The sequence below is a fragment of the Cibotium barometz genome, chromosome 7 (assembly GCF_041138505.1).
Source record: "Cibotium barometz isolate CiBa-2024 chromosome 7, ASM4113850v1, whole genome shotgun sequence".
Classification (NCBI taxonomy): Eukaryota; Viridiplantae; Streptophyta; class Polypodiopsida; order Cyatheales; family Cibotiaceae; genus Cibotium; species Cibotium barometz.
Window position 1 is genome coordinate 15323810 of NC_141052.1, and position 72089 is coordinate 15395898.

The following is a 72089-nucleotide window of genomic DNA, read 5'->3' on the forward strand; positions in this document are numbered from 1 at the left end:
ATTTCTAAACAAATAAATGGATCGTTGGGAAATTTACCCTCTCCACAGTCAGGCACCAAAACAAAGTGAGGGAGGCTTACCTTTATTGTGGGGATATAGGTGCTACACCCATTTAGAGTTTATGGGAGGTTCTCCAACCGGTTGTATTGCAATTAACCCTCGAGTAGCTTCCACCATTGTCACTTGTGGTGTTTGATGTGGAACTCCTTAGACAAACCCCTCACAATAAGAAGCTATGGTGGTATGAGACAATAACTAGCAATCTCTCACACTCACACTCATTGTCACCACACACTCTCAAGAGATAAGGTAGAGTAGAGTAGCTAGTTCTCTTTATCTCATACAAAGGAAGTGTATATTCTTATTAGAGAAGTTTTTTTTATAAAACTTACTAAGTGCACGGGCACCTAGACTTGGGCGATTGGCCTTAGTCTAAACTATGCATATGTGTGTCCTAGGCTATCTAATTACATCCCTTTGATGTAAGCATTACACTTACATCCCTTGTTTACATCATTATGAGTAGAGTGGAAAAATGTTATAATAGATTTACATGGAGTGTTAAAAAATCGTTGGGGCAGGCAAAATTACAAAGTGACCCAAATGAAGAGATTTAATGATGCCGATCACTTGTAATGTCTCTAACTTATTTAAAAATGTGTTAAATAAACCCATAGAAGCCATTACCTCATTAACCACCATTAAGTGGCTAGCGTTGGCCTTGACTGAACATTATTTACAAAGTACCAAAAATTGTTATTTCTTGAAATTCAAGCACTTTTTTACACAACTCTGGCAATAAAAATAATGTGTAAAGGAGGCCACCATAGCATCCACCTAGTTAACCTCCGAAATTGGGTTAACTTCTCCCCTTGCCTAATGTAAATCCATCCTTAGGCCTATGCGCAATAAAGAGCAAGGTTGAGAGATTGGTTCACGGTGTCAATGAGAAGAAATTGGGGACTCGAAGATTCAATCCACCAGTGTCAATGAAGCGCTTCACAAACCATTCATGTAGCCATATATGCTTGCATTAATAGTCAGCTACTGGGTTTTTGGAATTATTAGAGTTAGTTTTTGCTGATGAGGTTGTAGATGTCAAGTGCAATGCATGTGCATGGGTAAAAATAAGAAAAAAATGCCTAATGTTGCTTGAAAGGTGTAAACGCGTATATGCTTCACATAAAAGAAACAACATGCGGTGCAAGAAAAGCATGTGGCATGGTAATCCAAGCGATGGGTCGTACCTTGGGCCATGGATGTCCCTGCCAAAGTCCCCCCATCCGAAAACATACCTGGATGGTTTTTGTTGTCTAAGCTTATATCCTAGCGAGATTGTGCAAAGATGTATATGTGTAGAAGCTTATATTTTAAAATGATTGTGCAAGGTGTATGTGTGGAGAAGCTCTTCTTTCCTTTTCTAAAAAAAATAAAATAAAGAATATTATATGCAAGATTCAAAAGTAATACTATACCTTCAACCATGAAAAAATCTTAAGTAACTTTAGACTCTTATGCCAATACCTATACTGACAACTCTCTACATGCTTATGCAAAAACAAGACTATGCCAATGGTTAGAAAACTAATTGGGGAAACTCCATGCATGAAATATATATATATATGGCATTCTTGATTGATTGTGCAAGTGAGAAAAAGACTATTCCTTTCAACATATCTAGGGAATTGCACTCAGACTTACAAAAAATGAATTGCTTAGACTTGCCAGTGTAAGTGTCAAAAGCTCCAAGGAGTATTGAGTTCTCCTGAATGCTTTATATGGAGGCCAAAACTTTGTATCCACACCGTTGTTTTAAAGTCGTAGCATATGACCCAATGAGAACTGTAGACGACGATGGAAGTAGTAAGTTGTCTTATCTGAATTTGGCCCTTTATTTAGATCAGATTAATTCCATGTCCCCCCATTTTGTGCCTCTTTGTGTGGTACATCTATCAAAGTCAGGATCAAGTGTAGGAAGTATGTAGTGGATGTTAGAAATTGGGGACCACTTCCCGGGAGGTCACTCATCCCAATAGTGTTCACGCCATTGTGCGCTTATCCTCCACCACTCTAATCCCTTCCCAAGCCACAAAAATCGGTGGAGGAGGGATGATATTTCCCTAGTCTTATATTATTTATATATGATCTCATTATCCCTGGAAATATGCATGTGATATGTAGACGGCAAAGCCATGACCTTCCAACACCCTCCCTCAATGACCAGGACATAGGGTACCTAAAGGCTCTGATGACACTTGGCTCAGAGGTTTGCTTGATCTTCAGGAAATAGTTATCTACCAACCTAATGTCCCAAACACTACAGAGGGCCTTTCCCACCATGAGCATCCATAAGGAGTGCTTCAAGTTTCCAATTTATTTAGTTACCACTTTCTTTATGTTGTGCCACATTTCTCTTTCTCGATCAAAATCGTCTTGCACACCTAATTTGCTACTCGATGTTTGAAAAAGCGATTGAATATTTATGAATCTACCTTCTTGGTATGAAGTAAGCATTCTCAAATCAAGGAAATCATGACATTTTCGTACCTGAGGTTCTGCTCTTTCCCCCTTTTTATATTCACCTATAGCCTCTAGTAAAGCTGCTCAATTCACAGACCACCCATTGCGGATAATATATATTTTCTGGTTTTTTGGAAAAGTTTTCTAAGTTTTTATGCCACAATCGAGTCTAAGTATTAGGTTTTTTTGAAAAGTTTTATCAGTCTTTATGCTACAATCAAGTTTGAGTATTTGAATCTAATATACATACATCAAGGTTACAAAGCTATGCATAGCTTTTTCCTCTTAATATCAGGTTATGATGCCCGGTGGGTGTTGTTAAGCATTCTGAATTTTTCAAAAATTTTAACTATGGTTTTGCATGGCTCATGATGCGGATTCAATATCAATTGTGATATATTTCTAGTTTTTTTGTGGTAATGATCTCGTAATCTTTTATGATTGCACCAACAGTTTAACATGTGATGGTGAACTGTTGATCTAGGCATATGGAAATCTATCCTTAGCTAATTATGCCCCAATCTCTCATTCACAAGGATTGACAGAACACCAATAAGATAAGGCTGCACACTACTTTTTCTTTAATCTACGATGCCTAGTATGTTTTTAATAGGCTTATATGTAAATAATATCATTTCTCTACACCCAGTCATGCATGGCTAGTGGTACTTAATGTTGATTCAATAAACATATATATCATAGCTCACATAACATTGACTCTAGAAATTTTATTGTTTAGGACTCAGCTACATTTGATATAGGCCGAAGAATTTGCCAATGTTTAGGACTCAGCCACATTTGATATAGGCCGAAGAATTTGCCAATGTAACTCCCAAACTTAGAGCTTAACCATCGGTTTAATTAGAGGAGGGAATGTCATGTATACATATATGCATGTGTTTGTGTATGTGTGTGTATACATACATATATACATGTGTGCATGTGTGTGTATACATGTATATATGCACATACACACACATATATACATCTATACATATATACATCTATACATATATACATGCGTGTGTATACACACACACACATACAAAAATATTTATATATACGTATACACATACGTGTACACACACACACACACACACACACACACACACATATTCCACACACACACACACACACACACACACACACACACACACACACACACACACATATTCCAATGGAGAGACTCAAAGAGTGTTTGGTCGGTAGGTGGAGGGTGAGAGGGGGTGGTTTTTGGGAAGGATGAGAGGGGGTGGTTGGTATGAAGGATGAGAGGGGGGGGGGTGGTTGTTGTGGAAGGGGTTGAGGGGGGAGAAGTTTTCTTTTCTCCAAGTGGTGAGGCTTGGTGGGTGTTGGTTTGGTGGGAAGGGTTAGAGGGAGTGGTCGATGAGGTCAGAGAGCTCCAAGAGCACCAACAATGGCATCGATTGGTGAGGTTGGAGAGGTCTAAGAGCACCGAGTGGGGCCAATGAGATCAAAGAGCACCAGTGATGGCATCGAGCGGTAAGGTCGAAAAGCTCATGAGTTTTAAGTCGTTTTTTTTATTAGTTTGTTTTTTACTTTTTTTCTACAAGTGGGGGCTACGGGTGAGGGGGGAAGAGATTGGGTTGGGTGGGAGGTAGGGAAAAGAGGGGGGAACTTTAGTCTGTGGGAGGCAAAAAGAGACACGATGCAAACCCATAGCGCAATGCAAGGGGAGGCTAGGACCATGGTCATTGGGGCACTGGAGTCATCGGGGTTTTTGAGCTCTGTAGAACTCTGGAGCCCTGCAGAGCTCTGGAGCCTCAAGAGATTTGGTTGGTGGGAGGCAAAAAAAAGCACGATGCAAACCTATAGTGAGATGCAAGGGGAGGCTAGGACCAAGGTCACTGGGATAGTGGAGCCATTGGGGCCTTTGAGCCCTGCAAAGCTCTTAAGCCTCAAGAGCTCTCGGGCTTTTTGATGATCGGCCACCCTGCGCGAGAAATGATGCACACTGTGGCCTCGGCAGGACACTCTAGGTGCGGTGTCGCACCCTTCACTTCAAGTGTTATGCATAGACTAGCAGTGACACGGGTACCATTACTAGAGATTGGTATGACACCTAGAACTACTAGAGAAGAGACATGAACACCAACTATGTGTTGAAGGGGTACCGTTGCTCTTGGGTTCCAAAGACAAAGATGGGAGAGGAGATTGTTACCTCAAGATTGGATTGGAAAGTCATGTATACAAATGCAACTATCGATGTAGTCGTGGACTTGTTGGTCATCGGACTAAGAGTAAGGGGAAGAGGCATGGGGGGTTGAGGAGTAGTAGTAATTGGTTCCATGGGTGGGGTAGATATGAGATTCCTAACTACATCATGGTACAAAACTAGAGGGAGAGGAGTTATGGTGGTCGAGACTAATGGAGGAGGAGTAGTTTCACTGAAGAACATGGGACCGGTTCTCCAAGGGAAAGTCACCTGATGGTAGCTCCTCCACTGGCAAGGATTCTTCCTTCATCAAGAACCTAATAGCTTGATTTTCCTCCTTGGTGTGGCAAGGGGATGGAGGAGGGCAAGCCAATTCTTCTTGCAAGTTTGGCTTTTTAACCCATAATCTGCATGTGACTTTTAGAACCAAATGATTCATTATTTCATCATCTTAATTGCCCACTCTTCCTTTGTATGATCTACCCAAAACACCCACAAGAGAATCTCTTCCTTTGTATGATCTACCCAAAACACCCACAAGAGAATCTCTTCCTTTGTATGATCTACCCAAAACACCCACATGCTCATAAAGCAGCCATCAAAATGATTACCCACCATGGCTGCATCAACCTTATAATTAGCACCAATGCTTTTAGAAGTCCTTTCACTAGCACTTATCATATGGACAAATCACCAATGCTTTAAGAAGTCCTTTCACTAGCACTTATCATATGGACAAATCACCAATGCTTTAAGAAGTCCTTTGACTAGCACTTATCATATGGACAAATCAACCAAAAATTTATTCAACATACCATGATCACTCTCCCAACAGGTTATAGTGTTCTCCTCCTCCCAACAGGTTATAGAGTTCTCCTCCTCCACACAAAAGGGTCTTCATGTGTATCTTTTCCAAAACTGATCCAATGTCATCCATAACCATTGGGTACTCTACCTCCTTTGAGGCTATCTTTGCTGGTAGGGTAGGTAGTCTCCTATGGTGTCGGCACACCCATAACCATTGGGTACTCTACCTCCTTTGAGGCTATCTTTGCTGGTAGGTAGTCTCCTATGGTGTTGGCACACCCAAGCTAATTACTTACACTAGCTCTAATTTTAGATCCATTGAAGTGGACTCTTCTGAAGTGCCAATGTAAGTAAATACTCTGCTTACTCCACCAAAAAACCTAATGGAGGGCTCATCCAACCAACTTCGTCTTCCACTATTCCAGGGTATCTCTGTCCTATTGGGATCTGGATCCAACTCAACAATGTCCACCATGCTTCACTCAAACCCTTGATAGAACTCTAATCAGGCCTTCTAGCCCTAGCAAATCCTAGTTCTCATTTAGGGGTATCCTTGCCACTTCTCTTATAGAGACTCATACCATGATATGGGTAACTCCTTTGAAGAGAGCTTCTCCTACTCTATCCCTATGGGTAACTCCTTTGAAGAGAGCTTCTCCTACTCTATCCCTATGGGTAACTCCTTTGAAGAGAGCTTCTCCTACTCTATCCCTATGGGGATGGTATCACACAAGTGGCTCCACCTGAAGCCTCATCAATACTCTTCTCTAGAGATAAGGTCATTGTGCCAACATGAAAGTTGTCTTAAACCAATCATACACCACTCAAGTAGCCCACGACCTACTTATAATAGAATATATGCTCCTTTGGCCAAAGTCCAGGACCACAAAATTCACCTGGAAGTCGACCACTCTAATGGTAAAGGGGGCTGGTGTCACTGATGCAAAGCTCTAATGCTTTCCTAGTTGCCTCTAGCATGATTACTATTGACCCGCCCACCATCTATGAGATGACTCTAAAGACTTGGGTTCCATTGACATGATAGCCAGCTACTCTTGTCAAAGTGAAGAAAACTCCAGCTTGCTCTTGGGGTCGGCCAGCTACTCTTGTCAAAGTGAAGAAAACTCCAGCTTGCTCCTGGGGTCGGCCAGGTAAGCTTTTACTCTGTATGCTTCTCTGATCAATCCTTTGATCCAAGCTTTGAAGATGTTACTAAGCTTAGACAACACAATTGAGAAAGGGATATTTCCACCATCAACCCGAACAAAATTGATTCCCACCCTTCTACCATGGACGAGGAGGAACCTTCAGGACCGTACCTCGCAAAGGGCTAAGGTATGTTGGGGGGTGAAAGGGCAGGATGCACGTAAGTTTCCATGCGGGGAGTTTGGCTCAACTCCTCCACTTCTTCCTTAAAGTCTTTCTCCACCATGCTCAAAAACCACGACTGCTACCACTCATGGGGTAGGTGAGGAGGCTCTCAAAGCTCCTAAGGCCCAAGTGACTACTATCACTATGAGAGAGGCTCTTGTGGACTTATAGGTGCTACTACTACCTCAACTATGTTGATGGTAGGGATGGCGAGAATGGGTTTGGGGAAATCCCGAGTGTAGTGGCCACCTTAGGTGTAGGTGAGGGGGGTGGGCATAAGTGATTGTGCAGGTAATTGGTAGAGGTGGCAAACCAGAGCGGGGTGGTGTGCCAAGAAGGATAATTCCAGGTTTGCCACCACTGGCACCAAGAAAGCGATTGTGGGGCATGTGTGGCCATGGTACCCCTAGTGCGAGAGACCCCAATGGTGCTACAATGGTTGGAGTCACCATGTAGTCTTGTACAAAAAAGGGATTTAAAGGGGTAGCTCCTTGGTGAAGTTGTTGGTGCATTAGCTAAAGACCCTTAAGGTAATAGCATTCATTGTCCTCATGGCCACCTTTTGAGTAGAACAAGCAATACCTCACACCTGGGAGATGGCCTTGGGAGTTACATACCATGCACCCTCGGCAGCATTGGTATCTTTGGTCTTGAGTTCTTCAATCTCCTTCTTGGTTATCTTTGGACTTGAGTTCTTTGATCTCCTTCTTAAGGGCTACCACATAGCTGCATTCTCTTATTGATATCTCTTATCTTCAATGTCCTTCTTGGTTATCTTTGGAGTTTTCTTCGATCTCCTTCTTAAGGGCTTACCATGGCTAGTGAAATCCTCTCAATGCTCTTAATTAAAATGGTGACATGTGCCTAATATTGTCACTGCATCACTCTCATCCTCGTGAAACTCATGTCACTTACATGCCAGTCATGGCCAACATAACAACACCTTTAACATGTGCCTCATATTGGATATAGCTCAACACACTTCATATATTGGCCATTCCACGATGCCACACTTGGGCATGGGCACCTCAACATGGCACATAAAAAATTTATCAATCTATATGGTGATTATCCGTTGTTAATGATGATGCCGTTTTCCTACAACCATGTTTTCGTGCCATCACATCTTGAGGCTTGGGTGTGGCTTCAAATTGATGAAAACACTAGTTGTGCTTGCAAAGGTTTTATGCATTACATTCATTTTTGGCATGTCGGGGCCAAGGCAAAGAACTCCTCATATAGTTGTGATAAGATTTTCAAAACAATGTAAGTAAAGACCACTTATTTTGGGCCTTTTACTTTTAAGATTAGGTTTCTAACTGGAAAAAATAATTAAAATTTATCGTACCTCTTCCCCTCCCTCTATATGCGTGTGTGTGTGTGTGTGTATACACACACACACACACACACACACACACACACACACGTCAATGAGTTGTTGTGGGGATTTGGAATCATCAAGTTGTTGAATTGCTTCTACATAAAATTGTATTATTTCTACTATAGGTTACTAGCTGTACCTTAACCTTTACATTGGATATTATCTTTATACATAAAATTGTATTATTTCTACTATGGTTACTAGCTGTACCTTAACCTTTACATTGGATATTATCTTTATACATAAAATTGTATTGTTTCTACTATGGTTACTAGCTAATACCTTGATTCTTACATTGGAATATCATTCGCACCCTAAAACTCTACAACCTAATGTACCTTATAATTTAATCTCCCTATTTCAAATCAAGCTTACGAGCTCTTCTCTTCTATTGTAATATCTTGCTTGCTTTGATTGATCCTAAGCATGCTTGTTCTTGGCTAGAAGCTTGAGGGAGGGAAAGAGATGCTTGTTAATGAAGTCAAGCTATTTGCATTATGCCCTTGCAAGTGCTATTGAAGGGTTGTCATACCACTAAGATGCATGTAGAATGGAAGAATTCTATTGGATCATCACAAATCTTCATTTCCTCAAGCTTTATTCCTATAATTAGGGGTTCCATGAGGAGCTATAAAGGTTTCAGTAGTGCTTAGGATGAGCTCAATGCTATTGATGGGGTCATTATCTAGCTATTGTAGCTAAGAAGAGAGATAATGGTGCATCAAGAAGTGCCCAATCCGTTGATACTTCTTGTTGTAGCTTCATAATTTTGCCTAATTCATTGATACTTTGTTGCTATAGCTACATGGTTTTACCAAAGACTATCAATAAAGTCAAGTAGAGATGCTAGAAAAATGATGCAAAGAAGTAGCATAGGAAGCTCACTCTATTTCTTCCTCTTTCTCTCAAGGAAGATCTTATATCTTGATAAATTCACTCCACTCACAAGGAAAGAGGCTCAAACACTTACAAATTGAAGGAAGATTACCTAATCCTATTCGAGACCTCTAAACCCACCAACTAATCTAGCTACAAGAAGTAGGCTTTGATTTCATAATAAATTTCATGATGAGTTGTAGATGGGATTATCTCCTAAACACCTTTTAATTACTTTTATCCATAATAAATCTAGCTACAAGAAGCAGGCTTTGATTCCATAGTAAATTCCGATGATTTAAAGCCTAACAAATCCATAATAAATCTAGCTACAAGAAGTAGGCTTTGATTCCATAAAATAAATTTCATGATGAGTTAAAGCCTAATAGTAAATCCATAATGAAAAGATTGAGATAATTGAAGAGCTTTATAAAAAATGATATTCTTAAAGCATAATTTTAATTTTCATTACAAATCAATGACCACATTATAATGTGTCTCTAAGGACATCAATGTATATTTAAGTACATTATAATGTCTCTAAGGACATTAATGTATATTTAAGTACATTATAATGTCTCTAAGGACATCAATGTACATTATATTGTGTGTCTAAGTACATGTCTCTTGAGAGAGCTTTACCTATGTAAATTACTCACATATTAATGTGTCTCCAAGTACATCGATAGATATATATATTATATTGTGTCTCTAAGTACATCTCTCTTGAGAGAGCTTTACCTATGTAAATTACTCACATATTAATGTGTCTCCAAGTACATCGATAGATATATATATTATCCATGTAAAACCACAAGTTGACATCTAACCTTCCACATCTACTCATCCACACACATTTTGGCTCTTTCTAGACTATTCTTCACTCTTTTCACCCTTTACAAACCAGATTTATCTATTGAACTTTTTAACCAATACACCCAATCTAATATTCACATCTCACACAAGCACACACACTGCACCCAATTAAATATTCACATCTCACACAATCTCACATACACTTTCAACTACTTGCTCCTACCAAAGCTTATTTCTTAACATTGAGTAAAGGTTATATATATATATGGTTAAATGTAAAAGGGAAAAGAAAAGGTTGTGTAGATGCATTCATGAGTCACATGGGCTAGGCATATGAAAAGTGCTCACTATAAATATAGTACAAGGTCACATCATATGTGAACCAATGTGGATTTAGGTCCTATTGAGGACTATACATTGATGTATTACTCTTATATCAGGGAGGATATTCATTTGTTGATTGGTTTAATGTGTAATCTATTTAGCGTAACTTAATCATGATTTAATTATCCCAATTATTGGAGCATGTTTTTGTGCATTTTATTCAATGTGTAATATTATTTAGCCTACCTTAATCAAGTTTTAATTATCCCAATTATTAGACCATGGTTTTGTGCATTGCTTTAATCCACTCCGGCCATGTGAAATTCTAACACTTCGGAGTCAATATAGAAAATAAAGGGCACACTACTCATGATAGTAAATATTCCTTCTCAAGCATTAAGCATTAGGGATATTGTTTCAATATAAGTTTTAATAATTCTAATTGTGAATTTATAGGCACAACATTCATGATAGTGCGCATAACCATTTAAGTGTTAGGGATTTCCTGTTTAGTAAGCCATTGAAGCATACATTGAATTAGTTTTTGGATATTTACTTGCCTCATATTCATACATAATTTAAAGGAGAATATATGCTACTATTCGGAAGGTCAATCATCCATTTGAAGTTAATAATTAAAACAATTAGAACATATAAATGCAATTCATGGTTGGGTTCATAAGCGTGTTGATTTTCATGGCACAAAAAATATGGGTCTAGTTCAAAGGGGAAAATAGAATGCAGATAAAATCTTTGATATTAAAAATCACTAAGCCATCGTAGTATACAAGGTCATAGAACCAACTTAGTGAAATGAAAACAATAATTAAAAATACTCAATAAAATCATATAATTGATGCTTAAATATAGTGAAATAAAAAATCAATTAAAAAACTCAAGAAAAGAATATAATTGATGCTTAAATATAGTAGTAGTGGATAATTTATTCACGATGTTGATATTAGGTTCAACTAGAGGTGAAGAAGTAGCCTCACATCACAATAAACATTGAAAGAGAGTGATGCAAATGACTAATACGATGCTCGACACCATGTCATATTTTGGAACTTGTTTTGAGCCCTTGCATTAACATCATTAAAAATCATCAAAATAACACTTTATAAGTGTGTTGTTTCATGACTTGAAAATTTATAGAATTCTATTCCTTTCTTTGATATTACAAAGATAAAGAGTTGTCTTGAAAATACAATCATGAGGAGCATATTCATATGAAACGTGTCACTATGGTGTCTATATCAAGTAGCTAATTGTTATCATTAGAGTGTTCAACCTACTTTGTTTAAGCAAATGGTGATAGTTAGGCTCTTTTCCATAACCTTTAGCATTGGAGTGTCTTATTTGTTTGTCTTCATGCTACTTTCGAAGCATCAATGAAGTAGATGGCACCATAAAAAAAATAAGCTCGTCTTTTAAACTTAGAAAGAGAAACTTATATTGCAATATAGATATATGTTTCATGATCGTGAACATTTTTGTGATTCCTTTTTACCCTTAAACTCTACTCCTTATAAACTCTACTCCTTATAAAGTCTACTACTAGAACTAACTATCCTCATCTTATCAAGTGCCACAAAATTTGGTGCTTTTGTTATATGACCCTTAAGTAAATGCTCCCATGATGGCATTTATGCACATTCAAACCTACTATCCTCATCTTATCAAGTGTCACAAAAATGATCCTTAAGTAAATACTCCCATGATGGCATTTATGCACATTGAACCCTAAAAGCAAAATGAGCATTCATTTTCTCTCTCTCCTATCCTACTCTTATGAATTACTATGATAGGGTAAGGTTCTTGAATCTTGAGATAAGCTTAGTTATTTGAGGGATAAGACTTGTTTTGCACTATGTTGTCCAATAGAGACATGGATGCTAGCTTTTCACGATGTTGGGTTTGTTTGAATTGTTTGGGTGGGTTTTTTTTTTGGGGGGGGGGAGGATCTTAGTAATTGTTTGGGTGGGGTTTTTTTTTTTTTTGGGGGGGGGGGGAGGATCTTAGTAATTGTAAGAGAAGAGGTTACTAGGTAAGGGAAGATGAGTTGATAAATAAATGCAACATTAAAATGAAGTGAAAAGTTAAACAAAAAGGGTTTTACACAAATATATATGTAATAACTATCTTATCACATAATTTCATGTGGTTCTACACAAGTATCTATCTTACCACGTAATTTCATGGTGGATACCCTTCTTGAGAAACAAGCTAAGTGACTCATGTGTTTGGTGTTTGGTTAAGCACAAGGGATAGTTAAGACTAGTCATTATTGGTGTGCCCGACACAACAAAAGAAAACACTTGATTGAGACCACTCATTCCTTTGAATGCGCCATGGAATTGTGATGCACATTGAAGACTAGGCATATGTGTTTGATATTGATGGTTGGGTCTATGGTTAATATTGAATTGACCATTTCACATCTTAGTTGTCCATCCTTTGATCCACCCAAATTTTGGTGTTGTCAAGGCCTCATTTTAAAATGCAAGCGTGCTACTTGATTCATGGTTGGTTATGTGGATGACATTACACAAAAATGTGTAAATCGAAGGAAGAGAGGAGAAGCCATCGCCGTGGAGAAGGAGAGGAGAGAATTGGAAGGATGTAGGCGCTGTCACCAGCCGAATTCGAGAGAAAGGATGAGGAATAAAAATTAAAAATAAAACAAAATAAATTATGGGCTTTAATCTTACTGCGCTTTTTTTTAAATAGATAATCTTCTCCATAAACAACTACTGTCGATTAGGAGATGGAGATAAAGTAACCTGAAATCTTGATGTTTTAGTGGTTTGAGAACTTTCTTTGCTTGCTCTTCAGATCTATGAAGCTTGATTTGGAGAAGATGAAGAGTAGGAAAAGATGGTTTTACCCATAGAGGTGGTTTGAAAATTGAAAAGAGGTTTTGTAGAGGTTGGTGATGAGTAAATGGTTTATCCATTGGACAAAAGAAGTCTAGATCCCAATACATGATAATAATCTCCTATTTATACTCCCACGGCACCATGTGCCCCACATGTGTAAGTGGACCCTAACCCCATGTGCCTAGGTCCATCCCCATATGCATGTGCACCACTAGGACACTTTGTTACAAACCATCCCCTCCTACAATGATTTTGTCCTCGAAATCAAAGGGTGATCATGCAAAAAAAACCGTATACAAGAGGTTATGTACAAAAGCCAAAAAGAATCACATCCATGACTGAATGTAGCGGAAGACCTGTGCATGAATCATAGGACCCCCTGGATCAAATGGAAAGGATAGAGGGCTCCCATCAATGATGAGGCTATATATGCAACCTCTTGGATCAAAAGGAAATCTGAGGCAACTAAGCTATCCAAACTTAAAATTTTATCTTAAAATCAAACTATTTGCTTTTAAAATCAAACTAGTACCTTTTCTTGTAGTCCTGGTGGATAGTACCCTTCCTCCCGTGCATGTAAGATATAAAAATTTCAAAGTTTTATTAAAATTCAAAACATACATCCTTCTTTTAACCTTGATTTTTCTTCAATTCTCCATGACCCAAATTCAATTCTTGAATTTGCCGTACTCTGATACCACTGTTTACAGGACCATGGTACATGTAGATTAGATTATTCCACAAATTAAATAATAAAAGAAAATAAACCATAACATCAAAGCATAAATCAAGAGAACGAAAATCAAAGAACACAAGATTGGGTGCAAACTCCCCCCCAACGTGTGTGGCTCCACTCCCACATGCGGTATTTAAATCATATTAATAAATTTAGCCCTTGGAGCCATAAATAGCATAGCTTTTCTAAAATTGGACTTTTTACAAAATTGAACCTTAGTCCAATGCTTTTAAAGCATCTCATAAAAAATAAACCTTGCCCAACATATGTACAATGGGCCAAACCATACAAAATCAAATATTTAGCACACATGTGCTTGGGTAGATAATCTCGTCCAATGTCCACTTTGGTTGTCCTGAACTCATGATCTATACTCAACATAATCCACAATGTTAGATCATAATTACTTTGGAATCACTCACAAAAATAATTCTAACAAATGGAAATCATTCACTACCATGCTTCACACATGAACCATGCATCACACATAATTAATTAGATTCACTCCCATGATAAAATATTCTGAAAAATCTCACTCCCGTGATAGTCCTCCTGTTTGAGTAGACAACCGTCCTCGGTTGTAACTATCAGCACTCACGACGAGTGATCAAACATATTAATTGTTCCCACATTGGATTCACTCACAATGTCATTATGTATTTAAGTGGATTCACTCCCACATATCCTCACACGCATCACACATGTCTTAAAGTTGATTGGATTCACTCACGATCAAAGTCATAGAACTTTTATACGCGTCACACGTGTCTTAGAGTTGATTGGACTCACTCACAATTAAACTCACACATTGGATTCACTCACAATGTTTTCATACACATCACACATATTCACATAGTACACCACACGTCTCACACGTGTGACAGCTGGTTGGATTCACTCACAACCAACTAGGGTCACCCTCATCAAGAATTAATTCAAAAGAGTTTATTGGATTCACTTCACAATCAAACTCATACATTGGATTCACTCACAATGTTTTCATACGCGTCACACGTAATCACAAAGTATACCACACGTTTCACACGTGTAACAGCTGGTTGGATTCACTCACAACCAACTTAATCACACTTGGGTCACCCAAAATATTCTTTTCACTTATTGGATCACCCAATAATAAATGAATTACCGTAACAATTTTGCCTTAAATTTTTCAGATCATGAAGAGAATTTACTTGTGGGGCCTTATTGAGTAAGAACTCTTTACCCATTTATAGGCATTTCGGCCATCTAATACACCCAGAAACTTAAGGGGTACACCTAAAATAAGGACCCTTTACCCACCGTGAAGAATCAACCTTGGGTCAACCTTGGGTTGGAGTACAAACTCTAAAGGGCTACACCTAACAAGTTGGGAACTTGGGAGTGGGCACACAAATGTAACCTTAATTCATGTTTAAAAGTTCATTTGACTTAATCTCTTAACACTAAACTTTCCGCGTCTAGCCGGGCCTCATGTAGGATCTTGTCATCATCGTGCTCCCATCTCTGTAGATGAGGGTTTCTCTTCATCGTTTCAGATAAGCTATGGAGCGGCGTTGGAGATTCTGTTGCAGAGACGATTTGCTCACAGAGAGGTCAGTTTTCAAAGTATGGATTATATCAAACCTAGTGTACTAGAATCGTGCTTTTGCTGCTATGGACCTTTGAACAGTGGCTACATCACAGTTTCTTCTGCAATGGAACCCTAATTAAGCTGTTAAGTCAAGCTTTGCGGGGGAAAATTTTAGCCAGATTACAGAAGGTGTTTTTTTAAAAGCCAAACTGTGGATTACTGTGGTTATCTAAACTGTGGATCAGCAGTTGACATCATAGAAAGGAAATCTTTTAGCCAGACTGTACAGAGCTGTTGAGAGAATGCATACCAAGGGTCAGTCCCTGCCAATCGAACAGACGGTGGGAGATTTAGATATTATCTTTGTGAAGACTAAGCTTCAAGAGGATGTTACAATGGACCATACTTTTCCTGTTGCTTCAGAGTTTGAAGCATATGCTTCATATCAGAATGTTAAGCAAGCCCTTGTTTCATCCGGAATGGCTCTGGAGGAGCCTTTTTGGACCTTTTATTGTCCATTGTCAGGCAAGATCATGAAGGATCCTGTGATGACGAGTTGTAACAGCATCTATGATAGAGATGAAATTATCAAACGGTTTCAGCAAGCGCGCTTGATGGATCACGTGCTGGAGGATCCTTTAACCAAACAGATGCTTTTTGATGACACTCTGACACCAGTCAGGAGCCTCCAACAAACCATCAGGGAATGGAGAGAAAGAAACAGCATGGCCTACATCATTATGGCGAAGGAGACACTTTCACTTTCAGATGATGCACAGAGCTTGGAAGTCCTCAAGAAGCTCTTGAGCATATGTAAGGAGATGTCGATGGTCAAAGATTGGATAGCATTTGAAGGCTTATTGCCTCAAATTGTGAAATGCCTAAAGACTAGAAGTGTGGATGTCAAGAAAAGCACATTCATGCTGTTAAGACTGCTAATAACAGATCACGACAAGAACAAGGTAAGTATCGCTGCTTGGATGCTGCTGGATGCAATCTCTTCTCTTGTTCCTTTGTTTTTTGATGTTCTGTCACCATCTGATTTATCAGAGCAGCTGCCTAGTGTCTACCTCAAGCATGCAAACGATGTTTTTATTGGTTTCTTTTATAGGAAACTGCATCTGTGGGTGAATGTATCGAGCTGGCTACTGGCAGCTTGCTGCGGGAACCACCACTTCTGGAAGCAGCAGAGTTTTTGGAAGAATTGGCAAAGTGCCGGTATGGTTGCACCCAGATAGCCCAGCAGCAGAGGGTTATAGTGGCTCTTGTGACATGTGTGACAACTGTGAAAGATGCTGCTGTTAAGCAAATTGTCAAATCCATTCTTACACTACTCTTAGGAACAGATGAAATGGTGATACAGATGGCACAAGCTAATTGGTGCTCTCCGCTCCTCACATGTCTGGATACAGGTGAACTCTGGTCTCCCTCAGCTTAATTTCTAATGAAACAAGCGAGAGATTCACAAGGTAATAGATTTCAAGAAAGGTTTTTGCGGAGTCCTTCAGGTCATCAGTATCATAGCGAAACCAGCCCAATCACTTTAGCTCGTTAGTGCCTATGCCTATATTTACATGAGGTTGAGAGAGAAAGAATGTAAAGTATCAGCTGCAGGGTTACTCTTGTCCTCCTTATTTGTTTCCCCTATCTTCTAACTGCATCTCAATTCAGCTTATCTGCTTTGTTTTGCATATATGGGTATATCATCTGTTTGCAATCAAATTAAGGTCTTTTTTCCTGTCTTAGCTGTTTTTGATTGTGTCTGTGACACACGTCTACATAATGCTTAGTGCATGTTGAAGTTTATTTGATGTTCTCCATAAGCAAGGTGTTTTAAAGGTCTTATCCACTTCCTTGCGGATAGCTATGTCAACCAATCCTTCAGCCCAAGTCTACTGGATAACAGCGAAGAAGAAGGTTTCGAGGAGATAGGGACTAAAATTTTGGTGTGTTTGAGAGAGAGAGAGAGAGACGCAGTAATGTCTACAAAAGACCCGAAGGGCCTATGAGACCATGAATTTTACAATGTTACCATACGTATATATACAGTGCCATGGAAAAACTAAAAAAAAGTGCATTAAAACTGAAGACTGAAACATGACTCTATAAGTCTCTTGATGGCATATGTGGCTATGGTGAGGGCATGTCATGTCGTCGGAGAATCTCATGGATCTGTCTCTGTGTGGTGGAGATCCTCAGTGCTTTTGGCTGGAGGCGCTTGGCATGTAGGATGGAGTAGGTCTGCCCACTTAGGATCCCTATGGGACATGAATATGGACTTTGTGTACGGCTGGTTTGTGTACGGCTGGTTTGAGCTGATGTGGATGCAGCGGTGTCGGCATGGGTGGCTGACGTGGATGCTTGTACCGTGAAGAAATCAGTGTTGGATCTGCAGGCAACGTCTTTCATGGGCTGGCCTTGTCTCTCAGCATGTCCTCTCAATATTCCATCCCTATGTCATTTGAGCTCTATCAAGTACATCCGGAGACATCTATTGTCCTCATATTGGCCTGAACCCCGCCTGGAAGAGGTAGTGAAATGTCCTCGGTATCTCATAATATGCTGGGGCATGTCACATGCACTCTGCACTCAGTGCATGGTGACAAGATGGCCCATCATCAGAAGTGCAACAGTTGTACAGTTTTAGAACCCAATAGGATGATAATTGTCGTACGCCGTGACCCCATTGTACATCCTCAGTCCAGGATAAGTCAGGCACGAGCTACGTAGGTCATTCCTCAGCCTTAGTGGGCTAGTCAGTTAGTCAAGTCCCTTAACCCACTTTGAGAGAATCATTCATGCATGTAGAGTCAGTAGAAGCCTTAGGGTTTGCATCAGAAAGCACTCTACATCCTGCATAATATGCATTCATATGCCTGTGCATCATTTAGAACATCCCCGAAGCCTTAGGGAATTTACTGGGATTTATTTGGTATTTTTTCCATATTTATTAGTATTTATTTAGCATTATTTGCATTATTGGGCATTTATAAATATAAAACTTTATTAAATGACCAACCTCCAGTTAGTATAAATAGGCTTGCATAGAGCCTATTTTCTCATTCAGTCTTCATTGTGCTAAGAGCTCTCCTCCTCAGCCCTAGGAGCACCCCTTGCTTTCAGCCCTAGACTAATCCAGCCCTTGGAGCCCATAAGCTTGCTTCTCCAGCCCCTTGAGAAACCCTAGCTTCAGTCAGCCCTAGGCGCCTGCCTTCAGCATCCATTCAGCCCTGATTCAGCATCAATTCAGGCCCAGATTCAGCATCCAAATCAGCCCAGTTCAACGCCAGCAAACAGTACAACAGTCTTGCGTTTTTGATCAGCCGTACAGCAGCTTCTCTGCGTTTTCTGTCCAGCCGTACAGCAGCAGTCTGCAGCCTCTGTTTCTCATGCGTTTCAGTCCAACAGCATCTCTACAGGATTGCGTTTCTGTCCACAGCAGTTTCCAGCCCTAAAGATTCAGTCTACAGCAGTTTCCAGCCCTGAATCTGCTGTTTGCATCAGTGTCCAGCCTTCTGTGCATCATCCATACATGCAGCAGTCATCTAGTGAAGGTAACACAGCATTCGTAAGTGTTTTCAGCATTCTAACATAGTGTAGAACAGTCCACCTTCTTCTTCTCTCAGCCTCAGGTGTGCAGCCCTTCCTCATGCCCTTGGGAAGAGTGCATAGGCTCGAGATCAAGTCATCGAGGTGTTTCTACAGCAGTGTACAGATCAGCCACTCTCCGATCCTCCGAGATCTTGCGTTTGGCTTATCTACAGTCCACAGTCATTCTCTCTAAAGAAATAAAGCAAATACTATCTCGTTATCGGGATAGGGGGCCCTTCAGTGGGTAATTCGGGACCCAATCTGGTGTACAGTTCTCATATCTCTCTCTCTCATCTCTTTAAAGTTTGAAGTATTAAAGTGGATTGCTAAACTCACGAAACTTAGGATACAGAAGACGGTGTGAGCATTTGTGTGACAGGATCTCCCAATACAAAGACTTCCGCTGCATATCATAGGGCATGTGAACATATAGTAGGCCTCATCCTCTACCTCCCCTATGGTGTATATTTGCAAATCTTGCATATCCCCCCCCCCCCCCCTCCCCCTGGTGGGGTGTTCTTGGCTCTCTTAAGTCTTCTATAGGAGGTGGTGGGAGGATACCTTGAGCCGACCAATCGGGATGCGCATAGCATACGACATGTGGATCGGCATGTACCTCAGGATATCAACAAATCCTTCCCTGGTGAGTCTCAAAAAATGCTCTTTGTAGAACTCACGTTTCGTCCCTATCTTTGATGATGACACCCAAAGACGCATGTGTAGGGTGAGTAGATCCAATTGGATGATTTGGTTGATCACTTGTCGCGAGAGGTTGAGGCTTGAAAGTCTAGGTTGTACTGAAATGGGGGGAGATGATCTATTTGCAATCCATGTGCATGAAACCATTCAACTACCTCTGAGTACTGTACGTGCTTTGGTAAGGGTGGCAGCTGTCTTCTCCTGCAGATGGAGGGCAATCTGGACTGTCTCTTCCGCTCCCTCTCCCTCACGATAGAATTGCATAGAAGACTCTACTTGTCACATGCGGAAGCTCTGGGAGTCTTCTTTCAGCCCTAAACACCATCTTGGAACATGCTTGATGCAAAATGCATACAGGAGAGAGAGAGAGAGAGAGCTGAGTATTTAGTATATTCATATAGTACAAAAAGTAGGTACATGTCTTGCAGCCATAGGCTGCCCCTTCAAAGGGTAGAAAATACATAGTCTAGTCCTAAATCTATGACCTAGTCCATGGAGGACTAAATGAATGAAACGTTGAGCAACACATACCTTAAATAGGCCTTGGGAATTTCCTAGTGAACTAGCCGACCTGCTGTCGGCCAGGTCCTGGACAAAATCATGCTAATTTGATGTAGCCGACATGTCTCTTTTCCCATTCATGGGTTGGCCAACAGCCTCCTTTGTCCTCTACTAGTCCTTCCCTGCCCACACCAGCAACATATGCTCCAAAATTTGGTTCTGTTCTGGTTCTTTATGTTGTTGCCCTTAAAGGATTAGCCCTAGATTCAGCCTGCACATGTCTTGCACATGACATCCCCCTTTGCTAAACTTGATGACAGGATTCCAAATTCTATTCTTGGATGATTCTCATCATCCCATTATCTAATCTTGGAGTCTTAAACCTGTCATCCTTCCCTTCTTGGCAACCTTTTCATTGAAAACCTCGCCCGATCTCAAAATCCACTCCAATTCTGATGAAGGTCTATGCATCTGTTCCATCTTGTCCCTTTTTCCTTCATGCCGTGTCCTTGAACACTTTCTATGGTCTTCTTTTCCTGAGTATTGAGTCTGGCACTCTCACTCCACCCCTTGGAGCATCATCTTTCCTTGGAACCGTTGCCTGAAAGCCTTTCTTGGTGTGCCCCAAGTGGCACCTGACTCATAGGACTGCCATTCACCTTGGGTCTTGTGGAACACCACCAACCAACCTCTTGGGATGTTGGAACTTCTTCCATGTCTTGTGTTCCTTTCCTTGGGCCTCGTACCTTTGCACTTTTCTTATACCTTGGACTTGTGCATCTTCATTTGGGATTGAATCAGTGTTTAGCCTTGTTGAGCTTGATGTTGAAACAATATTGGCTGGTGCCCACACCACCAAAATGTCATGTGCAAGATTTGCCATGGACATTCTCTGAGGCTAGTCCTGAAGGGCAACAGATAAAGAAAGGAACTCAAGAATCAGTTAGAACAAGGTTTTGGAGCATGAAGTGCAATTTTGGCCAGTGTTGGACTAAGAGAAGGACATGGAAGGACCTGTCGGCTGCATAGGATGCTGTCGGCTGCATGGAGAACAGGCAAATCAGCGTTTATGATATTTATGTCCAGTCGGCTGGCCGACCAGCAGTCGGCCAGCACTCTTTTTGTCCAAGAGGCCTATAGGACTGTTTTGGGTGTTTCCACCTTTTCATGGACGGCAGTCGATGGCTGCAGATTTAGAGGTACCTTTTTGTACCATATGAATATACTGAATTTCCAGCTATCTCTCTTTCTCTCTACTCTCCCTTCTGTCTGCCTTTTTGCATCAGCATGTTCTAAGTAGTGTTTAGGGCTGAAAGAAGCATCTCAGAGCTTCCCGCTATGGCGAGCTTCGGCGACGAGAGAGAACTAGAACCATGGGACCAGAGTGCACCAGGCAGCCCAGCTAGGGCACCAGGCTTGAGTGTCACAGACATGTTCCAGCAGATGATGCGAGCAATCGCAGACCAGACAGCCAAGTTGGATGAGCAGAAGGCGCGGATCTTGGCTCTGGAGGAGCGTTCTCGCTCTCCAGCGTCTCCTCCTCCCTCTCCTTCCGTATCCCAGATACCAGATCCTCGTCATAGGGACCCTCTCGTGGGGTCACAACCGCAACCAAGCTCCTTGCTTGAGTTGCAGATGCGTGCATTGGAGATTCGACAACGAGAAGACGACGCCATGCGACGCGTGGAACACGAGCGTTACCTCAGAGCTTTGGACGCCAGATTGACACCGGCGGCGCCCTCGAATCATTTTCCCGAGAAAATGAATTTCAGTAAGTATAATGGTAAACTCGACCCCACAACTCTTTATTCATGGTTACATCAATTTGAAGCTTACTTTGCCGCAGTTAGGAAAACAGATACTGACAAAGTGATCTTAGCTAGTTGGTTCTTGGAAGGTGAGGCCATTCCTTGGTGGACTCAGTGGGCTCATGCCCACACCAGAGCAGGTATGGCAGCTTATGGGTGGGACGAATTCGTCCGCGATCTTAAGTAGCGGTTTCTACCGCCCCACTACCTTGAGCGACTCGAAGACGAGTTCAGGGGAGCGTGTCAGAACGCGCAACCAGTCCTTCAGTTTGCCAATAAAATTTCGACCTTGTGTCTGCAATTAGGCTTATCTGATACGGACAAGAAAGGGCAGTTTTTGTATGGCCTGGACACGCAAATCCAATGGGAGGTGCATATGTTTAGGCCAGCCATCTTTGAGGACGCACTCTCGCTTGCGCAGAGAAATGAAACACAATGGTGGCAAGCCCAAGACTTCCCAGCCGGCTTCTCCCAGGGCTAACACCTCGAGGGGCAAAAGCCAGAACCGGACGGGGTCTTCCCCAGGACAGAGCTCGGGAGCCTTGAATGGGAGAGAAATAGGGTTAGGTTTCATGTGGGAGACATACACAGAGAGAAGGAGATGAGAGAGAGACATATGTGGAGATAAGTCAACTCATGAGAATATGAGTGTGACTCCCCTATCACACATGTATATTGCACTAGTACACATAGTGCACTTAGTACATTAAAAGTACTAAGTGTACTATGTACTATAACTTATGGGCTTGTACACACTACAAGGGTGGGCATAATGCCTTTACCCCAACAACCTCCCACTTAAAGGCAAAGTGCCCTTAAATGAAGGAAAAGAAAAAATCAGCATGTACATGATAATATACAAGGCCATATCAAGGCTGAAACTGGCCTCATCCAATGCCCATCAAGTGTCTGCAATGAGCAAACCGCTCCGGAGGCAAACTCTTTGTCAACAGATCAGCCGGGTTGTCATCCGTATGAATCTTAACAAGCTGAATTTGCTTGTTCTCTATCACCTCTCTGATGAAGTGATACTTCACATCCACATGCTTCGTCTTTGCATGAAAGACAGGGTTCTTTGCCAACTGGATGGCACTCTGACTGTCACAATGCAACAATGGAATATCCCCTGTATAACCCAAATCAACCACTGACCGAGATAGCCATAATGCCTCCTTGCAAGCCTCTGTGGCTGCAATATACTCGGCCTCTGTAGTAGATAAGGCAGTGCACTTCTGCATCCTGGATATCCATGACACAGCACCTCCCGTGAATGTAAACACATAACCGGTAGTAGACTTCCGGTTATCTGGATGACCGGCATAATCCGAATCCGTGTAACCATGCACTAATGCATCCTGTTTGCCAAAGCATATGCACATATCCTGTGTGCCCTTCAGGTATCTCATGACACCTTTCACTGCTTCCCAATGCTTCTTGCCAGGTTTGGCCATGTATCTAGAAACCACTCCCACTGCAAATGCAATGTCCGGCCTAGTAGCAACCATGGCATACACGAGACTGCCACAAGCTGAAGCATACGGAATCTTGGCCATATCAGCCCTATCACTATCCGACTGTGGGCTGTCCATTGCACTGAGTTTCACATATGGAGGCAAAGGAGTACTAGTCTTCTTCCCCCCATCCATATTGAACCTCTGCAAAACTTTGCCAATGTATTCCTTCTGAGACAAATACAACACATGCTGATTTCTGTCCCGAAGTATCCGCATACCCAAGATGTGATTTGCATCACCCAAATCCTTCATATCAAAGGTTTGATGCAGCCTCTTCTTCAAGGCATCCATCTCTTTACGAGATTTCCCGGCAATCAACATATCATCAACATACAAGATGAGGATCAATAGACTGCCATCCAAGTGTGGTCATTTTGACCACTGGAGAGAAGATCTCATCAAAGTCCACACCATATTCCTGCTTGAAGCCCTTAGCCACTAACCTGGCTTTGTATCTTGGCTTTGCACATGGTGCAACTTTAAGCCTGTAAACCCACTTGCATGGCAAAACCTTCTTGCCTGCAGGCAAATGCACCAACTTCCATGTTCCATTTTTGTGCAGAGAATCCATCTCTGACTTCATGGCACGCTCCCAAAGAGCCTTGTCTGCCCTCTGTAAAGCCTCCTTATAACAAGAGGGCTCCCCACAGTCAGTGAGCATCAAGTAGTCAACCCCTGGAACAAACCTGTCAGGGGCTCTGGAGGGTCTTGTGGACCTCCGTACCCAATGACCATCATTTGCAGGTTGCTGTCCAGCCTGCATATCACCTATTGGTGGCTCCTGTTCCATGCCATAAGGCTGAAAGATCATGCCCGGTATCTCCTCTAACTGTGGGATATCCATAGGGATATCTTCTGCCATCTCTGGTTGTCCATTTGGACCATTTTCAGCACCATTTAAGGGCTGGTTTTGCTGCTGTAATGGCTGATTTACAGCCCTTGGTTGTTGTCCATGATGTCCATCATCATCAAAGATGACTCTGCGAGGCTCCTGTTGCCTTGCAGGCTCCTTATACATGCATGTTTCATCAAAAATCACATCATTGCTGCGTATAATCTTTTTATTCACTGGATCCCAAAGTCTATACCCCATTTCACCTCTGTCACCATATCCTAGGAATATGCATTTGTGAGACTTAGGATCAAGTTTGGTGCGCATTTCCCTGCGTATGTGCACGTACGCAACACAACCAAACACTCTCGAGTGCTTGTAGGACGGAGGCTTCCCTGTCCATACTTCCTCTGGCACTTTCCCACCAAGCCTCGTGTTAGGTGACCTGTTTATAAGATGAATGGCTATCATAACAGCTTCAGCCCAAAAACCACGAGGTAATGCAGCATGTGACAACATAGAACGGACCTTCTCCTGAATGGTCCTGTTCATCCTCTCTGCTGTCCCGTTTTGTGGAGGATCATAAGGAGTAGAGAGCTCCCTCTTGATGCCTTTAGCTTCACAAAAGTCCTCAAACTGTTTGGACATATACTCTCCACCATTGTCGAAACGCAAAGCCTTCAGTGTTTTGCCAGTTTGGTTCTCAACAAGAGCAACAAACTTCTGAAACACTGAGAATGTATCACTCTTCAAACGAAGAGGATAAACCCACACCTTGCGTGTGGCATCATCAATAAAAGACACAAAATATTTTGCCCCTCCCAAAGAAAGCTGAGGCATCTCACATACATCTGTATGCGCAAGCTCTAACTGAGCATCTTTCTGTCCAAGAGCTTTCTTGTGGGGGCACTGGAGTTGCCTGCCATATATACAATGCTCACAAAACTGAAAACTTGAGAACTTTAGAGAAGGCAAGTAACCAAAACGAGACAATTGCTCCATTCCTTTGACACTCATGTGTCCCAACCGGTATGCCACATAGAGATTTCTGGCAGCTCGGTTGCATTTACATTAGCATGGTGACAAACACCTGCATGCATGAAGTAAAGAGTGTCCACCTTAGAGCCTCTGGCAACAACCAGTGAGCCCTTACTAATCTTCCACTTTCCACGACCAAATGTGGTAACATAATCAGCATCATCAAGCTGTCTAGTAGAAAGCAGGTTCTTCTTGATCTCAGGCACATGCCTGACATCATGGAGCATAAGCTGTGAGCCATCTGAAAACACAAGCCTCACATCACCTCTGCCAAGAATCTGGCATGCATGGTTGTCACCCAAATAAACGACTCCTTCATTGCCAGCAGTATACCTGACAAACAAGTCTCTGCAACCTGTGACATGAAAGGAGGCACCTGAATCAATGATCCATGAGTGCATACCATGACCATCTCCTGTAAGAAGTGAATGGGCATCAAGTGAAGACGTGAATAGGACTTCATCCTCACTGTCACTTGCATGTGACACATTGACTTCTTCAATCTTGACTCCACTTTTGCCCTTTGGCTTTGCATCTTTGGCTTCATCTTTGTCTTTGTCTTTTCCTTTGCCCTTTTCCTTTTGATCATTCTTCCATTTGTAGCATTGCTTTTTGAAGTGTCCCTTCTTGCCACAATAATGGCATTCCAAGTCCTTTTTGGAGCGAGACTTGCTCCTTCCCCGTTCTTGGCTTTTTCCCCTTTGCTGGGATCTCCCACGTGCATTCATTGCATTGGACTTTCCAACGGAATTGTTCTTCCTGTTCATCTCTTCTTGAAGAAGAGCACCCTCCACATCTGCATATGACAGCATAGCATTTGAATTGCTAGTGGCTGTCCTGAATGTGTCCCAACTCTCTGGCAAAGTGCATAAGAGAAAGGTGGCTTTGAACTCATCGTCCATTGCCAACTTTTGATTGATTACCTGGCTGACAACACCATTAAACTCATTTAGATGGGCTGTCATAGACGCCCCTTCCTTCATTTGAAGACCTATGAGTTTCTTCAACCAATACACTTTGCTTGAGGCACTTTGCTGGGCATACAAGTCCTGCAATCTTTGCCACATTCCCCAAGCTGTCTTCTCTTCACGAATGTTGAAAAGTAAAGTGTCTGACACAGACAACATGATAGTAGATCTTGCCAGCTCATCCATATCTTCCCATTCTTCAGCAGTAAGAGAAGAGGGCATTACACCCCTTTCTTTGATGGGCTTGTGCTACTTCTTCTGGAGCAACACATTATAGCACTGGGTTTGCCAAATGTCATAATTATGTGAGCCTTTAAGCTTCTTGATGTAAAGCAATGAAGAGCTCTCACCTGTGGTTGCCATAGCAATGTGCAACCTGTCACAGTCAATGCCTGACTCCCTTCAAGATGTGCAAACACTGCACCAAAGCACACAAAGTGCTCACAGCTGTTCTCCCAAAGTTTATCTCCCATTGCGGAAGCACGAATGCAACTCTACTCCCACTGAATGTGATGAAATCACCAAAATCTGGTTGCTGCAGATTTAGGACAGCACCTTAAATGTGCTCTGTTGCCCTTCCAAAGTAGTGTACAACAGTACCAAGTGCTCACCAATGATGTACCAAATCTGTACCGGCAAGTACAGCAGCTGAAATCGAGCCTTTTCCTCACTCAAATCAGTGTACAGCCATGCCAAAACTTGCACAAAGTTGTACCAAATCTGTACCAGCAAGTACAGCAGCAATAAATGCTCTCCTGGCTGTCCAAATGAGTGAAAATCAGACTTTTACAGTCCCGACCACTGCATACAACAGTCCCGAACAGAAATTGGGCAAAAGCCCCTTGACTGCAAGCTGATTTCTGAGGATTCAAGGCATAAAAGTCTTGCCTGCTGCTTTGCCAAGCTCAACAAGCATAAAATCTTGAAAAGCCCCTTGATTTAAGATCAATTTCTGATCATACGTGGTACATTAACGCACATGAAGGCATCCAGAGTCTTCATAGTGCTTCCTCCTGGCCACATATACAACCAGTACATAAAAGCCCCTTGATTTACAGGCACATTGAGTGCTTGACAGGCATCAACACATTGCCCGAAGCATCAAATGCGAGTGCTTGCATGCAAATCGACCCAATCGGCACAAAAGCCCTTTGATCTGCACTGCAATTTGCTGCAATTTTGCCCGAATATGCGATTTCTCACATCATACAGCATGTATGAATGCCCAATTGCACAATTACATCAGGGCATAGAGTTTGTGCGTGACTTTATGGTTGCCCCTCTTGTAGGAGCAGACATAATTTTGGGTATCCAGTGGTTTCACAAGTTTCTTCCTGATGTCAAGTGGGACAAGCACACGTTCCAGATTGATCGGAATGTGTCAAACACCCCGGTGACCATTAAGTGTGAGCCAGGTATTCCAAACTTTTCGCTCATAAGTCACTTGCAGGCTAAGCGAGCAGTCAGGAAAGGCGCACAGTGTGCGATGATTTACATCCAGACAGCCCAGACGGTGGCCAGTGCTTCCGAGAAGTACTCGGTTCTCCATGAAAAGTTCCAGAAGATTTTTCTTCGGGACAGTCTCCCTCCCCAGCTCCCCCCGTCCAGACCGGAGGATCACAAGATTGACCTCCTCCCAGGCTCGGAACCCCCGAGCAAGTTTCCGTATCGCCTTTCTAAGGCAATGGAATCGGAGTTGGACCGCCAACTCCAAGAATTGTTGCAAGCTGGCTTCATCCGCCCCAGCGTGTCGCCATTTGCAGCACCGATCTTGTTTGTCAAGAAGAAAGATGGGTCTTCTCGGTTGTGTGTCGATTATCGTGCACTCAACAAGCTGACTATCAAGAGCAGATTCCCGATGCCTTGAATTGACTATATTCTCGAGAGGCTGAATGGAGCTAAGGTGTTCTCCAAACTGGATTTAAAGAGTGGGTACCACCAGGTACGGATTGTAGAGGGGGACATCCCCAAGACAGCCTTCCGTACAGAACGGGCCCACTATGAATTTGTGGTCATGCCATTTGGTTTGACGAACGCCCCAGCTACATTTAACCGCATGATGATGCGTGTTTTTCGGGAGTTGATTGGAGAGTGTGTGTTCATATTTTTGGACGACATACTCATATTTTCAGCTACAGTTGAGCAGCATGACATTGATGTGGAGAAAGTCCTTAAGTTGCTGGAAAGCAACGAGCTCTACGTCAATGAAAAGAAGTCAGAATTTTATCTGTTCCAGGTACATTACTTGGGATATATAATTAGTGCTGAAGGCATTCGACTTGATCCGGCTAAAGTGGCCGAGATTGTTAACTGGGAAGTACCTCAGACCGCTTATGACATTAGATCATTTGTGGGTATATGCCAGGCATATTTCACCCACATTGACAAGTTTTCTGATCTCTCGGCAGACCTCACCGATCTGTTAAAGGGAGTGAAAACTAGAAGGCAAAAGATTCGAATGACTCCACGAGCGTTGGAGGCATTCCAGAACCTCAAGGTGGCTTTGTCAGAAGCGCCTTGTTTAGCCCTTGCCTCGTGGGACGAACCATTTGAAGTGATCACCGATGCGAGTAACATCGCAATTGGAGGTGTATTGCAACAGAATGGTCATCCAGTAGCTTACATGTCTCGTAAGTTACTGCCCGCCGAAAAGAACTACTTAGTCTATGATCGTGAACTCCTAGCAGTTATACAGGCCTTGAAACATTTCCTGTATGGTCGTGACTTCGAGGTTCGCACTGACCATCAGGCATTGCGCTGGATTCAGACGATGCCAAGTGCACAATGGAGTGATCGACAACACCGCTGGAGTCAGATATTCCAGCAGTTCGGTGGTATGATTGAGTACCTTCCAGGAAAGGCCAATCCAGTGGCCAATGCTTTGAGCAGGAAGGGACAAGTATCTATGATTCAGACCACTAGACTTGACCTTGTTGGTACAGGACTAGAAGACATGAAGCACACGTACGTGGATTTCGAGGAATTCGGTACTCAGTGGGAACAGGCATTGGATGCCACAGGACCATGCCATTTTTTGATACGCGATGGTTGGCTTTTCTACAAAGGCCGACTATGTGTCATGAAGTCATTCCGGGCAGCTCTTCTCCATGATGCCCATGACGCCATTACAGGTGGTCATAGGGGCATGAATTCGACTCTGGAGAAATTAGAACGGCAATACTATTGGCCAAAGATGAGGCGTGAGGTGTTTACATATGTACAACGCTGTGACATTTGTCAAAAGGTGAAAGCTCCTCGTGGAAAGAAGATAGGGTTGTTACAGCCTTTGCCAATTCCTGAGGGTCCTTTCCAGGACATTTCGATGGACTTTGTCACAAATCTGCCTCCCAGTCCGAGTAAGCGTAATACACAGTGCTTAACTATTGTTGATAGGTTTAGCAAATTTGTTATGCTTATTCCTTGCAGGGCCAATGTGACCGCCGAGGATGTTGCCCAGTTATTCATTCGGCATTGGTACCCGATTGGCGGGATTCCTAGGACCATAGTGTCAGACCGAGATGCCAAGTTTACCAGCCATGGAAGGGCTGTGGGACAGCCCTAGGGCAAAGATAAGGCTATTTTCAGGAGCATACAGCCTTTAAATGGCTGTAGGGCATGTATGGGGCAGCCCATACAGGCTGCCCAGCCTTGGGATTGTGGACAAAAGTTGTGTCCAGCCAATCAGAAGCAGGCGCATCACTTTCAGCCTGTTAGGAAAAAAAGGCAGTATTTTTTGGGATTTAATTCAGCATTTATTGCTGAATTTTCACCAATCGTGGGACATAGCCTGTTTTTTAGCTGGCCGACTGCTCCTGAGGAGGAGTATAAATAGTGGAGGCCATAATCCCATCATTCATCTCAGTTTTCACCAAGTGCTCAAGCCAATCAAGGGCCAGTCAAGCCAAGGAGATTGCCAAGCAAAGGGGTGGACTTCTGAAGGTCAAGGGCAGGATTTTCCAGCCAAGAGAAAAGGTCAAGTTTTCTTTATTTGTTTTCAGATTTACATCATTCTAATAAAGCATATACACCATCCGTGGTGGGGGCCCTACAGAGGGTAATTGGGGCCCTACAAAGATCAAGACACGGGCGATGGTTTCATCCATGTGTGATGCAGTAAGTGTGGGTGGAACATGGACATCAACAATATCTTAGAACCAGCCTGAAGCTCTGATACCAATGTCACATGTAGAAGTTCTGAGAGTCTTCTTTCAGCCCTAAACACCATCCTAGAACATGCTTGATGCAAAGCGCATACAGAAGATAGAGAGAAGAGAGGGAGATAGCTGAATATTGAGTATACTCATATAGTACAAAAAGGTAGTACATGTCTTGCAGCCAGAGGCTGCCACTTTAAAAGTTCCAAAATACGTGGTCTAGCCCTTAATCTATGACCCAATCCATGGAGGACTGAATGAATAAAACGCTGAGCAACACATGCCTTAAATAGGCCTTGGGAATTTCCTAGTGAATTGGCTGACCGACTGTGGGCTAGGTCCTGGACAAAATCATGCTAATTTGCTGCAGCTGACAGGTCTCTTTTCCCATTCATGTGTTGGCCGACAGCCTCCTTTGTCCTCCACTAGTCCTTTCCTGCCCACATCAGCAACATAACCTCCAAAATTTGGCTCTAATTTGGTTCTTTATCTTGTTGCCCTTCAAGGATTAGCCCTGGGTTCAGCCTGCACATGTCTTGCACACGTGACATGACACTGTTGCCAACCGAGGGAGATCTTACTAACATTTGCAAAAGGACCGTAGGGTTTGAGAGACCAAAAGATGTACTATGTGTTATGTACCTGGACACTAATCTACAGATTAGGGAACTAATCCAGCGGGGTAAGGGGGCCCCGGGATTAGGGATTAGCAAGTTGATACTTGGCTAGGGCTTCCTGCACAATCCCATATGCCTGTGTCTAACTCCGGCGTCCCATACCACCAAAGCTTGCCCGTAGGCCTTCGATGTGACATGTGGGGGATTGACCGTCGTAAACACAACCTTAGGCTAACTAAACTTAACTTATTGATGCTTAAGGGCATTAAATGCTGGCCCAACACTAGATGCTTGCCGACTGTTATCTCTGCTGAAAAATGTTTGTTATATGCTATATTCAGGCTGCCGATTGGTCCTATGAGATGTGGATGATGCTAAGCATCAACACGAAGGCATACCCTTATGAAAGGGCTATCTTATGGGCTGGCCCATATGCAAATGCTTTCTCATAATGCTTTTCTAATGCAATACCTAATCTAGGGCTGACATTACATGCTTCTGTATGATGAATTCTCCAAGTGGGTTAAGAGGATTGACACATGCAGACTCTCTAAGGTTGAGAAAGACCTACATAGCTTGTGCCTAACATGTCCCGGATTGTGGATCACAATGGGGCCATGACATACGATAAAAGATCTCTTGAAAAGGTAATTATACTATCGTACAAATGATGTAACATATTATATTAAATGTTTAGCCAGTGTGTCACATAGCACCTCAGTGTAGGGTGCATGTGACATTCCCTTTTGCTTAGCTTGGCAGTGGATTCATGGCTTCCAAGTAGTCCTACAACATCTGCCGGGTACTTCTTGAAGAATTCTTCATCTAGCCATATAGCTTCATGAGTGCCTAGGTCCTTGAATTTTGTGTAGAATTGTCTTTGTGTGTGATTAGAACTGTGCTTCCATTTGTGGATGAGAATCAGCTCGAGCTCGACTCCATGACTTTGGCTTCATCACCCATTTCAGGCTGTTGCTCATCTGAGACCATGTGCAATGTTGATTCAATATAGGGCTTCAACCAAGAAACATGGAAGACGTTAAGCATAGTCTAATTGTCTAGTAGCTTTAGCTTCATGGAGACATCATTGATCTTTTGGATGATTGGAAAAGGTCCAAAGCTTCGAAAAACGAGAGCTTGGGACAATTGCTTCAATCTTTTGTTCATGATCCAGGGATACAACCAATCCCCTTCTTTGTAGTTGAGATCTCTTCTAGACTTGTTGCCTTGCCTAGTGTATGCTTCTTGAGCTTTGGCGTGGCGCTCCTTTACTGACTCAATGATGTTTTTGTGGTCTTGTTGGCCTCCAAGGAAGGCGACACCATCCTCGTAAGATAAGATAAGAAAGGAGTCCAACCGATACTAGATGAGAGAGTATCATTCATTATTGCTTGTAACAAAGGAAGATAATACTCCCACTTCGACTATTACGATATGAGAATATCAAATGCCTGTTGATTATACAGTTCTGTTTGGCCATCTATCTATGGATAGAAGGCGTTGGACAACTCTAACTTGGTCCCAAAGTTGCCGAATAATGCTCTTCAAATATGTGAATTAAACTTGGGATCCTTGTCAGATGTAATTGTACTTTGCAAACCACATGTGGGATACCAAAGGTGAAGAAACAAGCAAGCATGTCTTTTGTTGTGGCCGTTTGCTTGCATGGAATGAGCATACAAAACTTATTGAATTAGTCTCTTCGTGCATTGTGTGTTCCTTGATCCAAATGTTGCTGGAAGGGGTCCTACAAAGTCGATGCTGATATCCTGGAAAGGTCCTTTTGGAACTAGCAAAGGCTGTAGCAACCCTATCTGCTTTGTATGAGGAACCTTAACCTTTTGGCCAATAAAATGAATGCTTGAACTTCTCCAATGTACTGTTGATACCGCGATAACCTCCATGAAGAGAGTCATGGGCATTGTGAAGAAGTGCCTATCGCTTTTCCCTTAGTATGCATAGTCTTTCTTGTAAAACAACCAGCCATCTTGGATGGTCTTTTGACTAAAGGGCCAATCTATACTGAGTCCCGAATTCCAAAGAATCCTCATGTTGTACCTTCATAGTGTCTAAATTCTTTCCTTGTATTTTGAGCACAGTGGACTCCTGGAGAGTCTGAATGACACCTTTGGGACTTAGAGCATCGACAATGAGGTTATTTTTTGTTACATGCACTCTGCACTTAGTGCATGGTGACAAACTGGCTCATCATCAGCAGTGCAACATTTGTACATTATTAGAACCCAGTAGGATGATATTTGTCGTACGCTGTTGTTGGGGTAAAGGCATTATGCCCACCCTTATAGTGTGTACAAGCCCATAAGTTTTATAGTACATAGTACACTTAGTACTTTTAATGTACTAAGTGCACTATGTGCACTAGAGCAAATATACATGTGTGATAGGGGAGTCACACACTCATACTTTGTGAGTTGACTTATCCCCACACGTCTCTCTCTCTCTCTCTCCCTTCTTCTCTGTGTGTGTCTCCCACATGAAACCCTAACTGTTTCAGCTGAGCTTCTCTAGCTCCCTTCAACTGGTATCAGAGCTAGCACGAAGGCAAGGTGGGCATTTCTCTCCAACTACTCAAAGCGACATCGGCTGTGTGGGTGTTTCTACTACTGCTCTGTGGGGGGAAGAAGGGCACATTGTACTACTGTGTAGGCTGGCAAACAAGGTCATATGGCTTCGTTTGTAGTGTCTATGGACCGGTAGTTTTGAGGAGTTTCGTGCGGAGCTGGAGGAGTCGGGTGCCGTGCGGGAGAGGCTCCGTTCCATCGTCGCCGACCTTGATAGCGCAACTCGCCTCATGCAGGCTCAGCTCCTCCTCATTAACCATTCGCCCGGTCCGGCCTCCAACATCGACGGAGTTAGTGGGGAGACAACCATTGCCGCCCGACTCGCTGGGGCAGCGCTCGCAGCAGGTGAGGCGCCTATAGCGAAGCTCCGCCAGCCTACAGTTCCGTCCTCGACGCCGCCAGCTTGCAGTTCCATCCCCAACACTGCCAGCCTGTAGTTCCATCCCCGTCTCGTCGCAACCAGCCTGCAGTTCCGTCTATCGTCATCACCAGCTCCCCGCTACAGAAAACCTCCGCCTGCCCGTAGAACTTGAAATACGACGCTCCCCCCTTTTCTGCAACAGAAATCAAAAATTTCAGAGGTATTTGCTTCAATTTTGGGATTTGCATGTCCATTATCATCAATTGAGCAGGTACAGGTCCTAATGGCTCAGATTTGAGCACAATTGGCAACATTGGGTGACATTGGTCACATTCCGGGTCAATTGGCAAGAAATTGGGTGTTAACATTTGGGGCTTTTGATGTAATTGTGCCATTGGGCATTCATACATGCTGTATCATGTGAGCAATCTCACATTCGGGGCTAAATTGCAGGAAATTGGAGTGCAAATCAAAGGGCTTTTGTGCCAATTGGGTTGATTTGCATGCAGGCACTGGCATTTGATGCTTTGGGCAATGTGTTGATGCCTGTCAAGCACTCAATGTGCCAGTAAATCAAGGGGCTTTTATGTATTGGATGTATATGTGGCCAGGGGAAGCATTGTGAAGACTCTGGATGCCTTTCATGTGCATTAATGTACCATTCATGATCAAAAATTGATCTTGAATCAAGGGGCTTTTCTAGATTTTGTGCTTGTTGAGCTTGGCAAAGCAGCAGGAAAGACTTTTATGCCTTGAACCCTCAGTAATCCACTTGCAGTCAAGGGGCTTTTGCCCAATTTCTGTCCGGGACTGTTGTATGCAGTGGTGGGGACTGTCAAGGTCTGATTTTCACTCATTTGGACAGCCAGGAGAGCATTTATTGCTACTGTACTTGCTGGTACAGATTTGGTACAACTTTGTACAAGTTTTGGCATGTCTGTACATTGATTTGAGTGAGGAAAAGGCTCATTTTCAGTTGCTGTACTTGCCGGTACAGATTTGGTACATCATTGGTGAGCACTTAGTACTGTTGTACAGTATTTTGGAAGCGGAACAGAGCACATCTAAGGTGCTGTCATAAATCTGCAGCAACCAGATTTTGGTGATTTTATCACATTCAGTGGGAGGAGATTTGCATTCGTGCTTCCGCAGTGGGAGATAAACTTTGGGAGAACAACTGTGAGCACTTTGTGTGCTTTGGTGCAGTGTTTGCACATCTTGCAGGGAGTCAGGCATTGACTGTGTCAAAGGTTGCATATTGCTGAGAGCTCTTCATTGCTTCACATCAAGAAGCTTGAAGGCTCACATAATTATGACATTTGGCAAACCCAGTGCTATAATGTGTTGCTCCAGAAGAAGTAGCACAAGCCCATCAAAGAAAGGGGTGTAATGCCCTCTTCTCTTACTGCTGAAGAATGGGAAGATATGGATGAGCTGGCAAGATCTACTATCATGTTGTCTGTGTTGTCAGACACTTTACTTTTCAGCATTCGTGAAGAGAAGACAGCTTGGGGAATGTGGCAAAGATTGCAGGACTTGTATGCCTAGCAAAGTGCCTCAAGTAAAGTGTATTGGTTGAAGAAACTCATAGGTCTTCAAATGAAGGAAGGGGCGTCTATGACAGCCCATCTAAATGAGTTTAATGGTGTTGTCAGCCAGGTAATCAATCAAAAGTTGGCAATGGACGATGAGTTCAAAGCCACCTTTCTCTTATGCACTTTGCCAGAGAGTTGGGACACATTCAGGACAGCCACTAGCAATTCAAATGCTATGCTGTCATATGCAGATATGGAGGGTGCTCTTCTTCAAGAAGAGATGAACATGAAGAACAATTCCGTTGGAAAGTCCAATGCAATGAATGCACGTGGGAGATCCCAGCAAAGGGGAAAAAGCCAAGAACGGGGAAGGAGCAAGTCCCGCTCCAAAAAGGACTTGGAATGCCATTATTGTGGCAAGAAGGGACACTTCAAAAAGCAATGCTACAAATGGAAGAATGATCAAAAGAAAAAGGGCAAAGGAAAAGACAAAGACAAAGATGAAGCCAAAGATGCAAAGCCAAAGGGCAAAAGTGGAGTCAAGATTGAAGAAGTCAATGTGTCACATGCAGGTGACAGTGAGGATGAAGTCCTATTCACGTCTTCACTTGATGCCCATTCACTTCTTACAGGAGATGGTCATGGTATGCACTCATGGATCATTGATTCAGGTGCCTCCTTTCATGTCACAGGTTGCAGAGACTTGTTTGTCAGGTATACTGCTGGCAATGAAGGAGTAGTTTATTTGGGTGACAACCATGCATGCCAGATTCTTGGCAGAGGTGATGTGAGGCTTGTGTTTTCAGATGGCTCACAGCTTATGCTCCATGATGTCAGGCATGTGCCTGAGATCAAGAAGAACCTGCTTTCTAGTGGACAGCTTGATGATGCTGATTATGTTACCACATTTGGTCGTGGAAAGTGGAAGATTAGTAAGGGCTCACTGGTTGTTGCCAGAGGCTCTAAGGTGGACACTCTTTACTTCATGCATGCAGGTGTTTGTCACCATGCTAATGTAAATGCAACCGAGCTACCGGAAATCTCTATGTGGCATAGCCGGTTGGGACACATGAGTGTCAAAGGAATGGAGCAATTGTCTCGTTTTGGTTACTTGCCTTCTCTAAAGTTCTCAAGTTTTCAGTTTTGTGAGCATTGTATATATGGCAGGCAACTCCAGTGCCCCCACAAGAAAGCTCTTGGACAGAAAGATGCTTAGTTAGAGCTTGTGTATACAGATGTATGTGAGATGCCTCAGCTTTCTTTGGGAGGGGCAAAATATTTTGTCTTTTATTGATGATGCCACACGCAAGGTGTGGGTTTATCCTCTTCGTTTGAAGAGTGATACATTCTCAGTGTTTGAGAAGTTTGTTGCTCATGTTGAGAATCAAACTGGCAAAACACTGAAGGCTTTGCGTTCCGACAATGGTGGAGAGTATATGTCCAAACAGTTTCAAAACTTTTGTGATGCTAAAGGCATCAAGAGGGAGCTCTCTGCTCCTTATGATCCTGCACAAAACGGGACAGCAGAGAGGATGAACAGGACCATTCAGGAGAAGGTCCGTTCTATGTTGTCACATGCTGCGTTACCTCATGGTTTTTGGGCTGAAGCTGTTATGACAGCCGTTCATGTTATAAACAAGTCACCTAACACGAGGCTTGGTGGGAAAGTGCCAGAGGAAGTATGGACAGGGAAGCCTCCGTCCTACAAGCACTTGAGAGTGTTTGGTTGCGTTGCGTACGTGCACATACGCAGGGAAATACGCACCAAACTTGATCCTAAGTCTCACAAATGCATATTCCTAGGATATGGTGACAGAGGTGAAATGGGGTATAGACTTTAAGATCCAGTGAATAGAAAGATTATACGCAGCAATGATGTCATTTTTTATGAAACATGCATGTATAAGGAGTCTGCAAGGCAACAGGAGCCTGGCAGAGTCATCTTTGATGATGATGGACATCATGGACAACAACCAAGGGCTGTAAATCAGCCATTACAGCAACAAAACCAGCCCTTAAATGGTGCTGAAAATGGTCCAAATGGACAGCCAGAGATGGCAGAAGATATCCCTATGGATATCCCACAGTTAGAGGAGATACCGGGCATGATCTTTCAACCTTATGGCATGGAGCAGGAGCCACCAATAGGTGATATGCAGGCAGGACAGCAACCTGCAAATGATGATCATTGGGTACGGAGGTCCACAAGACCCTCCAGACCCCCTGACAGGTTTGTTCCAGGGGTTGACTACTTGATGCTCACTGACTGTGGGGAGCCCTCTTGTTATAAGGATGCTTTACAGAGGGCAGACAAGTCTCTTTGGGAGCTCTACACAAAAATGGAACATGGAAGTTGGTGCATTTGCCTACAGGCAAGAAGGTTTTGCTATGCAAGTGGCTTTACAGGCTCAAAGTTGCACCTGATGCAAAGCCAAGATACAAAGCCAGGTTAGTGGCTTAGGGCTTCAAGCAGGAATATGGTGTGGACTTTGATAAAATCTTCTCTCCAGTGGTCAAAATGACCACACTTAGAGCTGTATTAGCTTTGGTTGCTCATGATGATCTGGATTTGATTCAGATGGATGTGAAGACTGCTTTTCTTCACGGTGATCTCCATGAGGAGATATATATGCAACAGCCAGAGGGTTATGCAGTGAATGGAAAGGAGAAGCTTGTATGCAAGCTGAAAAAGAGTCTTTATGGGCTCAAACAGGCACTAAGGGAATGGTATCATAAATTTGATACATTCATGAAATCCCAGGATTTCAGGAGGAGTGACATAGATCACTGCTTATACACCAAGAAAGCTTTGGATGGCAGTCTATTGATCCTCATCTTGTATGTTGATGATATGTTGATTGCCGGGAAATCTCGTAAAGAGATGGATGCCTTGAAGAAGAGGCTGCATCAAACCTTTGATATGAAGGATTTGGGTGATGCAAATCACATTTTGGGTATGCGGATACTTCGGGACAGAAATCAGCATGTGTTGTATTTGTCTTAGAAGGAATACATTGGCAAAGTTTTGCAGAGGTTCAATATGGAAGGGGGGAAGAAGACTAGTACTCCTTTGTCTCCATATGTGAAACTCAGTGCTATGGACAGCCCACAGTCGGATAGTGACAGGGCTGATATGGCCAAGATTCCGTATGCTTCAGCTTGTGGCAGTCTCATGTATGCCATGGTTGCTACCAGGCCGGACATTGCATTTGCAGTGGGAGTGGTTACTAGATACATGGCCAACCCTGGCAAGAAGCATTGGGAAGCAGTGAAAGGTGTCATGAGATACCTGAAGGGCACACAGGATATGTGCATGTGCTTTGGCAAACACGATGCATTAGTGCATGGTTACACGGATTCGGATTATGCCGGTCATCCAGATAACCGGAAGTCTACTACCGGTTATGTGTTCACATTCACAGGAGGTGCTGTGTCATGGATATCCAGGATGCAGAAGTGCACTGCCTTATCTACTACAGAGGCCGAGTATATTGCAGCCACAGAGGCTTGCAAGGAGGCATTATGGCTATCTCGGTTAGTGGTTGATTTGGGTTATACAGGGGATATTCCATTGTTGCATTGTGACAGTCAGAGTGCCATCCAGTTGGCAAAGAACCCTGTCTTTCATGCAAAGACGAAGCATGTGGATGTGAAGTATCACTTCATCAGAGAGGTGATAGAGAACAAGCTGATTCAGCTTGTCAAGATTCATACGGATGACAACCCGGCTGATCTGTTGACAAAGAGTTTGCCTCCAGAGTGGTTTGCTCAGTGCAGACACTTGATGGGCATTGGATGAGGCCAGTTTCAGCCTTGATATGGCCTTGTATATTATTATGTACATGCTGATTTTTTCTTTTCCTTCACTTAAGGGCTTATTGCCTTTAAGTGGGAGGTTGTTGGGATAAAGGCATTATGCCCACCCTTATAGTGTGTACAAGCCCATAAGTTTTATAGTACATAGTACACTTAGTACTTTTAATGTACTAAGGGCACTATGTGCACTAGAGCAAATATACATGTGTGATAGGGGAGTCGCACACTCATACTTTGTGAGTTGACTTATCCCCACACGTCTCTCTCTCTCTTTCTCCCTTCTTCTCTGTGTGTGTCTCCCACATGAAACCCTAACTCTTTCAGTTGAGCTTCTTTAGCTCCCTTCACGCCGTGACCCCATTGTACATCCTCAGTCCAGGATAAGTCAGGCACGAGCTACGTAGGTCAAGTCCCTTAACCCACTTGAAGAGAATTATTCATGCATGTAGAGTGGGTAGAAGCCTTGGGGTTTGCATCAGAAAGCACTCTGCATCTTGCATAATATGCATTCCTATGCCTGTGTATCATTTAGAACATCCCATAAACCTTAGGGAATTTACTAGGATTTATCTGGTATTTTTTCCATATTTTATGGTATTTATTTAGCATTCAATGTCATTTATAAATATAAACTTTATTAAATAAATGACGAGCCAACTTGACCAGCCCCTAGTTAGTATAAATAGGCTTTGCATAGGGCTTAGTTCAGCATTCAGTCTTCAGTGTACTAAGAGCTTTCCTCCTCAGCCCTAGGAGTACCCTTGCCTTCAGCCTAGATTGAACTCTTGCTCCTTGGTAGTTGGTGTCTTCTTGCAGCCCTTCTTGAAGCCCATCTAGTAGCCCTAGGTGCAGCATCAGACCCCTTCAGCCAGCAGCCAACAGTCCTTTTAACGCAGCAGTTCACCTCTTCAATCCCATGCAGACCTAGGCACAGCATACAGTCCATAGGCGCCTGCAGTCAGCACTCTTGCAGGCCTCAGATCAGCATCAACCTCTGCGTTTGTGCATACAGCATAGCCAGCAGGTACACAGACCAGTACAGCCCTGCGTTTGCAGATATCCAGCCTTGTAAACTTGCGTTTCAGTCATACAACAGGTGTAGATCTGCGTTACAGCCCTACAGACCTGCGTTTGCAGATTCCCAGCAGTTTCAGCCTTGATTCATCAGTCTACATCAGTATCCAGCATTCAGTGCCTCATCCAGGCACACACCAGTCATCTGGTAAAGGTATTCTATCATTCATAAGCATTTACAGCATTCTAACATAGCTTAGAACAGTCCACCGCCTTCTTTTCTTAGCCTCAGGTGTGCAGCCCTTCCTCATGCCCTTGGGAAGAGTGCATAGGCTCGAGATCAGTTCATTGAGGTGTTTCTACAGCCGTGTACAGATCAGCTAGGCTTCCGATCCTCCGAGATCTTGCGTTTGGCTTATCTACAGTACACAGTTATTCTCTCTAAAGTAATAAAGCAAATACTATCTCATTATCGGGATAGGGGGCCTTTCAGTGGGTAATTTGGGACCCAATCTGGTGTACAGTTCTCATATATATCTCTCTCATTCTTTTAAGTTTGAAGTATTAAAGTGGATTGCTAAACTCACGAAACTTAGGATACAGAAGACAGTGTGAGCATTTGTGTGACAGGATCTTCCAATACAAAGACTTGCGCTGCATATCACATTGGTATCAGATTCAGATTGTCCACACACACCGTATCCTAGCGTGGGGGCATCCTTGGATGGTTAGATTGCGTTCCGGCACGACCACCGACTTCAGCATCATGTCTATAGAGGAGAGTTCTTATCAACCGGAAGACGTCTTCCCCGAAGGAGACGATGTTCTTCCGCCTACAGTAGACACGATAGCTTTTCTGAGAGTTCAGAACCGAGCGTCTCCAACTCTTGGAGGCAGCAACACGTCCTACTGCGCCTCTAGCAGCACCCAACTACATCTCTCTCTTCTTTCAGATGGAACAACAAAGGAGAGAGGATGAGGCCCGAAGGAAAGAAGAAAAAGCAGAAAGACGGGACTATGAGGAAGCCCAACGCAGGATCGACGAAGACCGACGTTAGGCTGAACTCGCCGCGCGGTAACACCAACGTGAGCTTGATCGAGAACATATGTTACTCGAGCACCAACGGAAAAAGGAGGCCATACACTTGAGGTATCAGCAGCTCTCCTTAGTCTCCCCAGTCATAGGTGTCACCAGCCCGCAGTCCGCAGCAGCATCAACCACCGTCATTCGCAGTCAACCAAACTTCAGTAAGTATGATGGTAAGTGTGATGATTCATCAGTTAATCAATTTATTCATCAGTTTAATGCTCATTTTCCATTAGCTAGGATCACAGACCCACAAGATAAAGTCCACTTAGCGGCTCTCCATCTCACTGGTGAGGTAGTCACTTGGTGGCAGCATTGGTCTAGTATTCATACAGACCAAGCCACAGGTGTCACAGCCTTTGACTGGGACATCTTTGTCTATGACCTGAAGACCAGATTTCTCTCGCCCCAGTACATGACTGGTTTGAAAGATGAGTTCTATGGACTCAGACAGAACGGATCCCCAGCGCTTCAGTTTTCCGGAAAGGTTATTACTTTAGCACAGCAGTTAGGGCTATCTGTACAGGCCAAGATGGAGCAATTCATTCGTGGATTGGATTCTAACATTCGGTTCACAGTTCGTAACTTCGAACCCAGTACATATGACCGGGCTTTGACTCTCGCTCAAAATAAAGAAATGAAGATGAACGGAGGCAAGCCCAAGCAGTCATCACAGTCGAGTAGCAAACCCCAACAGGGGAAGGGTAATTCGTCTTCTAAAGACACTAAGGCAGACACCAGTCCTAGCTCTAGTTCAGGGTGTAAGGAGTCCAAGCCTAAGAAGACCCCTGAGGAAAAGGCTCAAGCAGGCATCACTAGAGGCTATCTTCCTCCAGAGGAGCAAAGACAATATCAGTCAGAAAACCGATGTTTTTTTTTGTCATTCCCTTGGGCATGGTAAGAAGGATTGTCCAAAAAGGCAAGCGGAGCAAGCCTCCAAAGAGCCTTCTGCCACAGTTGCCGCAGTATCCCCCGCTCCTCCAGACTCGCCTGCTACCACCAATGCGGTTCAGATCTTACCTTCTATGCATTCCATGCCATCCGTGGTACTTGATGCTAAGCAGGAGGGTTGCCAAAGGGCCGACAGTTTATAATGCTTTTTGACATGGGTAGTTCTGAGGACACCATCTCTCCCCAGTTGGCTATCAACATGAGCTAAACCTAATGCTCTATCATTTGGAAGTAGACGGGTTCACTCCTGGTCTCCGCACCCACATATCTCAACAGGCACAATAGTTTCCTTTTCAAGTTCAAAAGGCCTCATTCCAGCGAGATTTCATTGTCTCTCCTCTTTTGGGATGTGACATGATCTTAGGAATCCAGTGGTTTCATCAGTATAAGCCTATTCCCAATTGGGGGCAGGACACCTTTATTATCGCTAAAGGTTTTCTTGAGCCTATCATGATTCGGGGAGATAGGAGCAATCTTGGCGTTCCTATGATTTCTCATCTCCAGGTCCGACGAGCTATGTGCAAGGGAGCAGGAGCATTGATTCATTCAGACATTTTAAGGATGATCTCCCACCCAGTATTCCACAGTTAGCAGAACCTCCTAGCAAGTTTTCTTCTTGTCTTTCCAAGACTTTCACGGGCAAGCTAGAACAGCAGTCAGTTCTCAAACATTTGAAACATGTTCCTTATGGACACATTTTCACAGTCACCACAGACCACCAAGCACTTAAGTGGCTCCTGATGATGCCAAGTGCCCAATGGAGTGCTCAGCACACTAGACAGGGTCAGCTCTTCCAACAAGTTGGAGGAATGATCAAGTACATCCCTGGTCAGTATAACCCAGTAGCAGATGCTCTTAGTAGAAAGACCAGCATCCAGACCAGTCAGGAGTCTACCATTCTCAACATCTTTGGAAAAGACTTAGAAGATCAGTATGTCGATTCCGCAGAGTTTGGTACTCAATCCAGTTTGGCCCTCAATTTTGAGCCTGGCCATTATGTAGTTCACAGACAGGCATGTAAGTTTAGACGAGATATCCACTTCAAGGAAGGGGATTGGGTCTCTCAGTGCATCATGAAACAAAGATTGAAACAAGTGGGCAAACATTGTCCCAAGCTTTCATTCCATAGTTTTGGCTCTTTTCCAATAGTCAAAAAGTTAAGTGATGTCTCCATGAAGTTAAAATTGCCTACTAGTTGGACAATGCATGATGTTTTCCATGTTTTTTTTTGGCTAAAACCATATGTTGGTCCAGAAGTGTTTGATGTTTCAGATGAACAGCATCCAGACGTGGTAGACGAAGCAGAAGTTATTGAGCCCGAGCATATCCTTCTTCATTGATGGAAGCATGGTTCCGGTCGACGGATATGTCAGTTCTATACGAAATTCCGAGATCGAGGTACCCACGAAGCTGTATGGCTAGACGAGGAGTTTTTCCAAGAGTACCCCCAGTTGTTGGCGGACTACTTGGAAGCCATGAACTTGCCGCCAAGCTAAGCAGGAGGGAATGTCACATGCACTCTGCACTCAGTGCATGGTGACAAACTCGCTCATCATTAGCAGTGCAACATTTGTACATTATTAGAACCCAGTAGGATGATATTTGTCGTACGCCGTGACCCCATTGTACATCCTCAGTCCAGGATAAGTCAGGCAGCACGAGGTGCGTAGGTTATTTCTCAGCCTTAGCGGGTGGGTAGCGGGTGGGTCAGTCAGTCAGTCAAGTCCCTTAACCCACTTGGAGAGAATCATTCATGCATGTAGAGTCAGTAGAAGCCTTAGGGTTTGCATCAGAAAGCACTCTGCATCCTGCATAATATGTATTCATATGCATGTGCATCATTTAGAACATCCCAGAAACCTTAGGGAATTTACTAGGATTTATCTGGTATTTTTTTCATATTTTATGGTATTTATTTAGCATTTAATGTCATTTATAAATATAAACTTTATTAAATAAATGACCAGCCAACTTGACCAGCCCCTAGTTAGTATGAATAGGCTTGCATAGGACTTAGTTCAGCATTCAATCTTCAGTGTGCTAAGAGCTTTCCTCCTCAGCCCTAGGAGTACCCTTGCCTTCAGCCTAGATTGAACTCTTGCGGATTCATCAGTCTACATCAGTATCCAGCATTCAGTGCCTCATCCAGGTATACACCAGTCATCTGGTAAAGGTATTCTATCATCATAAGCATTTACAGCATTCTAACATAGCTTAGAACAGTCCACCGCCTTCTTTTCTCAGCCTGAGGTGTGCAGCCCTTCCTCATGCCCTTGGGAAGAGTGCATAGGCTCGAGATCAATTCATTGAGGTGTTTCTACAGCCGTGTACAGTTCAGCTAGGCTTCCGATCCTCCGAGATCTTGCGTTTGGCTTATCTACAATCCACAGTCATTCTCTCTAAAGTAATAAAGCAAATACTATCTCGTTATCGGGATAGGGGGCCCTTCAGTGGGTAATTTGGGTCCCAATCTGGTGTACAGTTCTCATATATCTCTCTCTCATAACTTTAAAGTTTGAAGTATTAAAGTGGATTGCTAAACTCACGAAACTCAGGATACAGAAGACGGTGTGAGCATTTGTGTGACGGGATCTTCCAATACAAAGACTTCCGTTGCTTATCACATTTTTGTCAGGGATGTCGTACCTCCAAACTGCTCGAAAATTTCACTTCCATTGGGCACTAGGCATGGTTTGCAATCATTTAAGTGCCTAATGATTTGTCTTAACTGTGAATTCTCTCCCATAAAGGAAAGGTTTCCAATGATTAAGAGCTGTCAATCACCCCCAATAACTCTTTGTCATATACTAAATAATTCTTCTGTGCATCATTCAATTTTCGGCTATAATAAGCCAATGATCACCCTTCTTGCCTGTCGGAGGACAGCTCCAATGGCTAAATTGCTGGCATTGGTAATCACCTCAAAAGGAGCATTCCATAAAGTCAAGTTGGCTCTAGCATGGTATCTGTACTCCGCTCTCCGCTCCTCGATGGAACTAAGCTCTGTGTGGGCTGCAGCCAACTGGGCCTCAATCTACGGGCTATCCTAGGTGCTCTCCTGAAGCCGCTGCAAGAAGGCTAGGCATCCAACGGATGCTCCCCTCGTGCTCTTGGTAGTGTGTGCATACCAAGAGCTACTATGACCTTGTAGAGGACTGCAAGGCCAACCGCGGGAGGTGATCTCTTTGTAATGTCTAAACATGCGGCAGGTATGTGATGGTTTGGAACATGGCATCGATAACCAGAGGGGCTAATCCGAATTCTGCCAAGACTATAGCAAGTGGCACTGAGAGCTTACTTCCTGATCATGCGTGAGAGCATCATATCCTTTTCCAGTCCACAGATTTAGCTGAAGGCTAACATGGTCTTTATGATATGTATCGTGTGTCATAGGTCATCTTGGCCTTCCACAGAACTTAATCTCTCTCTCTCTCTCTCTCTCGCATATGCAGACAAAAACTGTGGCTTTTATTTTATTTCTTGTACAGTGAGACCATGCATTATTCACATGTTTTTGGACTTATCTAATGAAAAATGTAAATCTGCAGGTTCAGAAGAGACAAAGTTGGCAATGGTTGGTTTTTTGGCAGAGATGACACCAAACAGGGAAAGCATGGAATATTTTGTGCAGAATGGTGTAATATCAGCCCTAATTATGATGGTCCAATCTCAGAAGGATGGCTTGAAAAATTCAGCCATTAGAGCATTGCAGAATTTCTCATCACAGGAGATGGCCTTGTATAGTATGGGCCAAGAAGGATTGGTTACAGTTATACTGGAAAGCTTTTCTTCCGAAGCACGACCCTCCTTCAAACTTGGTGCAGCTTCTATACTCGAAAACTTGACATTGAAATGTGGAGTAAATTATCTCGTTCAGACATGTGGACAGACTGCACTATCACAGTTGGTATGTGACTTTTTCTGTCTCCTCGGAGATTTGACCTTGCCAGTAAGCTCTACATCAGTGCACATCCATATCCTGAAGATTCTTTATGAAATGGCTCGGTCACCAGATGCTCTTTATCTCGGGAATTTGATAAGAGACGAACAAGGCTGCTTAGATGTTCTTCTCACCCTTTTGAAGCCCAAACTGGCCCAAATATGTGTCTTAGCTCTGGACCTTCTTTCTACACTGTGTGATGGGAAAGAAGGGGCAACAATGGTGTCTTTACTGACAGAGGATGTAAGGCCTCTAATTGATCTACTGGAAGATGATTCAGCAAGCTTAGAGATACATAATGCTGTCGCAGGAGTCCTGGCAAAGCTTCCTCACAGTGAAGCCAAACCGGTATCCTTTATTGCTTTGTCTGCTTTAGTGAAGCTGTCTACCTTTCCAAATGTTGAGTGGCAAGTGCAAGCTGTGGGGGCCTTGTTGCTGTACATTCGGGAATCAACAGTTCAACAATTCCTAGTGGAAAAGGACTTTATTTTCTATCTAGTTCAGATGCTCAGCTCTGCATCTTCATTGCTCAAAAGCAGGGCTGCTATGGCTTTAAAAGCCTTTTCTTTGACTAGCTCTCAGCTAATTAATACCCCCAAAAAGCAAACTTTGGCATTTTATAATCCTTGGAAAATGTGTCCGGTGCATAATGGGCGATGTAAGGTGAAGAAGAACTTCTGTATCGTGAAAGCAGGTGCAGTCCCGAAGCTAGTGGTGATGCTCGAAGACTCAAGCAGTGAAGCTGCAGAAGCTGCTTTGGATGCACTGTCCAGCCTTCTTCAGACACAGACTATGAGTGTAAATGGATCCCGTTTGTTGCATGATCTTGGTGTGGTTGATAAGGTGCTGCAGTTAGCAACAGGCAAATCAATAATCTGCTCAGACAAGTGCCTAGATCTGCTGGGAAAGGTTTTCTTAGTGCCAGAAATAAGAAATAAGTATGCATTTGAAACAAGGAAAGCCTTGCTGTCACTGGCAGGGTGTCAACAAAGCCAACATATTTGCCAGAAGGCTGTATGCATGCTGTCTGAGCTAGGGTTATGCTGAGAGTATTGTATTATTTAGGGGAAGAGACATGTATTGATGCTCTATGCTACGCATTGTATCATAGGGAAAAAGACCTTGCATGTTTTGAAAGCAAATCTGTGGACTCTATATCCAAGTTGTAACATATCATTCATGCCTATAAGTTCATTAACAGAAGTCTTTCTTGAACATTACATGTCACGTGTATCCTGGACTCGAATGCCACGTGGACATATGGTACAAAAGGTACAAGTATTGGTGGTAACTGGCCCTTTGTGAGCCCACATCTGGGACGAGTCAGCCGAGTTCCACTGCAGAGCGTCATGGTGAGGTGTACAAGTTCGGCACATGGTCATGGTCAAGTGTGCATGTCCTGGCACCTGCACATGAAGTCCGTGCACGTCTTGCACGACTTCGTAACCCTTTGGAATGATGTAGAGGTGTAACGGGCATTTATTAGGCTCTAGGGCTTCCCCAACGGCGAGCCAACGGCTTAGGGCACAGTGGGCCAGCCCTATGGCCTTTAGATCTCCAGTTGGCCAGCATAAGAGGACTGCCAGCGAGCAGCGATTGCAGCCCAGCTTCATACGTGTGTAGTGTGCAGCTATTTATGATGTTTTCAGCAAGTCATGAGTGAAACAGGCTGACATCATCATCTCTGAATGGACTGCAGCATAGGGAGAGTATACATACAGCCCTTCATTCCAGTCCATAAATCATCGCATATTTCTACAAGTGCCAAGGGTTCAAGGGCCTAGACAACCAGCAGGAGCCAAGGGCAAGGTGGAATGTGAAGATCATCTTCAGGCTGAGAGTTACCTCAGACAAGTGAAGGTCTCTAGGGTCAGTTCAATCCTGGCTATTTATAGCCAGCAGTCAGTCATTCTACTCATTTAATAAAGCAAGTACACCATACACGGTGGGCATCACTCAAAGGGTATTTGGGACCTGACATTGTATATTGTCTCTCTTCTCTCTTTGCACTCTTATTCTCATTACATTGTGATATACATCGTCAAGAACAACAAAGGTGCTGAAAGCTGTTTATCAAAGCATAATCCTTGTTTGCAAGCTTCCGCATGCTACAGTGGTATCAGAGCTTTGCCTTTTGTTAAAGAGATTTTGCCAATTTTTTTTTCCTGCTTGTGTGGTTGGTTCAAAGACGTCGGAAGCACTCCCAATTCTAGTGCGATTCCTATCCCTTGAAGGACCGTTGGTTTTCAGTCTCTGGAATGCGATCAGGCAAGTCTTCCACACACACAGTGAATGGTTTGTTTGCGGTCAGGAAGAACCTTGACCACTCCCCTTCAATGATGAGAGAACAATAGATCTAGGAAGTGGCTGTTAGTTCTACAGCAACAGCATCAAGGAGCGTTGCTCTTAGTGGAGAGACTAGATGACATTGATGTTCCAACATTTCACACAACTCATGAAGCAACATGGAGATCAATTGCTTGAGCAGAAAGCTATGATCCAGGCCTTGGAGAAGTGATTACCTCTTCCAACCACTTCTTTCTCCACTCCCTCTCCTGCTAGTTCTCACCGAGATCCCTATCCAAGTTTCCCTTTCTACTAACTCCAATGAGGGGTTAGGAATGTGACAAAATAGAGATAGTCCCCAATAGATGGTGTCTTGATAGGACCACATACATCAGTGTGTAAGCTATAATTTTTAGACAACTCTAATTGAACATCATTGGGAAATGATACCCATTGCATTTTTTCAAGAATACAATCCTCACAAACATGTTTGATAGGGTCGTCAAGATGTGGTAGCTTAGACACCATGTCATACTTATACAAATGCAACAAAATCGCCAAAGTTTAAGTGGCCGAGGCGTGCATGCCATAGCTTAGCATCACCCATTGCCTTTATGGTAGAAACTGTATATACATCATGCTTTTGTCTTTCATAAGCGTCTAATCTGTAAAGGCCATGAGACAAAGTACCAAAAGCAACAATTGTATTGCCATTAGTGCGATCATAAACAATACATTTGTCGTCCACAAACTGAATCACGAAGCCAACCTTAATAATGGAAGAGACAAATAACAAGTTCTTCTTGATCCTTGGTACACATAATACATTTGAGAGCGTGATTGTTTCACTATTTACAATAGTGAGAATAATTTTACCAACTCCTTTTACATGATATGAGGAGTTTACACTGTAACAATGTTTTCCTATGGAGCAGATTCAAGTGATGAGAACAAAGTGCGATGAGAAGTAATGTACTTACTAGCATCACTGTTAAAATACGAGATATGTACATCTACAACAACAATGCATACATCCCTATGTGAAGGGTCAGAAGTGCATTGCACAATGAAAGCCCAATCATCATGTGCATAGTTTGTAGATTCGTTGTTTTTTGCATTAGATGTTGATGCATGAGCTATAGTCATACTCGAGTCTTTCTTTTTCTCCTTCTCTAGTCGCTTCTTGCCTCATGGATGTGGTAACCAGGTTTCTTGCTATAGTTGCATTTATCCTTTTTCTTTGGCTTATCACCTTCCTTGTTTGCAGGCTTGCTCGATGACTCTAATTTTGGTTTGTAACTACGATGAGGAAAGGATTTACCATTGTCTCTTTGTTGACTGGCAGCAAAAGCTTGATCTCCTGCATGCATGATAGATTTGTTTTGCTTGGATTGCTCTTCTTGGCAAGAGCACATAAACACACTCCTCAAACTTCAAGGCATTTTGATTGCCTTTCATTTTGATGGTAGAAGGAAAACTTTGATACGAGTTCGGTAATGCATTCAAGACAGTAGGCACCAATCAACTGTCAGACATACTGCCCAAACATTGGTCAACTGCTCCTTAAAATCCTTGATTTTTGTGAGGAAATTGTCCATGGAGTCTCCCTCATTCATATGCTCTTAACTCTAATTGCTTGTGTAGATAAGCAACACTTGCTTCATTACATACCTGGTACAATGACGCAAGTGCATCCCAAGCATGTTTAGCAATCCTATATAACCGAATGTGAGGAATGATACTTCTCTTGACTGATAAAGCAAGCAATGCATTTCCTTGCGCATCTCTTCCATCCCACTTTGTTTATTCTTACGTAGGCATGTGGTAACACACTGTGTGAAACTGAGTCCGTGTCTATAGATGTGCCTTCTACATCATGTTTAACAGAGGAACTAGGATGTTTCTCAGCACCAACCACAATATTCTATAGTCCTTTGGCTACCAATACATGCCGCATCATGTAGGATCATAATGGGTAGTTGGTCTCGTCAAGCTTACCCTCAATGGGGATAACATCTGAAATACATTATTGTTTGTCATTTTTGATAATACCAAATCAAGTAATTACGCAACTTGCAAGTGCTAAGTGATCCTTTGATGCAACCAAGGTGGCTACTAATAAGGTCACTGACAAAGGATACGTATAAGGTGTATGAAAGAAATGTAGAGAAAAGTGAGTAGAGGTTCTACTCTAAGATGTAGAGATCGATGTTGTTGAAGTGTAGCTCGTAGACAAGATCTGGTGTGCTGAGTGTCTAATGATGCTGTCACGTGTATCTGCACACTTGTCTGTAAGTAGTAGATTTGACAATACTCCTCTAGAATCCAATAAAGAACAATACAAATCTGGTTTCTAAAGATGTCTACAGAAAATCGAAAACCATGTGGTCCCTAAAACACACGCGAAGTGTAGCTCGTAGATAAGATCTGGTGTGCTGAGTGTCTAATGATGCTGTCACGTGTATCTGCACACTTGTCTGTAGTAGATTTGACAATACTCCTCTAAGATGTAGAGATCGATGTTGTTGAAGTGTAGCTCGTAGACAAGATCTGGTGTGCTGAGTGTCTAATGATGCTGTCACGTGTATCTGCACACTTGTCTGTAGTAGATTTGACAATACTCCTCTAGAATCCAATAAAGAACAATACAAATCTAGTTTCTAAAGATGTCTACAGAAAATCGAAAACCATGTGGTCCCTAAAACACACGCGAAATGAAAATTTGACCAAAAAACTTGAGTACAAAGTATTGCACAATTTACGGTTCTCTTTCTTCTCCTAGAAGGGCTCCTTAATCTGATTCTTAGCCTACTTAATTTTTTGAGAGCTCTCTCTCTCTCTCTCTCTCTCTCTCTCTCTCTCTCTCTCTCTCTCTTCCCTTTATTTCAATGAGGAGTAGACAACAACAAACAGGAGCGAGGAGCGTATGCTTTGATACCAAATGATGAAAATAAGATTGCAAGAATGTGCGCGCACGCACACACACTGTCACAGTGGAGAAGCTCAAGGGAGAACATAATGAAATGATAGATAGATAATAAATTTATTGAATGCTTCCCTCCTGAGCTTGTCCGTCAAAGATGCGGCTATGTACACATATCTTTCAATGAATCTCCTATAGAATGATGCAAGTCTCAAGAACCCTCTCAATTGAGTTGTATTGGTCGGAATGGGCCACTTTTGCACACACTCCAACTTCTTGGGGTCCACTCTTCTGTCGTCTTTGCCAACAATATGACCAAGGTACTTCATCTCACTATCCATGAACTCACATTTTCTTTCCTTGATATACAACTGGTTGGCATGCAGGGCATCCAAAACCATGCACACATGCTTCAAGTTCTCATCTTCACCCTTACTATACACTAAAATGTTATCGAAGAAGCCCAACATAAACTAGAGAAAGGGTTAAAGAACTTTGTTGTTCAAGACTTGAAAAGTGGCAAGGATGCATTGCATAGCCCAAGCGGCATAACCATGTAGTGATAAAGACCCCTCTCGGTCCTAAATGTCGTCTTATACTCATCACCGCTCTTTATCTTTATTTGATGGTATCTGAACCTCAAGTTGATCTTGGTGAAGGCATGGGCACCCTTCAACTCATCCAAAAGATCATCAATGTGAGGTATGGGATACCTATTCTTGATAGAAACTTTGTTCAAATCACAGTAATTCACACACATCCGAAAGGTCCCATCCTTCTTGTTCACAAGAAGCACCAGAGATGCAAAGGGAGATTGACTTAGCTCCATCCATCCCATATCCATCAATTCTTGCACTTGTTTCACCACCTCATCTTTCTCCACTTTGGGCAATCTATATGGCAGCTTGTTGATGGGCCTAGCATTAGGCTCAAGCTCTATCCCATGTTGAATATCTCTTTTTGGTGGCAAACATTTGGACATATTGAATAAATCCTTGTACTCATCCACCAACAACTTTTGCATGCCCTTGTGCATATCCTTCTTATCGACACCATTGCCATCACCCTTGCAAAGCTCTAATACATATACATAACCTATCTTCTTGAGCTCTCTCTTAAGTTGAGTAGCATTGATCAAGGTAAGCTTTGATGCATTGGCTCCCATCAATGTGACACTCCGTTCACCATGCATAAACCGCATAAAACCTTGCTTTAGATTCATAGTGAAGAGCCAATCACAACCAAGAACCATGTCGATGGGTCCCATGTCAAGAACAAGCGAACCAACTTTGTATGTGTATTATTTTGATAGCTCTAAACTCACATCTTGACACATCATTGTACAATCCATTGTAGCCCCACTTGCCACTTGAACTTCATGAAAAGTTGCCAAAGGTAAGGGATGTAATTTGAGGTTGCACAATGACTTCTCATTCACAAAACTATACATCCTTCCACTATCCACCAAAACATGAGCCACTCTACCATTGACATTGACCTTCAACCTCAAAGTGTTTGCACCCTTGCGTCCCACATAAGAATCATGAGATATGAGGTGCACAAAATAGGCTTCATGCTTGCTCAATCAAAAGTACACATAGGCATCCCATCATCACACTCTTGCAAGTCTCTTACAATGTACCAGTGGGATCAAAAGGAAACTCCCCATCTAGTGCATGATCATCATCACCCTCGATGAGCTCATTGCAATCACCAAAGGCCTCATTGTCTTCCTCATGTTCATCTTCAAAAATGGCTTCGGCGGATAAGGCTATATTGATAGTGACATTTTTGAATTTGCATATCTTATTATGCTCCTTATTCCACTTCTCACCATATTTATAGCAAAGGCCCTTGTTTCTCAACTCATTGATTCGGTCTTTCTTCATGAACTTTCTTTTGTTGACACCACCATTGGGTGGCTTTCCATCCCCACTCAAGCTTTAGAATGAGTCGAACCAAATCTGAAATTTGACTTAGAATTACCACCATAGATGGTAGGATACCTAGGAATGGTGGGAGCTGACGAGGCATCCCTTGCAAACTTTGCAAACGTTAAGGCATCCGAATCAGCCCTACCTCCACTCTTTGTTGGCCTTTGTATGCATATTTATCTTCATAGATCTCAACATACATAATTGCTTCTTGGAGAGTAGAAGGCCTTTGTGCTCTTACGCCAACAATGTTTGTTTGGAGACCCTTGATGTACTTTAGCATCTTGAAGTTTTTGCTAAATCCATCCACATGGAGAATAAGCCTCAAGAACTTTTGTGTGTAGTCCTTGACCTTGCCAAAGCCTTGTTCCAAGTCATCCCATTCACCAATTAACTTATCATTTCTTAACTTAGAAGTAAAGGCATTTCGCATTTCACTCTTAAAAGCACCCCATGTGGTGATCTCATATCCATTGTCATGCAAGTGTTGCTACAAAGTGAGTGCATACTCCTCCATGTGAAATGAGGCAAAGTACATCAGCAGCACGATCACTTCTTGGGTTCATCTCGAAATACATATCCAACTTGTCAACTCACTCATCATACTCTTCATTGCTTGATCCCTCCCCTTCGAACTTTGAGAAGACCACCTTATCCTTGATACCCTTGAACTTGTAGGCATATGCTGACTTATGGTAGTGGTATGTGTGAATAGGGCTTAACCAAGGGCACTTTTTCCCATGTGGTTTTTCCCCTTGGACATCAAGTGTGAAAGGACACTCTAACATATAATATTTTGTACTTCCATATTATATGGATGTGGCACACATGCAAGGGTTGACTTGCATTTTGTGGATACCACACTTTTGGCTCTCTCTCTCTCTCTCTCTCTCTCTCTCTCATTTTTGTGTGTGAGCTACTCTACCCTGCACCTCACCCTAATGTGCAGGTTTGTGTGTGTGAGTCCAACACCCAATAGTTGGTATCAGAGCTGGGAGCTGGCCCTGGAGTAGTGCCTGTGGAGAATCTACAGAAAAGCCGACGAAATTCCGTCCAATTCTGAGCTCTGGGGCGTTCACTGGTTTTCACCGCCTAGCGCCGCCACTTTCGCCGCCGCCGTCGCCGCTGCCGCCCAGCCACGCCAGTGCTTCTACAACGCGGGGGGCCACCGATGCCCAGCCCAGCTGGCGACAGTAGTGCGCAGGCGACCACCTCCGCCCCTGACTCGGCGACGCTACTGCTCCCGTTGCCCCTCTCGGCGGCCGGCGCCTCTGTTGCTCCGCCACCGCCCACCAGCAGACGGTTGTCGCCTCCAGCGCTCGGTCTTCTGCACAAGCCTCCGACTCCGCCTGCTCGACTGTCGACCCTGCACTCCTCACCGATTCTCCAGCTCCGACGGCTCCCTCCAAAGACTGCGCCACACTACTGGCCCGTTGATGTACGCGCGCGTGTGCTCACCGCCTGCCTCCTGCGCCACGCTGCCTGTCCGTCAATGCATTCACCTGCCCGTCAACGTATTCGCCTGTATGCGCTCCACCTTCACTTCCGCCTGGCTGCTGCCCGCGTCTCGACAAAAGCGTCTACCTGCTGCTGCTCGAACGCCTCTGCATGATCAGTGCCTCCCGTGGCCAGCAACGCCCGACCAGTGCCTCTCGTGGCCAGCAACGCTCCCAGCTGACCGTACTACAGGTAGAAATATACAAATTCACGCAAAATTCTGCTCACGTAAAATTCTGTAGAGCCATTTCAGTGCAGGTCACCTATAATTTTGCAGACACTGTAGTGCATGTGGTGAAAATATGCAGATTTTGCACACTTCTGTGCAAGTCAAATCGAAAGGAAAATTGCAGGTGCAATTTGGGGGATTTCTCAATTTCAGGACAAATTGAAAAATTGCAATTTGGGGTTTTCGAAATTGAGGTCAAAATCAACAAATTGAACCTCTTTCACTTGCAAAAATTTGGGACTTTTGTGAAAATTGGCCAATTAGATGCACATTGAAGAGATTGGAGTGCATAAAAATTGGGGATTTTCAGATTGGAGCATGTAATTGGGCATTACAGCTGCGATTTGTTGCGTATGTATACACATTGTGTGTAATTGGACAATTTGGTGCAGGTTTACACTTGCTTTGGTTTGCAGGCATACATTTGCACAGGACATTTGGTTGCCTGGCAGTGCACATTGGTGCTTGGTTTGCTTGCAGGTATATTTTGTTGACATGGCACAGAATGCTACAGATGTATTTGGTGTGCTCACCCACCAGGAGGATAAGCTGGATGGATCTAACTACTCCCTCTGGAGTTTCATGATCCGTAATTTGCTGGTAGCCAAAGGGCTTTGGGGCATCGTGTGTGGTGATGACACACGCCCACTTACCATACAGCCAGCCATGCCTCAAAGGGGAGGTGCTCAAAGAGCTCCTGATGTAGAACCTGCTCCCACACAAGAGCAGAAGAGATGGGACTCTAGAGATGCACATGCCATGTCATTGATAGCCCTTTCAGTGAAAAGGACTATTATTCCCCACATTCGTTCATGCAAGACATCGAAGCTTGCATGGGACACATTGGAAGCAATGTATCAGGTACGCAACGAGGCAAGAGTTGCCTACTTGAAGAGGCAATTGGATCTTCTTTCTATGGATGAGGGTGACTCCATGGTAGATCATCTCACCAAAGTGAAAGATTTGCAGGAACAATTGCTCATTATTGATGAGGTTATCCCAGACAGACAGATGGTCACCAACACTCTTCATTCTTTACCGCCTTCCTATTTGGGCTTTCACACCTCTCTCAACCTCTCAATGAGAGGAGGTGCCGATCCCGTCACTTTTGAAGAGCTCGTGGGTTTACTTTTGCAGGAAGAGTAAACAAGAGCAAACTTATGGAGCAACCGTGGTGGAGAAAAGGCATTTACAGCCAAGGATAAGGGTAAAGCAAAGAGCTTTAGGCATGGGGGACAACAGTCTAGCAAGGCTGGTCATGGACAGCCCTCTTCTGGTGGTGAAAAATCTGACAAAGGGGATGCAAACAAGCCCAAAAAGAAGGGCAAATGTCACTACTGCCATAAGCCTGGACACTTCATCAGTGAATGTAGGAAGCGGATTGCAAAAGAGAAAAGGAAAGAAGCAGGCAATGCAGTAGTAGCAGACTCTTCTGATGACAAAGCACAGCAAATCAGCTAATGTAATCCAGGAAGAGTACACTTTTTTGGTCACATGCACTAGAGTGACACACCAAGTGCTTCAGACACTGATATGTCTTGCATTGCATCTGACAGACAGAATGCATCATGGTATTTTGATAGTGGTGCTTCGAGCCACATCACTTCATGCAAAGATGTATTTCAGCACTTGGTTTATGCTTCAAAAGGCCGCATTGTATCATGTGCAGATCATACTACATATCCAGTAAAGGGAATTGGCAATGTCATACTTATTGCAGCCAATGGTGCCAATATATGTATGAAAAATGTATTGTATGTTCCAGGGATAAAGAAAAATCTGCTCTCCGTCTCAGCCATTAACGACCAAGGTTTAAAGGTTGAATTTGAAGACGGGAAGTGTTTGGTAAAAGACCCATCAAAGGGTTATGAAATAGTCACTTCTGGAACACGATACAAAGGCTTGTATAAGCTGGACATCTATGACAAGCGCAATTATGATGCAAATATAGTGGCTGCCCACACTCTTGCTATGCATGATGCAGAGCTATGGCATGCTAGTTTTGGGCATGTAAATTTTCAGAGTTTGATGCTTTTGCAGAAGCATCATATGGTTGATAATATGCCGCCTCTTGAGTCTCCACCAAGACATGTATGTGGGGTGTATTTTGGGAAAGATGCAACGAAAACCATTCCCCAAAGATGGAGCTGTTAGAGCTGAAAGTAAATTACAGCTCATACATAGTGATGTATGTGGTCCAATGCGAACACCATCCATAGGGGGGCATCTTTACTTTGTCACATTCATTGATGACTACTCTAGGTTTGCTTCGGCTTACCCTTTGAAAGTGAAAGCAGATGTGTTTACATGCTTTCGACACTTTGTAGCAATGGCTGAAAATATGTGTGGATGTAAAGTCCAAACACTCCGCTCAAATAAAGGTGGAGAATACATGTCAAATGCATTCAAGGATTATATGCTTCAAAAGGGCATCAAACACCAATGTACTGTGCCTTATACACCGCAACAGAATGGTGTAGCTGAAAGGAAAAATATATCTCTCATGGAGATGGCAAGATGCATGGTGAAAGCACAAAAGTTGCCTCACAAATTTTGGATGGAAGCTATAATGTGTGCAACTCATGTATTGAATAGGTGTCCAACAAAAGCTTTGAAAACCATAACACCATTTGAGGCTTGGTATAGCCGAAAGCCAACAGTGGATTATATGCGTACATTTGGGTGTTTGGAATATGCACATGTGCCAGAACAACTCCGAACAAAGCTAGATGACAAAGCAATTAAATGCATTTTTGTGGGCTGCTACAACAATGAGAGCAAAGGATACCGTCTTTATAATCCAACTACACGAAGGATTTTTGTCTCAGTAGAGATGTGGTATTTGCTGAAAATTCAGAACAGCCCATGTACAGCTTGTATAAAAACAATGATACAAGCATACAGGACATGTTTGATGGACTTTTACCCATTGCAATTAGGGGGGATTCAGATCAGCCAGCCCCTACACAAGAAAATCCTCATGTAGAACATGTGGAACAGCCAGCCATTCAGCCCCCTTCTATGGAAGAAGTGGAAGATCTTGTCAGGGAAGAGCAAACAGCTATAGACACAGCCAAGTCAGTGCCAAGATGGTTGCTGAAAACTTTGCAAGAAAGCAAACTTGCAGCTCCACTCACACGTAGAACAAGGGCTAGTTCCAGCCATGCTTTGAATATACATCGTGGGGAGTCTGCATTAGCAATGGGTGGTCTCTTTGATTCAGAAGAGCCTTCTTCTTATGAAGAAGCACACGAGAATGAGCATTGGTTGTTGCAAGCTATGCAAGCTGAAATTTCTTCTATCATGAAGAACAATACATGGGATCTTGTGGAATTGGTAAGCATGTAATTGGAACAAAGTGGGTGTACAAAGTCAAAAGAAATTCTGATGGTACTATTGACAGGTACAAAGCAAGACTTGTGGGGCTAAAGGCTACTCCCAGAAAAAGGGAATAGATTATGAAGAGACTTTTGCTCCTACTTCGAGAATGACCACAATAAGATCAGTGATTGCATTGGCTGCACATAAAGGATGGAAAGTGCATCAATTGGACATCAAAACTGCATTCTTAAATGGGGATTTACAGGAGGAAGTATATGTAAATCAGCCCATTGGTTTTGTAGTTCCTGGTGAGGAACATAAAGTATGCAGGTTGCACAAAGCATTGTATGGGTTAAAGCAAGCTCCAAGAGCTTGGTATGATAAGATACATGCTCATCTAACCAGCCAAGGTTATGAGAATACTCCAGCTGAGAAAGCACATTGTATGTGAAGAAAACCGATGCCGATATTCTCATAGTCATCTTGTATGTAGATGACATGCTCATTACAGGTACTAGCAAAGCACAAATTTCAGATTTCAAAGCTGATTTGAAAGCTGAATTTGATATGTCAGATTTGGGCCTTTACACTACTATCTCGGCATACGGTTTACGCATACAGATGATGGCATTGTTATCCAGCAAACTAAGTACATAAAAAGTTTGCTAAAAAGGTTTCACATGGATGAATGTAAGCCCATTTCTACTCCGGTAGAACCAGGTGTACGGCTTACTATGCATGATATTGGAGAGCCTTTTGAGGCCGGCATTTACAGCCAGGCAGTGGGATGCCTCATTTACTTGTGTGTAACACGAGGCCAGACATATCTTTTGGAGTGTCTTTGTTGAGCAAATTCATGCACAGCCCAGGCACAAAGCATTGGCAAGCAGTCAAATGCATCTTTCGTTATCTTAAGGGTACCCTGGATCTTGGTTTGTTCTATCCCAGGGGGCAGCTTGCAGCTTTATGCATACAGTGATTCAGATTGGGCTGGTGATTATGATACCAGGCAATCCACCAGTGGGAATTGTTTTTTTCTTGGCAGTTCATGCATATCTTGGTTGAGTAAAAAGCAACCCACTGTTGCTACATCTACTTGTGAGGCTGAGTACAGGGCAGTCTTTGCAGCTACAGTAGATTGTGTATGGTTGAGGAGACTATTGGCTGATCTTCGTGAGTGTCAACAAACACCCACCACCATTCTCACTGATATAGCCAGAGTGCTATGGCCGTGGCACGAAATCCAATATTTCATGCACGCACCAAGCACATAGAGATTCATTATCACTATGTCAGAGAGAGGCTACATGCAGGGGAGATCAATTTATCTTATTGCCCTACACAGGATAATGTTGCAGATCTATTCACAAAGGCTTTACCTCGAGAAAAGTTTGAAGCTTTCCGCAAAGCTTTGGGCTTACTCTCATACAGAGAGTGATCTGCTACCTTGTACAGGTTCACACTTCCACTACAGGGGGCATTTGTAGGCATATGCTCACTTATGGTAGTGCTATGTGTGAACAGGGCTTAACCAAGGGCACTTTTTCCCATGTGGTTTTTCCCCTTCGACATCAAGTGTGAAAGGACACTCTAACATATAATATTTTGTACTTCTATATTATATGGATGTGGCACACATGCAAGGGTTGACTTGCATTTTGTGGATACCACACTTTTGGCTCTCTCTCTAACCCTAATGTGCAGGTTTGTGTGTGTGAGTGTGTGAGTCCAACACCCAACAGAACTCATCATCATCCTCTTTGACATTACCCATGTGTGGCCTCACGGGGATCAACATGATCCCACTATAGCCATATTTGGTAGTGGTATGTGTAAACACACTAGGACCAACTGGGACAGTTTTTACCTCATTAGGAGGTTTTTTTCCCCGTGCTAGTATACACCCATCTTGAGGTATACTTATCATCTTGCAAATAAGAGCTTTGAAGATCTCAAGAGGATGCTTACATTAGCCCCTATTTTGGTGTATCCCGACTTTCAAAGCCATTCACCCGTAAGGGCGGATGCATGTGGAAGAAGCATTGGTGCTGTATTATATCAAGATCATGGGGTAATTGCATTTTGAGAACCGCAAATTGAATGACAAGAAGATGGAATTGCAGGTCTATGATCAAGAAATGATTTCTTGCATGCAATCAAGAAGTGGTACCATTATCTCTATGGGAGTCATTTCTATGTGGTAAGTGATCATAGGGTACTCAAATATTTGCTATCTCAACCGAATCTATCTCTAAAGCAAAGAAGATGGGTGGCCCCTTTGCAAAACAACCATGATTTTGAAATCACTTACACACAAAGGGAAAGGACAATGTAGTGGCCGATGCTCTTTCACAGATGTAGGCTTGTTCCTTGAATGCAATCTCGGAGATACACAAAGATTGGGTCATGGAAATTCAAGAGGAATATCTCTTGGATGAGGAAGTGTCATAAATGGTGTAGAAATTATAGCAAGATATCCATGAAGATTTGCCTCATTATGAGCTCAAAAATGGTATCTTGTACTATAAGGAGACAAGGTCTATCTTGTACACCTAGTTCATCATACAAGGCCAAAGTGATGGAGGAAATGCATACAACCTCTATGGTGGGTCATTTGGGTCTTTAAAAAACCTTTGATGACAAGATAAGAAAGAGTTTCTTTTGGAAGGGAATGTGAAGAGATGTACATGCATGTCACAAAATGTTTACCATGTCGATTGAATAAAGATCCAACACATAAGCTTGGAGGTTTGCTTCAAACCTTACCTATTCTTGAGGGGAAGTGGACACATATATCTATGGATTTGTCACGGGACTTCCTCGCAAAAAGAAGGGTTGGGACAACTTGTATGTAGTGGTGGATCGATTGACAAAAATGGAGCACTTCATTGGTACCAAGTTCACTTATAGCTGCAAGACAATTTGTGGAGTTTGTGTTCAAATTGTATGGTATGTCTCAACAAATTATAAGTGATCAAGATGCTAAGTTCATGGGTTCATCCATGCATGAGTTAACCTAGAAATGACATGAAGCTCCACCACATGTGAGTCAACCTAGACATGACATGAGGCCACCACATGTGAGTCACCATATGTGAGCCATGTGAGGACACCAAAGCATGAGGCATGAGGCCACCAGATGCGATGTGAGGCCACACCTAGGCATGAGTCTACCAAGACATGAGGCTACATTTAGGCATGAGTCTACCAAGACGTGATGCCACATCTAGGTGTGAGTCTACCAAGACATGAGGACACTAGATATGAGGCCATGTGGCGTGAGTCTACCGAGACGTGATCTAAGACGACCAAAAAAAAGTTAAACATAAAAAGCCAAATTTTTTTTTCAACTTTTGTTGATATATGTATTCAAACTTTCTTCAGGGGAGACACTCGTTTTGCCTAAGAGAAACTCTTTGATACAAACTTAGTCTATGCTAATTATTGGTGAAAACAATATCCAATTGACTATAGTGCATCAAACTCTTTGATACAAACTTAGTCTATGCTAATTATTGGGTGAAAACAATATCCAATTGACTATAGTGCATCAAACTATACATCAGTACATCCACAAAGCCTTTGGTCCCATCAAACTCAACATTGTGCTTCCCCATGTTAAGAACGCAAGCTTCCTTTGAATCTACCTCAAGCGAGGAGCTTTGGGAAGAAATAAGCCACATAAATGTATATGTGTAGGTAGAGGAAACCCTAGAAAAACGGGAGGTAGTCCTCTAAGTCCAAAATTCACGCTAATAGGAACCGTGGAACTCCTAGAAATAGGAGACGCCATGGTCCTCCAAGTCACGAGCTCACCAACATGAACCACATAACCTCTAAAAATAGAAACAAGAGGCGCCATGGTCTTCCAAGTCCCAAATTCACCAACAAGCTCACTAAATATTACCATGAATTTTGTGAAAAGGGCATGGAATCATCCTCTCTTTGGATGTAGCTAAGGAAGCATGACCAATACCATCAAGGTTTTCAATCTATGGTAGATGCCACACTTTTTAAAACCCTTGGTACTAACCCTTAGGCAAAATTTAAACAAAAAAAGGGTCCTCTAAGAAGAGTCATGTCATCTTTTTGCTAAAAAAAAGGAGGCCATGGTGAACCTTATGTATCTTACATCAAACCACTCACATTTGGCCTACCGTTGAAAAGCCCTTGAAAAGTAGATTCTAAATCTACCACCTTCGACAAATTTGGAGTTGATATACTCAAGTTATGCCTTCCCCACTAAAAGGTAGATTCCAATGATGACATCCATTTGGAGTTGATATGCCTTTTAGTGGGGAAGGCATAACTTGAGTATATCAACTCCAGATTTGTCCGAGGTGATAGATTTTGAAATTAAGGGCTTTCCAACGGTAGTCACATATGGGGGCTTTGACGTAAAATACCTAAGGTTCACAATAGCACCCTTTTTTCCAGCAAAGTGATGAAATGGCTCTTCTTAGAGGGCCCTTTATTGAGTCCAAAATTTGCCTGATGAATGCCCCTAGTAGGTAACCACGCTGTCCATAGGCAGCCCTAATACTACTATTGTGACAATCAATACATGTCTCTTTTATTGTAGCACCATCAGACTGTGGGGTGAGCACTTGTTCACGTCACATCTGATGGACATACATCGTGTTTGAATAGTCTCAGACCAAGTAGGCTCATGTATGGTGCCCTCATGTCATGTCTGGCTAGGCTTACATATCTAAATAGTCTCATGTTCTTGGTGGCTAATGTCATGTATAGTTGCTCGTCGCGTACAATGGCTCACATCTGTTGGCTCACGTCATGTTTGGTGGCTCACATGTTATTGGAAGAATGGGTGCATGTGTTTTTTGGATGAAATAGGGCTTGATGAGCTAGGTGGAAAGTGGATATTTGTGCCCTATGATAGGGTTGGTGAGTAATTATTGAGCATTAATGATAAAATAATTAAAAAGGACAATAACCACATCTTACTCGTTTCACATCACATCTTACTAGTTTCAGGTCATGTCTTAGGTTTCATATCATGTCTTACCACATTTGACCTTATTTTCGTGTGTCTATGGGCTCATGTCCCCAATCTGGGCTTGTTTTTCATAGTTTTTTTTGCGGTTTCTTAGACTTAATAGTTCTAAAAATCAGATCATAAAGAAATATTAATGGGGCATTGATCCCCAGACAATGGATGTGTGTGATGGATCAAAGCTATAATGGTGTGCCCTTGGATGCATGTACTAAACAAGATTAATGACTACGTCTAATGAGCATCAGGCACATTGCATAAAAGACTAGTCTCTCTATTTTTTTTCTGAAAGCCCCTTTTGGGGGATGCAATGCAAGCATTACACCACTCACACACACCACAGATGTTAGGGTTTGAACCCGGTTCATTTGGGTAGGGTAGAATGGCCTAGGTTAGACCACTTGGGCTAGAGCCCACTGGCAGAAGTCTCTCTATTTGAGTCCTTTTCTCACTCACTTTGTGAATAAAGTAGGGTATGAGAAGCAAAAGAACTATGTGCAACATCTTTCTCAAGAGGAAAAGACAAACTAAATATGTGAAGGATGATGCTTCAAGTGTGAAAGCAATCAACTTATTTATACATAGTGCACTCAAGTTTAGGGTAAGGCTACTGTCAATGCATTTTTAAGGTACAAGGCAGGCTTGATTTTTGGCGAGCACCCTTACCCTTCAAATTGATGGGTTTGGTGAAATATAACAAGTTTTTTTATATTTGCATAATTTTTGACAGGTATTTTAAAATTTGCAAGTATTTTACGACCAAAATTCTAAAAAACGAGCATGACGCCTATCAAAAAGAAACTATGGTACAAGGTGATATAGATTACCATGCCTTAAACAAAGTTATCATTAATACTTAGTTCTAGATTCCTCACATTGATGATATATTGAATGGATTACCTCCTTCCAATCATGATATATTGAATGGATTACCTCCTTCCAATTATGATATATTGAATAGATTAGTCTTTCGATTAGATTGTTTGACTCCTATTGGTTTGCTCCACAACTTTTGGACTTTATATGAGAATTGGAGTTAATGAATGCCCTTGGCACATTCACAAGATAATAATGAATTTTTTTAAATGGCATGAATAGTGAGCACTTTTCAAGGCTCCTTCTTCTTTGTCTTAAGGATTTGTTCTATCGAGCCTCTTCGAGAGTGAAATCTTGGGGTAAAGCCTTCACTTGAATTGCTTGATTTCCCCCTGTAAGGGGAGCTTTATGTGCCTTGTTTCTAAAGAAACAATCTTTTTTCTCGTGCCCTGGTTTCCCACATAAATTATAGGATTTCTTGGGGAAGTCCTTCTTTTGATTTGATCCTTTGAAGAACCCTTTGTCAGCCTTCTTGTATCTTCCTTTATTGAAGAAAGCACCATCTGTATTGCCCTGCCTCCACTTGACCTTGACATCTTCTTCTAAGAGGCATGCTTCCACATCCATTAGCTTTGGTGCTGGTAATTTAGTGAGAGTGGTAACTATGTTACCAAGCTCCTCTTGTGGTAAGCTCTTTAAGAGGATAGCTATGATCACATCTTCTTCAATATTCTTCTTGATCCCAGCTAATTCAGGTGAGTTGGGAGTGACTCTAATTTTAGCACAAATAATTTTATTAAGAGGATGATTTTAGAGTGTCTAAGGTATTGCAAGCCTCATTGGATGAGTCCTTTCCATCTATGTGATGGATTTAAGTGCCACTGAGTCCTAACGCTATGGTGGCCAAAGCCTTCTCATCCTTGCTAATCCATAGGTTTTTTTCTTCCTTGGTGTTTGGCATTTTTTCTTTCCCATTGGTTACACCCCATAGCCCTTTTCTCATAAGGGTAAAATTAATCTTAGTTTACCATGTATGAAAACTATACCCTTCAAATTTATCAAGTTTAGTTGAACTAGCTATCATTTTAGGTAGGTCTTACCTCTTGGCTTTGGAAGCCAAAGGGTAGCATCTAAACCCTTAGACTGATTTTTGATTAAATTCTAGAAACTAAAAGCCCCCATCACCATAGAGGTGCATGTTAGAAGATAAAAAACTTAGAGAAACCTTGACTTTTGGTATGATGATAGTACCATGGTTTTTTATCTATAGAGTTTTTGGTTTTTGACTTCTTGCCTTTCCTCTTGGGCTTCAAATGTTTTGCATTAGAAGATTCACATAATGAAGGTATGATTAAACAATGTTAATTAGGGATTACTCCACCAATGATAAGGGTTAGTGAGAAAACTCACTGTTTTGGGCAGCTAGACTCCAAACAGCTAAATCCAAATCCCACGTTCACATTGGACAACTCAATGTGCGAACAGTGACATAGAGTCCGATAGAGACTCACGTGGTACCCACACAAGATTTGCTGAGGTCTTTTACCCTCCTATGGCACCCAAATCTTGACCTCCACCCCCGTCAAATAAGGACCAAATTGAACTTCCATATACTTTTTTTGGTCTACCTTATGATCAAGGCCCCAGACCTTAGGAAGCTCCTCCTCATCATCAACGCGATCTGATCGGCCTCTTAGCGTTCCTTTCCTCCCAAATCCAAATGCCCATTTGCACCTTGTTAAAAGGTAGTCCAAATTTATGGAAGGACCTACGACGGGACTAAATGGAATGAAAACTACAAGCTTCGGTGGAGGAGGGAGCTAACTCAAATTTCTCGGATCAATATGAGCCCCTTCATCTTGAACTACTACATCACCACAACCCACAACCCACCGGCGCACCAACAATTTGTGTAAATGTGTTGGGACACTACTTTGAAGGTGATAACGCCAACGCAGCCTTGCCCATTTCCTATAACAGACATGTGGTCAGAGGCATCCTGGATGGAGGTGTTGGTGTAAGCATCCTCAATAACATGCTAGGAACTTATTGGGGCCAACCACGCCTTGATCCCACCACATTGGTGATCAAGCTTTTGCGGACAGGAAATCTACAAAACCTCTAGGCCTAGCGCATGACCTCAAGGTAAAAATTTGTGACATGACATTCCACCTCACATTTTTTGTCACGAAATTTTGTAATGCTGCATATGACAACATCTTGGGTAGACCCTTCATGCGATAAACACAACTGATCCATGACTGGGGCACACATCATATCTACCTCTACAAAGGGTCTCAAACGCTCAAAGTTAATTTATATACCTGGCACTCACATCCTATCGCCAAAGCTCCCTTTGCCGAAGACTCTGTGATGACCACTACTAGGAGCAACGATCTCTTTATTTGTGATGCTTGTCATCAAGCCCTTGATGACACAGGGGTTCCATGCACGGTCAATTCTGTTAATAGTGACGAAGTCGACCATGACTGGCTGAAAATCCTTGCTACACTTGACACTCTCCCGGATCACAAACTCAGCATGCAATTTGTGCTCCCAATTGGCCATACCCTTCATTTCCCCTTTGGCAAAAATATGCAAAGAATATGTGCCTTGCTGTCTCCCACAGCTAGCCACAATCTTTTGCCATGGGAAACATGGGTCTCCCTAGGCAAACCAACTCTTAAAAGTGCCCATGCAAAAATTCAGTTGCCTAGTGGGACAACATATACAAAGCCTTGGGTCTTTTACACAAACTGTACATATTGTCTCTAACCCAATGGCTTGTAAGCTTTAATTGGTTCCCACAAGTGAGACAAAAGAAGCAGTCATCCTTGGAGGAAGCTGGGTCCAAAATGCTACAAGTACAATCAACTCCACTGACAACACAACAAGGTTTGCAAGTGAGGTTTGATCCTCAAGGATGTTTTGTGGAAGACTTCAAAATTCAGTATCACTTGGTTGCAAAGGGTAAGAGAGACCTCGATGCTCACTGCACCAAAAATGTGATACATCTAAGGATCTTTATAAATACATCATTAAGGAAAAGGCTTTATTGAAGAATTATTATCTTTAGCCCCTATTGAGAATGATGTCTGCCTTGTTGTTGGTAAATTTATAAGCAGTCTAGAATGCCCAGAGTCTCTAAGCCTTGACCATTACTCTCACACCCCCCCCCCCCCGAAATAGCAAGTAAGTCTTCCACTGTCCCCAAACAACCACCAAAACTAAACCCACCAAACCGTCGCGGTTGAACGGGCATTGCCAACACCATCCAACAATGCCAACAATCAAGTCTCTTCATTGACATTCCGCCTCAATTCTAAATCCTCGACCACCCACACCGCAAGCATCCCGACCTCTTACCTTTATCATGATAATCAATGGTGGTGGGTTCTACGATAGCTACACAGAACTCTGGATCCCAAAACGGCCATCTCTAAAACCCAATCGCAAGAAGCCCACTAAGCTAACAAAAACCAACCCTAAGCCAAAGCTTCAACGTTGGCTAGTCTCCGCCCGCCTGTTTACGAGAACAAGACTACTAGGAAGGTAACACTCACTTTTGGCTACCTAAGCATGCCGCCTGTGCTCATCCCCCACACCAACTCCCCAGGAAGCTATGACAAAAGGTCCCATGGCCACCGGTTAGGCAACTCCAAGCACAACAAAGCTAACAACGCTGGGTGCCTACCAACGTGCTTAAAGCTCAAGGCTTCCATGAAGGCAACACACAATTGTGGCTCCCCATCAATAGCCTATCCTCAGCATCGATAACCTACACCTAGCTCAAAGCCTTGTCAACCAAAAACCAAGAAGCCTCGACAACAATGGACCTTCATCACTCAGCAGAAGCAGCAATGGGTGTCCAAGCACCTCTCTTAAATTCCCAAGGCTTCCATGATGGGAACTCCATCATTTGGCTCCCACGGCTTAACCCTCAGTAGTTCGCCCAAACCACACTAACCAAGCCAGTATCTGTCCAATCGATGAAGATGGTTTGTCGACCAACGGGCAAGAAAGTCCCCTCTTCCTCAACTAAATCCTTGGGACTTGCCCACACTGAGCCCATGGGCACTCAAACACTCAATTTTCCCAACCCTTTCAACCCACGGAGCCTCAAAAACGACGCTCCACCCTGCCCCTCGACTTCATCCGCCAAACCAAGGGGCAGTGCTACAAATGTCCGAGCTTATCCAGCCACTCAAAGATAAACTCAAAGGTAAGCTCACAAATTTAGCCACATGGGCTAATCAGTACAAAACCCTCTTTAGGGGTGCTCACCAATAAACACATATATATATTTTTTAAAGAGTCTCTAGGTGATTAGGAATATCTAGGTGATTTTAGGACCACAAGCACAGCTTTGGCCCTCGCCTATGCACAACACCTGCAATTCTCATAGGCTATGTCCGATGCGCACACACTACACAGCTTCATCATTGTCAGCCATCCAGGTACATCGCTGGATGGGGGGACCATGATGGGTGCAAGCTTGGTCAATGGTATGACCCATCACCTGGCTCTTCTTAATCACCCTCGCTTCACCTGAATAACTGTGATTAATCAATCATACCCATAACTTCTTCTTATGCTCAACATCTCTAGATCCTCACCATCGATTACCACTTCTATCTGTTGAGAAATGTGATGCCAAAGAGCACAAGAAAAATATGGAGTGAGTGTGAAAAGCCACATCACCAACAAGTGAGAATCATCCCACACGCAAGAGAAAGGCCATGTTGTATTCTCCTCATATAAAAGGAGGATATTTCAAACAATGAAATATAAGCACAACATCGCAAGTCTTTTTATGAGTACAAGTTTCCATCTTGTAACCTAACCGAACTTGAGTCTAAACCTTAATTTGCACACACTCATGATGAGTTTTCTTCATTTCTATCCACCTTAGATTAGTGTTGTCATTAGTGTAAGATTAGTTTATGATTAGGTAAATGTCTTGTTATTAGGATGTGTAGTTAAGAGAGCTCGATCCATAGTTTCAACATGGTATCAAAGCTTAGGTATAGTTCTCCTAGTTTAGTTCACATCATTAGCATTTGATTAATCCTAGGTTTAGCATAGTTTGATAGGGTTTAAGCAAAGTTTTTTATAAGGTCACCAAGAGAAGACTGAAGGAGGTAGCATAGAGCTATTAAGGAGCTTGTAGCAAGCAAGAGATACTGCTGTGAGCAGAGAGAAGGTAACAACCAGTAGAGGTAGCCCTGCCATTGTGTTAGGAAAAAGTTTTTGAAGTAACAAGGTAGGCAGCCAACTAAAGAGGCGTAGAAAAAGGCGAGCAGCACATAGCATCATATTCTCATCACAACAGAAAGCAGCGTGCAACCAGCGTGCAACCAGCCAGTGTGAGCAACATCGCCATTGCCACACATAGCATTGCTGCCAGCAGTCATGCGGCATTGTGCCTGATAGGCGCCTCTGTGCCAAATTTTTAACAAAAAAGGAGCCAAAGAAAAAGATAAGGTTATCCCTCGTTTTTTATTTTTTATTTTTTTAAAGGAAAAAAAAAAAGGAGATAAGGCTGTGTTTGTATGGGCTTATTTATTTGAAGTGTTTTTAACACAACTGTGTGAGGTAGCATCCACCAAAATGATGGGAGTTTTGCTCCAAAATGACGTATGTAAAAACCATTGTAAAAGTGGCCAACATAAGCACACGAGAGTGAGTTCGAAAATGAAGAGCAAATTTCTTGTAAAAATCTTGCAACCAAATGAGTATGCGAGTGCATGTGAGGATAAACAAAGCAAGAGTGCATTTACATCAAATGTAAACATGATTAAGCATCAACAAAGAAACAAAGAAGCTACCAACCACTACCCATTTTTTAAACAAAAAATTTCTTTTGTAAGAAATTCCTACAAAAAGTGCTTATATCTAGCGTCTGGGATCGATGATATACCCAAGCTAGAAATTCACCCCTCTTGTCTCTACAAAGAGTGTGATGTGATCAGCCTCTGAGGCTATATGATGCACTCAAGCTGAAATCCATATCCAAAGTACCTATAATGCCAAAGTAGCATAAAGGCCAAGGTAGCCTAGCACAAGGGGAGACAGAGGAAGAGTGAAGGCCTAAAAATTCTACCTAATCTACCATCATTAAGGGGGGGGAGTGCCAAAGTAGCACATGGGTCAAAGTTGCTCATAGCACATAGGGGAATGTAGAAAGTAAAGTAATGTAGAAAGTAAAGTCAAACAAGACTTTTTAACTGACATCCAACTACCTTGAGTAGCCCAAACATTTGGCACCAAGGAGAGGTGTTGAGAAATGTGGTGCCAAAGAGCACAAGGAAAATATGGAGTGAGAAGCCACATCACCAAGTGAGAATTATCCCACATGCAAGAGAAAGGCCATGTTGTATTCTCCTCATATAAAAGGAGGACATTTCAAACAATGAAATACAAGCACAACATCTCAAGTCTTTTTATGAGTACAAGTTGCCATCTTGTAACCTAATTGAACTTGAGTCTAAACCTTAATTTGCACACACTCATGATGAGTTTTCTTCATTTCTATCCACCTTAGATTAGTGTTATCATTAGTGTAGGATTAGTTTATGATTAGGTAAATGTCTTGTTAGTATTAGGATGTGTAGTCAGGAGAGCTCGATCCATAGTTTCAACACTATCAGCATAGGATCACAACAGTTCCCTGAGCTACCATGACAGAAGAAGACAAAGCACCAAAAGAAAAAGAGAGACCACCACAACCTGATGACTCAACCTCCATGGGAGCCAAGATACCCATTTCAGTGTCTTAACAAAGATGATAAACCTTCATGAGAATTGCCATCAACATACAGCATCTCGAAGCGCAAGCAGTTTCATGTGCGTTGCCTCCTTGTCTCTTCGAAATCCCCCCTCGCCACTTGCTTACTAACATCATTGTTTTACTAACCCCTTGTCACGTAGGCTGTAATGCCTGTGTGACCGACGGCAGACCGGATGGCTATATCCGGGGTTCAGTGGGAGAGGACGCCCATGCGGAGTCATGGGCGGCCAGGCTAGTGTGGACGGCAGGCCACACACTATATAGCCTGGGGGATGAGGGGCAATCCTCATTCTTCCTCTATGGCTGGTGGGTGGTGAGCCAGAGGCCGTCCCCTCTTGTGGTAACGCCCGTAGCGGCGTTACGGGAATGTAACACTGGTATCAGAGCGTGGTTCGAGGGAATCGTGAGAGTCCGCGCGTGAACGGGGGACCGGAGCCCACTCGATGGTTTTCATCCACAATCTTCTCACCCTTATCTCGAATGGAGGGTGTGGAGGGAGGCAGCCATGGAAGAATGGAGGGGAAGAACTCTCTCTCTCTCTCTCTCCCCATCACACACAGCAAGCAATGGAGGTAAGCAATTTTCGTTTTTCTTCTTTTCTGCGTTGAAATTGGCTGCGTTGGAACGTTTCATAGACAGAAATCGGCTCTATACTGTATGTGGGGGAGGTGGGGGGGGGCGCAGACCAGCCCCACGAAAGCAGTCCCACATTTGAAGGGAGGAGGCAGCAGGCAAGACACGACCTGCTGGCTAACACGACCTGCTGGCTATTCTCTCGAAAGCAGCCCCACGACTGCTAGAGCAGCCCCACT

General features: G+C 42.9%; 1 protein-coding gene across 1 annotated transcript; it reads left to right on the forward strand.

Moving 5' to 3' along the window:
• The first annotated feature begins 15311 nt into the window (after positions 1-15311).
• On the forward strand, positions 15312-47687 carry LOC147636734 (U-box domain-containing protein 44-like). Its single transcript, XM_086800234.1, has 3 exons — positions 15312-16421; positions 16571-16871; positions 46076-47687. Exons 1-3 carry the CDS (start codon positions 15762-15764, stop codon positions 47512-47514), a joined length of 2400 nt encoding a protein of 799 aa, XP_086656360.1. The 5' UTR covers positions 15312-15761; the 3' UTR covers positions 47515-47687.
• Positions 47688-72089: the final 24402 nt, after the last annotated feature.

Coding starts and splice junctions, on each gene's coding strand:
- LOC147636734 (XM_086800234.1), top strand. CDS start 15,762: ATGCATACCAAGGGTCAGTCCCTGCCAATCGAACAGACGGTGGGAGAT. Junction 16,422..16,570: donor CAGATCACGACAAGAACAAG/GTAAGTATCGCT, acceptor TTTCTTTTATAG/GAAACTGCATCTGTGGGTGA. Junction 16,872..46,075: donor CCTCACATGTCTGGATACAG/GTGAACTCTGGT, acceptor GTAAATCTGCAG/GTTCAGAAGAGACAAAGTTG.